Source organism: Bubalus kerabau, chromosome 21 (assembly GCF_029407905.1).
Source record: "Bubalus kerabau isolate K-KA32 ecotype Philippines breed swamp buffalo chromosome 21, PCC_UOA_SB_1v2, whole genome shotgun sequence".
Lineage (NCBI taxonomy): Eukaryota > Metazoa > Chordata > Mammalia > Artiodactyla > Bovidae > Bubalus > Bubalus kerabau.
Genome location: NC_073644.1, coordinates 58619918 through 58692006, shown reverse-complemented (window position 1 = coordinate 58692006; position 72089 = coordinate 58619918). Strand labels below are relative to the sequence as shown.

The 72089-nt window shown below is 41.7% G+C and overlaps 1 long non-coding RNA gene across 1 annotated transcript; it reads left to right on the top strand.

Moving 5' to 3' along the window:
* Positions 1-36330: 36330 nt before the first annotated feature.
* LOC129635981 (uncharacterized) lies at positions 36331-48801 on the top strand. The gene is made up of 3 exons (XR_008706571.1): positions 36331-36412; positions 45251-45344; positions 48697-48801. It is a non-coding gene; the product is annotated as an uncharacterized LOC129635981 (long non-coding RNA).
* The last annotated feature ends 23288 nt before the right edge of the window (positions 48802-72089 follow it).

Here is a 72089-nt window from a genome sequence, read left to right as displayed (position 1 = left end):
CCATGGACTGAGGAGCCTGGTGCCTTACAGCCCATGGGGTTCCAAAGAGGTGGACACGACTCAGCAACGAATACTTTCTTTCATTTTTCACTTGACCCTCTAAGTTCATTTTTTTCTGGGTAATGAAAGTAATGTAATCTTAGGTAAATCTCTCTCTCTCTCTCTCTCCTTCTCTTTTTCTCTCTCTCTAACTTGCTACCCCAGATTTTGAAATGAATCCTGGAGCCAGAAGAACATCGTGTAAAATTCATTGGCAGAGCCGTGAGAAGCTATCACATGCTTTTATCCATTCACATTAAATCCGAATCATCCATCCTCAAACAATTTTTCTCTGCCTTCCCTATAGGATTAATATAAATCACGAGAGATAATTTGCAAAGAAGGCTATTTAAAATTGCGGCCGAGTAGTTCATCCGTTACGATAATTCACTTTGGTGTAAAATTCAATTATTACTGACAAATAAAGGTTAGTAACTTAATCATTATAAAGAACAGACGTCTGGGTGAGGAACAAGTATATTAGGGGATTCCCAAGTCTTTTCATCTCTAGCCCCCGCAGTGATTCCAGAGGATTTTCAAACCTTGTAAGAGCTTTAGAAAGACTCTCTCATCCTTCTTATCCTGGGATAGAATTCCTCCCAGCAGTTTATTTGAAAAGTAATAAATTTGTACATACATGCTGTAAGTTTATAGACTGTAGCAGTTTTTAATTCAATTTTGTAGCGGTTTTTAATCCAGCCTAACTATTCTGAAAATTTGGTCTTGATTTTTCCCCTTCTGGCATAGACCGAAGAGAGAACTGAAGCCCATTTGTCGGAGGCCCTGACATCTGCCGGTGTGTCAGTTTTGTTTAGTTAAAATGGATTCACGTTTGTGAAGAAGGGGCCCTTTAGTGGGGCGTGCACTGCAGAAAATTAGTGCTACTTTTACCAACATTAACTCCCCTGATTTTGCATTAATTGTGATACGCTGACTGGGGAAACCACTTCGTACAAGGATTTGGTGACTGGGGGATGTTTTCATAAATCAAAATGAATTCCAAAAGGCAGTGTGGGTGTGACGTAGGGCACAGTCTGGGACGCTGTAGACTTGGGGCAAAGGAGGCAGCCCCCTCCCGAGCAGGTGTGTGTTTGCACAGCCAGCACTGAGTCCCTCTTCTGATAAGCAAGCAGAAATTCTAAAAGAGCTGGACTTTGTCCTTCCTCTTATTATAGTTTCCCACTTTGGGTAGTTAGTATGCATTTAATCCATTCAGATTTGTATTGGAGTCCATAGCTCTATCCAGACCCCAAAGGAGTTGCTACTCGAGGGTCTTCACAGCTCAGCACTTTTTTTTTGCACTAAGGAGGAAAGCTGGTCAACTGGTTTATAAAATGCTGACAGAAATACACAGTAACTTAGAGAGCTTCTATGCACAGTCTTCAAGATGAACTGCCCTTACAACCTCCCGTTATTGTTTCAACACATCCTTCAGAAATGGTTGGCCACATAGAGAAAAGCTATAAAGGTATGGAGAGCAATGAATTATTTGCAAGTGGCATAAAAATGGTGATAAACCTTTTAAAAGTTGTATCTGTGGAGCAGGCACTTCAGAAAGTAAATAGGTATAATAACACATCTTGGTATCCCCCCCTTTCCGCCCTTACAGATATTTCTTTTCAAAGAGAAGAAAGCCTGACTAGGTAGCTGGCCTTTAAGCCTTCAATTAATTGAACAAAGATTTTTAAATTGTTCAATTGGTTTCATTAGGAAGTGTACAATGAAATAATAAAGTAAAACAAATGATATAAAGCACAGCCACTAATTAGCTCTACATGATTGATACAGCTTTGGACCAGGCATTTGATCTCAAACAAAATGCAGTTCCTTGTTAAGAGGATTTTTAATTGATGTGCAAAGAGGTATTAGATGATGTTGGAAAATAATTACTCCAAAGCTATTCATGCATTTGGCTGAACATAACAAATGAAGTTTGGGCACTGGATCTGGCAAAGTGGACACGTGCTAATTAATAACGAGAAGAACAAGCATCTTCCAGGCGTTTTTAACCCAGTATTTGCTAGGAGAGTGCTGAGCAATTATGTACCATAATGAGGTTGTCATATAAACAAGATTAACATTACTCAGATGTCAGATGAGATTTCAAATTCATGCAACCCATATGTATTTTCTGGGTGTTATAGACTGTAAAGCAGAACTAGCCAATCAGAGTTGCTGCTCTAAGTTCAGGTATGATTAAGGAAACATCATAAGGAGATGGCAAATCTTTGCTAGTTTCCGACGGCCCAGTGAAGACGATCCTCTTAGAATAACTAAGCAGATTTGCCTGAATTCATGTCAAAGCACCCATACATTTTTTTAAAAAAAGAAAGAAAAAAAAAAGAGAAAAGAATTTTTTTCAAAGAAATGAATATTGACTAGGGTAAATATGCTCTTCATCTCTAAAAACTTGATGAGCATATGCACCGAGTTACACATAATTTGTTAAATCTGACAGGAATGTTAAATTAGCATTTGGTAGGTCTTGGCCAAATTCCTTGCTCAGAAAAAATGTGTGCATGTTGACATGAAACTGGAGGGACTTATGGGTGAATATCGGAAGGAGGGATTTGTCTGTCTTTGTTTTATACAAGACTGTTTTGCCTCGCCCACAAAATGGTAGAAGACAAAGCTAACGGGATGTGTGTGCACAGTCAAAAATGTAGCATTGATTCAAGTATTGAGATAACTGAGATAAACAATTTAGAATTGCACTAAGGAAAACCCGAGTTTGGTATAAGTTAAGATATTGAATAATTGCTTAATAGCTCAACTTATGGTTGTGGACTATAAACTCAGTTGGATGACTAATTATCTGCCTTGAAATGAGTTCATTTGACTCAACTCTTTTCCACAGATTCTTTAAGTACTGAAAATTTGATGTTTTCCCATTAAATGATATACATGTACTAAAGACTTTGGAATTTTTGCCAGACTAAAAAACATATGTTTGTGTTGTGTGTATTTATGTGTAGATTGTGTATATCTCCGTGCATGTTGGGGACGTGTGTGTATGGTGAGAGAGGCATGCAAGGGGGAAGGCATTCCAAGCCATTGACGAGTTCTCAGTTTCTTCATGAAGATTTACTGTTCAGCCTAGTTACTATGCAGTTCTCTTTACCTGGAATTGTTATCTCTTTATATTAATAAATGTATGTGTGTGTGTGTGTGGAGGGGGGGTGTTTGTACCAGGTTTTATTTACAAAGGCTCTTCTTCTCAAAGAATAGGTTTAAAGGCACTTTCCACTGTGATTATTCTTTGTTAAAGTTATCTTTGATTATCTTGGTCATGAAAACTTATTTCTTTCCTACTCAATATTTTCTTTTTATTGCAGGATAGTTACTTTATAGGTTCCCCCGTGGCTCAGGGGTAAAGAATCAGGTAATGCAGGAGACGGGGGTTTGACCCTTGGGTCAGAAAGATCCCCTGGAGGAAGGCATGGCAACCCAATCTAGTATTCTTGTCTAGAGACAGAGGACCTCATGTCTCATGGACAGAGGAGCCTGGAGGGCTACAGTCCATAAGGCCACAAAGAGTCAGACACAACTCAAGTGACTTAGCAGGCAGGCAGGCAGGCATAGTTAGTTTACAATGTTATGTTAGTTTCTGCTGTCCAGCAAAGTGAATCAGCTATATGTATACATATAGCCCCTCTTTTTTGGATTTCCTTCCCATTTAGGTCACCACAGAGCCTGAAGTGAGCGCAGAGCCCTGCACTATGTAGTCGATTTTCATTAGATATCTATTTTGCACATACTATCAATAGTGTATGGGCTTCCCAGGTGGCTCAGCAGTAAAGAATCCACCTGCCAATGCAGGAGACTTGGCTTAGATCCCTGGGTTGGGAAGATCCCCTAGAAAAAGAAATGGCAACCCACTCCAGTATGCTTGCCTGGGAAATCCCATGGACAGAGGAACCTGGGGCAGGCTACAGTCCATGGGCTCACAAAGAGCTGGACACGACGTAGCAGCTAAATGACAGCATCATCTAGTGTATATATGTCAGTTCTAATCGCCCAATCCATCCCACCCCCTCCCTTGGTATTCACATGTTTGTTCTTCTGTGTCTGTATTTCTGTTTTTCAAATAAGATCATCTATACCATTTTTCTAGATTCTACAAATATGGAATATCTGATTTTTGAAAGCTAATACAGCAATGTTCTAACAGAAAACCTCAGAAAATGAAGTGGTAATTATTGTAGCACACGCCATGCCCTGATCATGTCTCCTATCAGCCCTGACTCCTGTCTGGGGGTTTACTGCATGGTTTATGCAGCACAGTACAGAGACTAGAGGACAGAGGCACTGAGCCCAGGGGTTGTCAAGGCTCCGTGGGGACAATAGAGCCTACAGGATAAGCAGGAGCACAGGGCATGTGAGCACCCTTGAGAGGCTCCAGTCTTGTCTGAATGAGGTGAGAGGCAGATCACGCCCCTGTGTCCTGCAGGACTGGTAGGGTTTGGATAGATGAACAGGAATGAGGAATGTGGAGGAATTCTGGCTGGAAAAGTATGTTTCTTCCCCCAAATAAAAGAAGGAAGCATTTATTACAAAGATAATAATGATCAACTTTTTTTCTGCCCAGTTCTATAGAGACAGTAACAGAAGTGAAGGAGTGAAATGTGAAACCCAAGGAATAAGCTGGCCTCCAACCAAAGGACAGGTCTCCAGTTTTGATCTGTGAACTTAGAGATATCTAAGGAGGACTTGAGACGGTCCCTTCCTCTTGGAATAAGCACTGAACCATCTGAATAAATACTACAAAGCAGAAGACTTCCTGGAATCTAAGTGAAAGGTTGGCGGTTTAGTTGCTCAGTTGTATCCAACTCTTTGTGACCCTGTGGGCTGTAGCCCCGTCAGGCTCTTCTGTCCATGGGATTTTCCAGGCAAGAATACTGGAGGGGGTTGCCATTTCTTTCTCCAAAGTGAAAGGTTGAGTCTGTCTTAAATATGACTGTTGACTGTATCCTAACAATCTCTGGAGGAAATGCTGAGGGTATTTAAAGACTCTTCTGTATTTGAGATCTAAGTAATTACATGGATTATTATACTTTATAATGTTAAGTGACAGGAGATTTATGACAACGTAATTACAAATTATGGCCATGTTAAATAAATGAATAGACGTAAGATCAGAAGGAAATAAACCACAATGCCAGTATTGGTTTTGTTAGAGTGGTAAGATTATGGGTCACTTAGCCCTTCTTTTCCAAATTGCCCATAAATTTTTAAAATTATTTGTATAATGAACATATGAGTAAAAAGAATTTACTGCATTAATCAGAGCAAAAGTGAATAAAGCTTCTGGAAGAGCAACTGGGAATTCTCATTGCTCTGTGTAACTAGAAACTCCAAGCTTACTGATACGGTTCAAAAACTTCTACAAATTCTTGATAATTTCAAAGCAAATTGTCCTCTTTACTTGGGAAAGTAGGTGATGTTTTTAACTGGAGTTGTTGGGTGAAAAGTGCACAGGTTGGTTCTACACCTCCACACAGATGCCATGACCTTATAAGCCAACCAATAACCTTTATAAGAGCTAGTCTTGGCAGCATTCAGTAAACCTGGCTTCCCAGGACAGGAGCAATTATCCTACAGTCAGCGCCTTTGAGACAACGGATAGCTTTTGCTCCCCATCACCTGTGAAAGGCAGCCTCAGATGAGATTTAAAAACAGCTCTGAAACATACATGAAGATTTAAAAGAAACTATTTGCTGGTAGGTATCTCTCTTTCACACAAGGATAATCACAAGGATAATTATCCTTCCTTTGGGTAAGAAAGAGCATTGGAAAGATGAAGTTTCTTTGATCCACTTACCAGACTTCACTACATAATCAAAAGCTTCCAGAGTGTGTAGGCCTGGACCACCAGCATCAGCACCACCTGGGAACTTGTAAGAAATCCAAAGCTCAGATGTAAGGGATAGGAAACCCTGGAGTGGGACCAACCATTCACTTTTATAAGACCTCAGTGTGATTCTGGATTCTGTCTCCTAAAATTTAAGAATCATTGACATAAGTGTAATGGCAAAGGGCACAGCTTTTGAATCAACTGCTTGGGTTTAGATCCTGATGCTAGCCCTTCCTCTTGAGACTCTTGAGAGTCCCTGGGACAACAAGATCAAACCAGTCCATCCTAAAGGAAATAAACCCTGAATATTCACTGGAAGGACTGATGCTGAAGCTCCAATACTTTGGCCACCTGATGCAAAGAGCTGACTCACTGGAAAAGACCCTGATGCTGGGAAAGATTAAAGGCAGGAGGAGAAGGGGACAATAGAGGATGAGATGGTTGGATGGCATCACTGACTCAATGGACATAAGTTTGAGCAAACTCCTGGAGATGGTGAAGGACAGGGAAGCCTGATGTGCTGCAGTGCATGGGGCTCACAAAAAATCTTGGAAACTTAGCAATTGAACAACAACAATCCTTTCTTAATTGGATAAACAGTGCCAGAGGGATGTATGGGAGAAAGGCATGGAATTTCAAGAATATCCACAGGCACCGCCATCCTTATTGAACACAAGAAACACAAGTAAGGAATTTGAATTATTATGAACTTTATTTCTTGCTAATGGGATGTATTTCTTTAATCAGTCTTAGACTTGCCTTTTGGAGAAGGAAATGGCAACCCACTCCTGTACTCTTGCCTGGAAAATCCCATGGATGGAGGAGCCTGGTAGGCTGCAGTCCATGGGGTCGCTAAGAGTTGGACACGACTGAACAACTTCACTTTCACTTTTCACTTTCATGCATTGGAGAAGGAAATGGCAACCCACTCCAGTATTCTTGTCTGAAGAATCCCAGGGACAGAGGAGCCTGGTGGGCTGCCGTCTATGGGGTCGCACAGAGTTGGACACGATTGAAGCAACTTAGCAGCAGCAGCAGCAGCAGACTTGCCTTTTAGGGTGAGAGCTTTCTGTTATTTATTTAAAAAATTTTATAAAGAGTTGAGGCATATATAGTTTTTAAGGAAAAACCATGTCATTATTTTCCACATGTAAGGAAATGGCAACCCACTCCAGTGTTCTTGCCTGGAGAATCCCAGGGACGGGGGAGCCTGATGGGATGGTAGTCTATGGGGTCGCACAGAGTCGGACATGACTGAAGTGACTTAACAGCACCAACTATGTTCCAGCTACACAGGAACCCCAGAAAGAGAAAACTCCACAGGTGAAATAGTTCATAAAAGGTGGGAAAACAGAGGGAAACAAGATCTTGCCTTGGAAATCAATAGAAAATAGAAGCCATCATCTGGGAATGGAATGAAATGGAAAGATTACCAGGGAGAGATCAGTGTCCTCACAAAAATTCAGCAGATAACTGAAGAGCAAGGGTTTCAAACTAATTATTTTCTAACTCATCATCCCCAGCTTTTGCCTGGGCCGTGGTAGCAGGGCCAGCTAAGTAATTTGCAGAACACAGTGTTAAAAAAAAAAACAACAAAAAAAAACAAGGCTCTTTGTTCAAAAAGTGGACAAAATTTGCCATTAAAGGTATTAAAATACAAGTTCTTTTTTCCTTTCTTTTGTTCTTTTTTTTTCAACTTGTCAAGGTGTTTTTTAATTAAACCTTGTTCTAAGTAGAGAAAAATTAAGTCTATATTATTAATGTAGATTTTCTTGTTCATCTTTACACTGTACAATGTCTGCTTAAAATAGAAGTATTAGAACATTGAACTTCCATGTGAAATCACTGAACGTACACATTTAGTTTTTTCGTGGCTTGTCTCTGGACGGTGCCTCCAATTGGGCAGAAAAGACAAAAGCAAGCCAGATTCAGGATTGTTGGAAGGAGGAGGGTCTCTGTAGGCCCAACGCAGGCCTGTAGGAATGCCCGCCCCTATGAACACTCTGGGGGTCTACGTGGACTCTCCAGGCACCTGGAGGATTCCTTGCGACTCAGGGAAACTAAGTCCATTCCTGCCTGACAGCTGCTGGTCCCGCCCTCCCTCCAGGGACCAGATTTATAAGCTGGGCCCCTGCCAGGATAGGAAGAAAAGCAAGGCATCTCCCCCTCCCACAGACCTGCTGCCCCAGCCCAGCACAGATGACACTCTCTAAGAGCAAGGAGAGCCCTAAGTATCCAGATGAAGCGGCCCACAGACTGTGCTAGGACCCAGTTTTGCCCAACCTTGACCTTCCTACATTCCCTGGGTATGTGTACAGAGGTGGGCAGGAGGCAGAAACAACTTCACTTTGCAGGGGATGTGGACAGTGAGGATTGGGGTGGGTGCCCCCAGGAGGTGGGGCTGTGTATGGGCCAGCCTTGCTTGTCCTCGCCTTGCTTGTCCACTCCTCCTCCCCTCCCACGACATTCTTTGGGACTTCACCTAGGAAATGCCTTTTCAAAGAGGAAGGGAAGAATTTCAAGGCAGCAACTATAGAGGGTTAAATCGCAAGCAAGGGGCCCTTCTGAACACTGATGGTTGCCTTCTAGGCTGACTCTGAGTGATGGAAGTGATGAGCTCCCAGGCAGGCCAGGTACCCAAGGTGCCATGGAGAGTAACTCCACCTGTGTTCTTTGTATTTGGAATCTATTACCTATTTGTGAAGGATTAGAGCCCATGGACGGAGAAGCCTGGTAGGCTACAGTCCATGGGGTCGCTAAGAGTCAGATGCAACTGAGCAACTTCACTTTTACTTTTCACTTTCATGCATTGGAGAAGGAAATGGCAACCCACTCCAGTGTCCTTGCCTGGAAAATCCCAGGGATGGGGGAGCCTGGTGGGCTGCTGTCTGTGGGGTTGCACAGAGTCAGACACGACTGAAGCGACTTAGCGGCAGCAGCAGAGACTTGTCAGATGAGTTTTTATTTCATTAAATGTGGCCTGACAATTTGGTCAGGCTTCTGATTGAATCAATCTACTGCATTGCTTCATCAGATCAAGGGCATTTTAGGAATCAAGGGTTCTAGTATTCAGCCATAAAAAAGAATGCATTGGAGTCAGTTCTCATGAGGTTGATGAACCTAGAACCTATTATACAGAGTGAAGTAAGTCAGAAAGAGAAAACCAAAAATCATATATTAATGCATATATATGGAATCTATAAAAATGGTCCTGATGAACCTGTTTACAGGTCAAGAATAGAGACAGAGACATAGAGAAGAGACTTATGGACACAGCAGGGGAGGGAGAGAGAGGGACTACAGAGAGAGGAGCATTGACATGTACACACTATCATGTATAAAAGTAGGTAGCTAATGGGAAATGCTGTAGAGAGCAGGGAGCTCAGCCTGTGCTCTATGACAACCTAGGGTGATGGGATGGGGTGGGAGGTGGGAGAAAGGTTCCACAGGGAGGGGATGTGTGTGTCCTGATGACTGATTCATTTGATGGATGGCAGAAACCAACACAATATTGTAAAGCCATTATCCTCTGATTAAAAATAAATTCAAAAAAAGAATCAAGGGCTCTAAAACATGGAGCTTGAAAAGCATGAGTGCAATTTCTTACTGACATGGAAAAACATACTAAATTCGAAATTATAGAGGCAAACACACAAACCTCACTCATTTAAGAGAATACAGGGAGTCGGAATATCATTGAAGTGGATAGTGTAGTAACTGAATTTTACACTCCACCTTTATTTCTCATTGCTAGACTTTATTTCGGAGAACGCAATGGCACCCGACTCCAGTACTCTTGCCTGGAAAATCCCGTGGATGGAGGAGCCTGGAAGGCTGCAGTCCATGGGGTCGCTGAGGGTCGGACACGACTGAGCAACTTCACTTTCACTTTTCACTTTCGTGCATTGGAGAGGAAATGGCAACCCACTCCAGTATTCTTGCCTGGAGAATCCCAGGGACAGGGGAGCCTGGTAGGCTGCCGTCTATGGGGTCACACAGAGTTGGACATGACTGAAGCGACTTAGCAGCAGCAGCAGCAGACTTTATTTTTGGGGGCTCCAAAATCACTGCAGATGGTGATTGCAGCCATGAAATTAAAAGACGCTTACTCCTTGGAAGGAAAGTTATGACCAACCTAGACAGCATATTCAAAAGCAGAGACGTTACTTTGCTAACGAAGGTCCGTCTAGTCAAGGCTATGGTTTTTCCTGTGGTCATGTATGGATGTGAGAGTTGGACTGTGAAGGAGGCTGAGTGCCAAAGAATTGATGCTTTTGAACTGTGGTGTTGGAGAAGGACTCTTGAGAGTCCCCTGGACTGCAAGGAGATCCAACCAGTCCATTCTAAAGGAGATCAGTCCTGGGTGTTCTTTGGAAGGAATGATGCTAAAGCTGAAACTCCAGTACTTTTGTCACCTCATGCGAAGAGTTGACTCATTGGAAAAGACTCTGATGCTGGGAGGGATTGGGGGCAGGAGGAGAAGGGGACGACAGAAGATAAGATGGCTGGATGGCATCACTGACTCGATGGATGTGAGTCTGAGTGAACTCCGGGAGATGGTGATGGACAGGGAGGCCTGGTGTGCTGCGATTCATGGGGTTGCAAAGAGTTGGACACGACTGAACCACTGAACTGAACTCTCCTTAGAACTGATGAAATCACAGATAATGTTTGTGTGTATGTGTGTCTGCAGGTGTGTAACTGCTTGAAGTAGATTTATTACAAAGATGTCTTCAAGGGTCATACATATGAATCTTGTTTTAAGCACTTCCGGCTGCCTTTGGAGAACGCACTTTTGTGTTTAGAGCCTTCTGTGGCATATAGTCAGTGCCTACCTAATATTGTTGAATGAAGTTTCAGGAAGCCATCCTGTTGGCATGGTTCTGTCTATCAAGGCTCCCCAAAGACACATTGCATGGATCCCAGAGCCGTGCTGATATTTCTGGCTTTGTGAGCAGACTTGGGCAAACATTTGGGTCATAATCCTTCTAATGAAGCAGCTAAAATCAGAGCCAGGTGCTTCCCTCAGCGATGCAGACCCAGAGTCAGAAGCAAGATGTACAAAGATCAAAGCCCAAATGGTCACAGTGGATGATAAGTGGGGAGCAGGACCCCTGAGCTTTGTCTTTTGATTTAAATTGTTGTAAAGCATGCCTCCCCGTTCACATCTTTTTTTTTTTTTCTTTTCTTTTTCACAGGTGCTTCATCTGTGCAAGCGAATTTCAGTGTTTCCATGTCAAGTCCAAACTTTTCAAATGCCTCACTGGTAACCCTTTACCTTTTGCCGTGAAGTTTTATTTCAAAGACTAGAAAAGTCAAACTGTTTTCCATGGGACTTTGGATAATACAGAATAATTCAGTTTGCCAAATAATATATTTTTAATGGACTTTCTTCCTAGACAGGCTCTTGCCTAACAACTAAGTATACTTTAAGTATTATTGTACTTTTTGTATAAAATTGATTCAGCAGCTTTTGAAATATGCACATTTTAAATAAGAGGCTATATTGCATTAATGGTTATCAGTGAAAAATTCATGGATGTTTAGCAATTTCTGGTCCTGTGGTCCTCTCTTGAAAAAAAACTTCCAAGAAAAAAAAAGAATTGTGGCTGTATGGTTATTTTACAAAGTTAAAAAACAATTTTTAAAAAGATTTTTGGCTGTACTTTAGGACATGTGGGATCTTAATTCCCCAACCAGGGACTGAACCTGAGTCCCCCTGCATTGGAAGCATGGAGTCTTCCTTCAATCTTTCCCATAATCAGGGTCTTTTTCAGGGAGTCAGTTCTTCACATCAGGTGGCCAAAGCATTGGAGCTTCAGCTTCAGCATCAGTCCTTCCAGTGAATATTCAGGCCTGATTTCCTTTAGGATTCAGTGCTCTCTTACCCTTACCCTAATGTCTAACTACTCCCAAGAGAACCAGCTTTCAGTTTCCTTTCTCACCTAGGAAAGGGATTCCTTCCCTACCCACCTTGAGCCCTGGGGTAATACCTCAGGGCTTTCAAATACCAAATTTCCAAATACCTTTGGATTTCTCAAGCTCTTCCAGTCCCTGGACCATGCCCCCTGGTTTTATTTTTCTTGGTGACCTCATGTTCCTATTGGAGTATCTGTTAAGATGAAAGGTCAGAAGAGAGCCCCGAGGGCTGCATTCCCTGCCAAGGAACCTTCTCCCTCTCCCGCCTCCTTCCTCCTTCCTCTTCAGTGAGTCACTTACTTCAAATAAATGGCTTCTTTGCTGAGTAAGGTTGCAGCAGTTTTCAACACGCTATACTTTCTTTAAAAAAAAAAAAACAACACACACATACAACTAGATTCTTTCCTTTCCGGATAAATTTAGATTTATTGTGAGCCTAAAACAGTGCCAGATTCCCAATGTTTTGTCTGAAGAAAAGAGCTAGTGCCCAAAGGATCAGCTCTTTTATTTTATTATTTAATTTTTTTTATTATTTAATTGGAGGAATATAGCTTTGCAGTACCGTGTTGGTTTTTGCCTTACAACAATGCAGTTCAGCCAAAATTATGCATATATCACCTCCCTCTTGAGCCTCCCTCCCCTCCCCTCTCCCCACTCCTCTCAGTCATCACAGAGCACCTGCCTGGGCTCCTTGTGTTATATGGCAACTTCTTACCAGCCATCTGCTTAACACATGGCAGTGTATATACGTTGATGCTACTTTTTCCATTCATCCCACCCTCTCCTTCCCCCACTACATCCACAAGTCTGCTCTCTATATCTGTGTCTCCACTCCTTCCCTACAAACAGGTTCATCAATGCCATTTTTCTAGATTTCATATATATGCGTTAATATACAATATTTGTTTTTCTCTTTCTGACTTACTTCAGTCCGTATGACAGGTTCTAGGTTCATCCACCTCACAAGAACTGACTCAAATTTGTTTTTTTATGGCTGAATAATATTCCATTGTAAATAAGTACCACAACTTCTTTACCCATTCATCTGTCGATGAACATGTAGGTTGCTTCAATGTCCTAGCTGTTGTAAACAATACTGCTGTAACATTGAGGTACATGTGTCTTTTTCAGTTATGCTTTTCTCAGGGTATATACCTGTAGTGGGACTGCTGGGTCATGTCATAGTTTTATTCCTAGTTTTTTAAGGACTCTCCATACTGTTTCCACAGTGCATTCCCACCAACTGAGCAAGATGGTTCCCTTTTCTCCACATCTTCTCCAGCATGTATTGTTTGTAGATTTTTTGATAATGGCCATTCTGAGTGGTGTGAGGTGATACCTCATTGTAGTTTTGACTTGCAAACTCTCATTGTTTGCAAATGACATGATACTATACACTGAAACCCTAAAGAAGCCACCAGAAAATTACTGCTGCTGCTGCTGCTAACTCGCTTCAGTCATGTCCGACTCTGTGCGACCCCATAAATGGCAGCCCACCAGGCTCCCGCATCCCTGGGATTCTCTAGACAAGAATACTAGAGTGGATTGCCATTTCCTTCTCCAATGCATGAAAGTGAAAAGTCAAAGTGAAGTCGCTCAGTCGTGTCCGACTCTTAGCGACCCCATAGACTGCAGCCTACAAGGCTCCTCCGTCCATGGGATTTTCCAGGTAAGAGTACTGGAGTGGGGTGCCATTGCCTTCTCCAAGAAAATTACTAGAGCTAACCAATAAATATAGTAAAATGACAGGATATAAAATTAATACACAGAAACCCCTTGCATTCCTATACTCTAACAATGAAAAATCAGAAAGAGAAATTAAAGAAGCAATCCCATTCACCATTGCAACAAAAAGAATAAAATACCTAGGAATAAACCTACCTAAAGAGACAAAAGACCTCTATGCAGAAAACTACAAGACACTGATAAAAAAATCAAAGACAACACAAACAGATGGAGAGATATACCATGTTCTTGGATTGGAAGAATCAGTATAGTGAAAATGACTCTACTACCCAAAGCAATCGACAAATTCAATTCAGTTCCTATCAAACCACCAGACTTCTAGGCTCTTAAAGTAACTCTTCCGCAGGTATCTTTGCATCATTGTTTAAAGTATATTCTCCCTATCTCTGAAACAGAAAGACTCACAGGCATAGACTTGTGGCTCCTAAGGGGGAGAGGGGGTTGGGGAGTGATGGATTTGGGGCCAACAGATACAAACTATTACATATAGAATGGATAAACAACAAGGTTATACTGTATAGCACAGAGAACTATATTCAGTATCCCATAATAAACCATCATGGAAAAGAATATGAGAAAGAAATGTGTATGTGTAACTGAATCACTTGGCTGAACACCCGAAATTAATGCAACATTGTAAATCAACTATCAGATCAGATCAGATCAGATCAGTCACTCAGTCGTGTCCGACTCTGCGACCCCATGAATCGCAGCACGCCAGGCCTCCCTGTCCATCACCAACTCCCAGAATCCACTCAGACTCACGTCCATTGAGTCAGTGATGCCATCCAGCCATCTTATGTTCTGTCGTCCCCTTCTCCTCCTGCCCCCAATCCCTCCCAGCATCAGAGTCCTTTCCAATGAGTCAACGCTTCGCATGAGGTGGCCAAAGTACTGGAGTTTCAGCTTTAGTATCATTCCCTCCAAAGAAATCCCAGGGCTGATCTCCTTCAGAATGGACTGGTTGGATCTCCTTGCAGTCCAAGGGACTCTCAAGAGTCTTCTCCAACACCACAGTTCAAAAGCATCAATTCTTCGGCACTCAGCCTTCTTCACAGTCCAACTCTCACATCCATACATGACCACAGGAAAAACCATAGCCTTGACTAGATGAACCTTTGTTGGCAAAGTAATGTCTCTGCTTTTGAATATGCCATCTAGGTTGGTCATAACTTTCCTTCCAAGGAGTAAGTGTCTTTTAATTTCATGGCTGCAGTCACCATCTGTAGTGATTTTGGAGCCCAGAAAAATAAAGTCTGAGACTGTTTCCCCATCTATTTCCCATGAAGTGGTGGGACTGGATGCCATGATCTTTGTTTTCTGAATGTTGAGCTTTAAGCCAACTTTTTCACTCTCCACTTTCACTTTCATCAAGAGACTTTTTAGTTCCTCTTCACTTTCTGCCATAAGGGTGATGTCATCTGCATATCTGAGGTTATTGAGATTTCTCCCAGCAATCTTGATTCCGGCTTGTGTTTCTTCCAGTCCAGCATTTCTCATGATGTATTCTGCATATAAGTTAAATAAACAGGGTGACAATATACAGCCTTGATGTACTCCTTTTCCTATTTGGAACCAGTCTCTTGTTCCATGTCCAGTTCTAACTGTTGCTTCCTGACCTGCATACAAATTTCTCAAGAAGCAGATCAGATGGTCTGGTATTCCCATACTTCAGTACAAAAGTATGTTTTTACCTATTGCTTCTTTTTATCCTCTAACATCTGTGTGAAATACCCAGAGTGGATGATTATCTCAGATCAAAGGCACTGAAACTCAAGTTTTAAAAAGTGAATGGAGAGCTAGGATTAGAACTCAGGTCTTCAGAGCCCATTCTACAGTGGACCACCAGGGAAGTCCCTCTGACTTTTACATTAATCCATGGTATCTGCAGATAAAGCCAGCCAGATTGAGACCAGATATCTCACTATTTTTCTGCTAACATCTTCGGTACCAACCAAAGCTGAAATGGCCAGGAAAAGCCAATTTTCTTCTATTTTTCTCCCTTTTCTTCTTTTCTCTTCCCTCTCTTCCTATTTCCTTGCATCCATGCTTTGTTCATATGTTTATTGAGTAAAGTCATGTGCCAGGCACTGTGCAAGGGGCTGGGTAGACAGACTAAAAAATATCATGGAATAAACAGATATACAAATATACAATGCCATGGGGAGTTAATAGAGGGGGTGACCCATTCTGAATAAGTTGCATGCATGCGTGTTCAGTACTCGACTCTTTGAGACTCCATGGACTAATATAGCCCACCAGGCCCCTCTGTCCATGGGATTGTCCAGGCAATAAAACTGGAGTGGGTTGCCATTTCCTCCTCCAGGGGATCTTCCCTATCCAGGAATCACCTGCACCTCCTGCATTGGCAGGCAGCTTTTCTACCTCTGTGCCACCTGGGAAGCTCCTTCTGAGTTAGCTACTTGGGTCTTAGAGAGAAATTCTCCACCTAAAAAGTGGTATGGCCTTTCAAGAGATAGCAGCAGCATAGTTCAAGATGTGGATGACTGGAAGTCATAATTGATCACTAATCCAGATTCTTTTGGTAGTAAATAAAAGAATGCCACTTAAACCATCTGGATAAAGAAGTAAAATTTGTCGTAAGGACATGTTAGGAAGTGCATGAGTATTTAGCACCTCAAAAATACCTCTTAGATCAGCCTTGAATTTTACCTTCAATGCTAGCACCTTAGCCTAAGTTTCTGTCTCTCACAGGATCTCTGAACAAGGTCTTTTTCTTCAGCCTAAATCGTCACTCCTGTCATTTTCCCTCATAACACACTGTGCTTTTCTCTCCTAGAATTTTTCGCACTTTGTGATTGTATATATTTGGTCTGCCATCTTTCTTGCTTGACAATAAGCTCCATGAAGGTGTTCATGGGTAATCTATGGCTGTACACTCATCGGATGAGGAAAATTCTAAATTGCAACAATACCAAATGTCAAGAAAGATATAGAGCAACAGAAACTCATAGATGGCTGGTAGGAATATAAATTTGTACAACCTCTTTGGAAAGCAGCAGATATTATAAAGTAAAAGTGAAAACACACATATACTGTGATCCTCTAATTATACTGTTAGGAACATACATCCGACAGAAGTATGTACTGATGGGCACCAGGTTACAGCTACAAGAAAGTTTATGAACATTCCCCATAAAAGCCAAAAGTTGGAAACAACCCAAAAGCCCATACATTTTAAAATACATTAAATATCTCTGTTATAAGTTGGGCTTCCCTGGTGGCCCTAGTGGCAAAGAACCTGCTTGCCAATGCAGGAGACATAAGAGATGGGTTCAGTCTCTGGGTTGGGAAGGACGTGGAGAAGGATGTGGAGAAGGACGTGGCAACCCACTCCAGTATTCTTGCCTGGAGAATCCCATGGACAGAGGAGCCTGGTGGGCTACAGTCCATAGGGTCACAAAGAGACACAACTGAAGCGACTTAGCACACACACATTCTTAAAATGGAATAATGTACACCAATCAATATGAGTAAACCATAGCTTTACACAACCACAACAAAAGAAAAAAAGAAAAGAAATCTATGGCATAGAATGTGTCATAAACAAGGTTTTTGTTTCATCAGTATTTCTCAGTACATGTATCCAGATATTTTTTTTCCCATCTCAATAGGGGTTGCTAAATATTCTATGGTGTTCAACTTTTTGTGGAGAAAAGATCAGATTATGAGTAACCTCATTGTTTGCTTAAATGTATTTATTAAAACTATAGTTGTGGGGCCTGCCATATGGTCCACATGTATAATTATAAGACATGAAAATTAATTTGAGGCAAGCCAGTCAATTACTTGGCTAATTCAATCTCCTTCTCTGTATGTCTCTGGAATGTGTATCTTTGGGAAGCAAAGGCAGTTGTTGACTTGTGTCCCTTCACTTGTCAATCGGTTAAAAGCAGAAAAGAAATAAATCTCACTATCTCATGATCATGATTTTGATTTTGACCACATTCACTTCTACACTGTATTTTCCTGCAGGCTGATTTGTCAGAGTCCTTTCTCTTGATATCTCCCTGACGGTCCTTTCATGGATTAGGATCTGCAATTGAATTGACAGGAAGCATAAAATTAATAAAAACCTTCTGGAAACCCCACCTCCCAAGACTCTTGGTAAGCAGATGTGGTATCTTCCTAGATAGAATACTCTGGGGTATTGGGAAAGGAGGGGTGTATGGAGGGCAGATGTTTAAGTGTTAACAATTGTATCACCTGGGAAGAGTTATAGAACCTTGGTGAGCAGGGGACAATAATAAGATCTACTACAAAGGGTTACTGGGGGAATTAAATGAGTTTAAAAATGCAAGGTGCGTTTTTAACATACTTAGAACAATGCCTGGTACATACTAAACATTCAGTAAAAAATATTCTCCTCCTTTCTCTTTTCTCTCTTTCTCTTCCTTCCTTCCACCATCCCTGCCCCCCTCCCACTTTCTGTCTTCCTGTTTTCTTTCTTTCTTTCCTGCTCCCTCTCTCCCTGTCTCTCTCGCTCATCTTTCTTTTATTTCTTAATTCTTAAATTCCACTAGATTCTACACGTATCAAAAAACTCAGTTAAGTGAAAACAAGCAAATAAATGCTTTTGGATTATAGAAATATGCTGCTGCTAAGTCGCTTCAGTCATGTTCGACTCTGTGCGACCCCAGAGATGACAGCCCACCAGGCTCCCCCATCCCTGGGATTCTCCAGGCAAGAACACTGGAGTGGGTTGCCATTTCCTTCTCCAATGCATGAAAGTGAAAAGTGAATGTGAAGTTGCTCAGTTGTGTCCGACTCTTAGCGACCCCATGGACTGCAGCCTACCAGGCTCCTCTGTCCATGGGATTTTCCAGGCAAGAGTACTGGAGTGGGGTGCCATTGCCTTATATATATTTTCAATATATGTAGAAATATATACTATATATATTCTAAAATATATATATTCAATCCATATTTAATTTCCTTGAAAACGTGTTGGGTTTGTTGTCCCAAAACCATTCTGACACAAGAATTTGCTTAAATGTACACTTGGAGGCACAGTTTTATTTGTAGTTTAGCTGTTACATATTATAGAAGCAATTCATATTTCTTGTTAAAAATGATCACAGAATACATACAATGGAATATTATTCAGCCTTAAAAAGGAAATTTTGACACACGCTGAATACCAATGAACCTTGAAGATCTTACGCTAAATGCAATGTCAGTTAGAACTGAAAATATTTATATTTTCAGGAAAAATATTTTATAACTCCATTTATATGAGGTTTCAGGAGAGGAAAATGATCTTTTCCCTCTATCCTTCAAAGTTCTCAGCCAGGAGCTAAGACAGACTAGCCAGAGAAAAGCATATAAATTTATGTAAATTTTGTGTGATCCAGGAGCCTTCGTAAGGAAATGAGGACCCAAAGAAGTGGTTAAACTTCAGTGTTTTTATGCTGAGTTTAAATAAGAGTGGAGAGTCATGGAAAAATTCGGTAGGACTCTGTGATAGGGATGAACTAAGTGCAGAAAAGGGGGAAAAAGCAAAGCCTGTTTGTTGAGATTCTTTGGGGCTCCTCTATCTTCTGAGATAATGAAGCTCTGTTCCTCTGGGTGTGGGGCGGGCAACTCTCACATTATAACCCACTTCAGAGGATGGTCTATGCAACTCATATTCCTTCAGCTTGAAATAGTTAATATGCCAAGGCACCCGGTTTTGGAATAGCATGTCCAGAACTCTGTCAAGGTACACAGAGTAGTGGAATTCATAGACACAGGGAGTAGAATGGTGGCTTCCAGGGACTTCAAGAAGAGTGAAATGGGGAGTTAACATTTAATGGGTGCAGAGTTTCAGTTTGGGAAGATGAAACTAAGTTATGGAGACGATGGTGGTGATGGGTGCTTAGCAATGTGAATGTACTTAATGTCACTGAACTGTGTGTTTAAAATGGTTAAAATGAGAAATTTTATGTTGTGTACATTGCATCCTAGTTTAATTCTTGAAAATAAGGATTGCAAAAAAGCAAAGTAAAAACCCGAGTTTCCCTTCTTTTGCATTCTCTGTGCCTTTATTTCTTCCTCTGCTGAAGGAGTAATTCCTGGAATAGTTTGCTTTGTTGTTGTTGTGTTGCTAAATTGTGTCTGACTCTTTTGTGACCCCATGGACTGTAACTTGCCAGGCTCCTCTGTCCATAGGCTTTTCTCAGGCAAGAATACTGGAATGGGTTGCCATTTCCTTCTCCAGGGGATCTTCCCAACCCAGGGATCAAACCCACGTCTTCTGTATTGAGGCACCAGGGAAGCTCCAATAGTTGACTTTAGTTCATAGTAGTATATCTCAGAGCTTTTAAAAATGGTTCTGTATAGTCTATAGTCTACATAAACCATCATGTCTTCAGCTATACCATTCTTGATCAGCATTTAGATTGCTTTCAATTTTCCATCATTATAAAATTCCACAGTGTACATTTTTTTACACAAAACTTTGAACAAATATGTCATATTTCTGGAGTATAGATTCCTAGAAGTTGAATTGCTAAATCAAAAGCTCTAAACATTTCAAACTATGGAAGCTGATACAAAAATTTCTTTAAAATGCTATCTATTTGTACCAACAATATATGAGTGAGCCCATATCTGACCCAACTGGATATTTTTAATCTTTAAAATTTTTGTCTATCTGATGGATGAAAATAGTATAATTTTTCTTCTGATGATAAGGTCACAAAATACTGATACTAGAGAAATGATCATATTTTCATATGCTTTTTGGAATGCGAAGTCTAGTGGGTCTTAGGAAGCATCACTATGAACAAAGCTAGTGGAGGTGATGGAATTCCAGTTGAGCTATTTCAAATCCTGAAAGATGATGCTGTGAAAGTGCTGAACTCAACATGCCAGCAAATCTGGAAAACTCAGCAGTCGGCACAGGGACTGGAAAAGGTCAGTTTTCATTCCAATCTCAAAGAAAGTTAATGCCAAAGAATGTTCAAACTATCGTACAATTGCACTCATCTCACACACTAGCAAAACAACGCTTAAAATTCTCCAAGCCAGGCTTCAGCAGTAGGTGAACCATGAACTTCCAGATGTTTAAGCTGGTTTTAGAAAAGGCAGAGGAACCAGAGATCAAATTGCCAACATGTGCTGGATCATCAAAAAAGCAAAAGAGTTCCCGAAAATCATCTACTTCTGCTTCATTGACTATGCCAAAGCCTTTGACTGTGTGGATCACAACAAATTGTGGAAAATTTTGAAAGGGATGAGAATACCAGACCTCCTGACCAGCCTCCTAAGAAATCTGTATGCAGGTCAGGAAGCAACAATTAGAATGGAACATGAAACAACAGACTGCTTCCAAATAGGAAAAGGAGTACTTCAAGGCTGTATATTGTCACCCTGCTTATTTAACTTCTATGCAGAGTACATCATGAGAAATGCTGGACTGGAAGAAACACAAGCTGGAATCAAGATTGCCGGGAGAAATCTCAATAACCTCAGATATGCAGATGACACCACCCTTATGGCAGAAAGTGAAGAGGAACTAAAAAGCCTCTTGATGAAAGTGAAAGAGGAGAGTGAAAAAGTTGGCTTAAAGCTCAACATTCAGAAAACTAAGATCATGGCATCTGGTCCCATCACTTTATGGAAAATAGATGGGGAAACAGTGGAAACAGTGGCTGACTTTATTTTGGGGGGCTCGAAAATCACTGCAGATGGTGATTGTAGCCATGAAATTAAAAGACGCTTGCTCCTTGGAAGAAAAGTTATGACCAACCTAGATAGCACATTAAAAATCAGAGACATTATTTTACCAATAAAGGTCCGTCTAGTCAAAGCTATGGTTTTTCCAATAGTCATGCATGGATGTGAGAATTGGACTGTGAAGAAAACTGAGCACTGAAGAATTGATGCTTTTGAACTGTGGTGTTGGAGAAGACTCTTGAGAGTTCCTTGGACTGCAAGGAGATCCAACCAGTCCATCCTAAATGAAATCAGTCCTGAATATTCATTGAAAGGACTGATGCTGACGCTGAAACTCCAATACTTTGGCCACCTGATGCGAAGAACCAACTCATTGGAAAAGACCCTGATGCTGGGAAAGATTGAAGGCGGGAGGAGAAGGGGACAACAGAGGATGAGATGGCTCAGTGGCATCACTGACTCGATGGACATGAGTTTGAGTAAGCTCCGGGAATTGGTGATGGACAGAGAAGCCCGGCATGCTGCAGTCCATGGGGTCGCAAAGAGTCAGACACGACTGAGGGACTGAACTGAACTGAGTATTTGCCTACGTTTTCTTCCAGCTTGCCGCTTTACTTTGCTTATGAAGTTTTCTGTCCAGAAATTTATATTTTGAGCACATCATTGTAAATTAACTATACTTCAATTAAAAAAACATATTGCTTTACAGAGTCAAATCTGTCAGTGATCTGGGTACTGTGCTTTTTTTAGGAATTCTTCACTAACTTTCATAGTGGAAATTTTCTTCTATAATTTATGCAATTTGTTGTAATATTTAAATTTTTAATTAGTTTGTATATTTGCACATATATGTCCATATATACATAGTGTGAGACAGCATCCAATAGTTGTGTCATTCCTTCAGTTTCTCTATTATGATGGCTCAAACTTGATCTTGCCATGTGCTCAGAAGAGTATCACTCAGAATATTCTTCATTTTTGGATTTCTCTCCACTTAGGATCTTGTATCTGCATTTCCATCTTGAGTATCTATTTAACTAAGCACCTATTGAAATAAACTTCCGGGGTATGTTCATTTCTTCTCCTGCTACTTGAGGGTGTGTTTGTGCTTTTTTGTGTTTGTTTTTATTTTTAGAAATGACTTGAGGGGGGCAGAGGGGGGCGTTGAAGATGCTGCCTTATCCTAGGAGAGATCAGATGAACAAAGTGTTTCTAAAAACAGCCTTTGCGTTGGTGACTGCTTTGTGAAGAAATTTCATAACCAAAGGCCCGTTAACGGGACTGATTATTTCAGACAACTGTGGTCCCTGTGTAGATTTCCCGTGCAATGTGTGAACCGCACTACTAATTTACTCTTTGACCAAATGCTCCTCCTCCATAATATGCTGTACTCCCCTAAAGCTTGAGGAAACAGCTTTAAGCTTCTCACTTCTTTAGTAAAGAACTTCTCAGTTGATTTCAAGTGAAATGCCAACAGTCTCACTTTTTTTTTTTTTCAAACACACTTCACAGCCATGGCTGTATATCCACTTTAAAAGTGTATGTTTTGTGGGTGGGGGTGCGGTGTGCTTTGAGCAGTTGTCAGATGTTTTATTTTTGGAAAATTCTAAATAGCATTTTGGAAGATAATTAAGGGTTGCTCAAGTTTCTTTCAGAATTAAAAAAAAAAGGTATATTCTACCTCCTTTGTGCATTTTTGCACTCAATACTTTATTTGTCACCTCCTCCTCTATTCTATAAATCTTTTAATTAATGGTGTTTATTCTCCTCTCAGTCTGGTCTGAGTTGTGTTTTTATGATCATATTATTAGGAAGTGATAACATGTGTGGATTTTTTTTTTTTCCTGTATCTGGGCTTGCCAATCACTATGGAAACAAGCAAATATTTACATAGCCCAGATACTGATTAATACCTACTGGTTATTTTGACATTATAAAGTTACTGTTTGAATGTAAGGAATTTCTCCTGAATAGTAAAGTGGTCTGTTCTCATTTATTTGCATTTATAATTTGTCCATTAGAAATTAATCCAGTAACAAAAACTCCATTAAATTACAGTCATTTCCAAAGGAGTCATTTTTGCCAAAAATGACTCAAAATCAAGCTCTGGATTTTAAAAATGGTTGTTTTACATGTTAACAAGAATGATTTGTAAAATAAAATTCACCTGAACATTAGTAACACAGATATGTTGCTTACAATAATACCAGTACTACACTATGTACAAGATGATGAATGTCAAAGGAACTCTTCAAGGAGACATTTTTTTAGGACCTCAAAGGAATATTGAGCTACAAATGTAAGCCCTGGAATTCAGCCTCTTGGGGGAACTTGGTAATTTCCTCTGAGAACAAAATTACCTCACCTTTTCACTCATTCTTTCTCCACTTGGGTTGTCTTAACTAAAGGGGATTTTTATAAATTTAATTGATTTTTTTATTATTAATCTTTTTCTAGCTTAGGATCCAAAAAAAAAAAAAACAGGTGTAGTCTATACTGCAGAACGGTGGCTTTCAAACTCGAGTGGACCTCAGTATTACCCAGAGGACTTGGTAAATAAAATATAAATTTCTGAGTTCCACTTCCCAGTCTCTGATTCAGTAGGTCTGGATATGGCCACAGAAATTGTGTTTTGAGCAAATTCCCATGTAACAATGTTGGTCCGGGCACCATTCTTTAAGAAACTCTAGTCTAGAGGCTAATATTTTTTTCTTTTTGTTCACCAACTTGGGAAGTGTTTATAGATATTGTGGAATGTTTTGAAACAATCTCTAAAATGCCTAGGCAGCATATTTTGCAGTAGAGTTGGAACTTCATGAAATCCAAATAATATGGGCTTATTACTCCAGTGAAGCTGGGAAGCGATGCCCTCGAGGTCCACGTTTCAGGATGAGTCAGGAGCCCAATGCTACTGCAGCCATAATCTCTTATTAAAGTACTTCTCAGAAACAGTGGAACTATCTCATCTTCTTAATCAATTCAACTGAACTCTTAAACCACACAAACACTAATGCAATGGTGCAGCGGCTGGACAAATGTGATTGACTCTGTGGATATTGCCTATTTTTATATTTTTTCATGAATATTGCTTCATATCCTTCAAAAAGACTGAATAGAGTTTACCGTAATACTCATTTCTATGGAATTGAATGTGAATCTTAGCATCTCATCTTAGCCAGCAAAATCATTAGGATGGCAAATCTTTGAAAAACATCTTCTAGAGAAAAAAAAGACTAAGATTTGGCAAAATTCCCTGGTGCTCCAGTAATTTAGACTCCATGCTTTCAATGCAGGGGACACAGGGTTGCTCCCTGGTCAGGGACCTAAGATCCCACATGCCATGGTACAACTAAGCCCATGCAGTTTAATGAAGACTCCATGCAGCTGATAATAATAATAATATAAACAAATATTTTTAAAAGGCTAAGATTTGGAATCAGAAGATTCTTGGACACATTCCTTATTTTTCTTTAGATCTAAGTATCCTTGCCTATAAAGAGAAGCTAGTAGTATTTATTCCATTTAGTCTGCAAATACTTACTGGATGTTTCCTATGTGCTATGCTGTAGTGATGTTTAAGAATCAGGCATGTTTCTTACCTCTAGGGCATTCACAGAATTATTTTAATAAATAAATGAGAGCGTGAGCATGAAATGTTCAGGAAACTACAAAGGCCTAATGTAAAGTATTACTGCTCCTGGCATAGCAGCTGGCCCTGAACTTGGACCGAATGAGTCTAATCTATTCACGGGAAGAAGTAAGGCTGAGGGCAGCTCTGTGCTAAATGGCATCGTCCCCAGTGAAAAGTTGCTACCATTGATTTTGGCATCAAACTCGTAGGTTGCAATTACAACAGGTAATTTTCCTCTAAATACTTTTGACCTCTGGAGAATTTAAATTATATTTTCATTTCAAGAAAATATTGATTTAGCTGCAAAGCAGAAAATCTAAAAAGAATGGTTGGAATATTTGCTCAGCAAACAGCATTCAGGTTTGTGATGTGAAAAATAAATGTAATGAAGTTTAACATAGAAAAAAACATTGAAGAAACCCACATTTTAAAGTTTTTTTTTTTTTTTTTTTAATATCAAATGCTTTGGAGTCTTGTAACAAGTAGTTGGGTTTTGTTTTGGTTTGTTTTGCCTTGCTTTTAAATGAATAGCATTCTTTTAAAACTCTAGTTCACAACAGAAGGCAGATTTCTTCATAGCTAAAGAAGTTGGGTACTGTGGTTACCCATGAAGCCACTGGGTTTCAAATCTTATTGAATTTTGTTCCAGAAAAGCAATTTCATTCTCAAATTGGACATGTCATTTCTTCTTTATTAAATTTCCCAGTTATTCTTTCACCTCAGGTTTTTATGTTGCCTCCTATTTATTTCTGGACTTGTTCACTCAAAAATGTGGGAAGGCACGGGGGTTTATATCAAGCCCCACGTACCCTGAAGCTCTCAGTTGGAACCCAGCATGAAAAGATCAAACTCAAAACCAAAATGGCTCTTGTTGGTGCACTCAGGTGAGGCTCCAAGGGAGAACTGACCATTGGGAGAGAAATGTCATTCAGGGGTTAGGTCTTCATTTCAGTGGATTCTAGAAAAGGGATGAAGGACAAGGCAATGGCACCCCACTCCAGTAGTCTTGCCTGGAAAATCCCATGGATGGAGGAGCCTGGTAGGCTGTAGTCCATGGGGTCGCTAAGAGTTGGACATGACTAAGCGACTTCACTTTGACTTTTCACTTTCATGCATTGGAGAAGGAAATGGCAACCCACTCCAGTGTTCTTGCCTGGAGAATCCCAGGGATGGGGGAGCCTGATGGGCTGCCATCTATGGGGTTGCACAGAGTTGGACACAACTGAAGGGACTTAGCAGCAGCAGCAGCAGAAAGGGGATGATGCAAACGTAGCATCACTCTACTAACATTTCCTGCAAGATGCCCAGTGTCTTCTTATGAAACTAAACTAACTTAAAACCTAAAAAGGAAACTTGGTTAAACTATGTAGTTCAATGGGAAGGAAAGTTATGACCAACCTAGATGGCATATTCAAAAGCAGAGACATTACTTTGCCAACAAAGATTCGTCTAGTCAAGGCTATGGTTTTTCCTGTGGTCATGTATGGATGTAAGAGTTGGACTGTGAAGAAGGCTGAGCGCCGAAGAATTGATGCTTTTGAACTGTGGTGTTGGAGAAGACTCTTGAGGGTCCCTTGGACTGCAAGGAGATCCAACCAGTCCATTCTGAAGGAGATCAGCCCTGGGGTTTCTTTGGAAGGAATGATGCTAAAGCTGAAACTCCAGTACTTTGGCTACCTCATGGGAAGAGTTGACTCATTGGAAAAGACTCTGATGCTGGGAAGGATTGGGGGCAGGAGGAGAAGGGGAGGACAGAGGATGAGATGGCTGGATGGCATCACTGACTCGATGGACGTGAGTCTCAGTGAACTCCAGGAGTTGGTGATGGACAGGGAGGCCTGGTGTGCTGTGATTCATGGGATCGCAAAGAGTCGGACACGACTGAGCCACTGATCTGATCTGATCAATGGGCTCCAGGTTTTGAAGTGGTTCAGTTATGTTTCCATTTTTTTTTAACAATGTTAATTTTCCTTAAGATTTAGCTTAAGTAGTTAAATGCTTATTTCTTTCTATTGGCAAGTTATCTAGTGTTTTCCCCTTTGCCCCCACTACTCATAACTAGTCTGACTGGAATCCTGCCATCATATCCAACTCTTCCCTGAATTTGAAGATGATTTCCTGATGTACAGTCAATTCTCAATACCACTAAAGAAGTCATCTCTGATGCTATTCCTCAAAACACTCCATTAAGTTCACAGTCCTCGCTGAGAACTTCAAGGCCAGCTGTTGGTTCTCCCATGTGACTTCGCCTCATTTCCCCACTGGTCCCTGCTCAGCTCCCTTTTGGTTTGCCTGGTTTGTTTCCTAGAACTGCTCTCGATGGGATAATTTTCATCCTACTCATGTTCTCCATTTCCAATCAATCATTTCAGCCTTCTAAATCCAGCATGTGAACTGTTTCTTCTAGAACACGTTTAGTAGGTAGGCAGGTATTTAGAGTCTTCTGTCTATGATGTGCAACATATCGGTGCACGGAAATACTCACACATGGGATTTCAGTATCCAACTGCATAGAATCACCTGACATTGTATTTTCACTTCAATTTCCTCCCTCCCTTTTTCCCTTCTTTCTTCCCTCCTCCTCCCTCCCTCCCTTCCATCCAATCTTCTTTCTTTCCATTCTTCCTTCCTTCCTTCCTTTTTCTCTCCCTCCCTTCCTTCTCTGTCTCTATGTCTTTCTTTCACATTTACTTGCCTTTAACTTAAATCTCACTCCTTATCACCCCCCTCCCCAATATGGAAGGGTTAAGTGAAGAAGAAGCAAGATCCATCAATCTATTGTTTTGATGATTTTATTAGCAATATGGCCTAAATATTGCTGGGGATTCTTTTTAAATGACTAAAATGAGCTACGTTATTCAGAATAGCTGCTTTTGTTGTAGACTGGGAGGATCTGATCTATATTAATACCTCTTCGTGTAGAATAACGACTGTTATTTAATCATGTTATATAATTATTAAACTGCTAGTTATATCGCATCTTCAAATGCAAAAACTATACAATAAAACTAAAAATAACAATGAAGGCTATGTCTAGTCTTCTCTTTCTCAAGAGGAAACGGGCAGTGAATACAACTAGACCAGTACAAATATCCGCATGAACTCCATAAACAATTCTAAATGAATTCCTACTCAATGCCATAGTCATGCACAGGTGTGTATGCTCTGACACTTTTCCCAAGGCAACTTTTTCTTAATTTCTCAATCATAAGGCATTTTTCATTCATTAAATAAAATTTCATTAATGTCTACTAGGGTCAGACCTAGTAGCACAGGTCTACTGTGCCAAGCCTTTAGGATACAGAAATAAAAGATGCTGAGATTCCTCGGTTTAATGGTTAGATGAGTTGTACTGGTGGGCAGAGAGAGAAAGAAGAAATTAAATGCATAATTGCAATACAAGATAAATGCCATCATAATGTAATTTCAGAAAAGTGATACTTTCCTTAAGTATGAAAAGTGAAAGTCTGAAACTGTTAGTTGCTCAGTCATGTCTGACTTTTTGGGACATCATGGACTGTAACTCACCAGGCTCCTCTGTCCACAGAATTCTCCAGGCAAGAATACTGGAGTGGGTAGTCATTCCCTTCTCCAGGGGATTTTCCCAACCCAGTGATCAAACCTGAGTATCCTGCATTGAGGCAGATTCTTTACCATCTGAGCCATCAGGAAGTCCAATTTCAAGTATAAAAATGATCAATATTTGAAAAACAGAAAACACATAAAAACACAATGAAAGAAATTCTATATGAACTATATGTAAATGATGTTTTTGTAGGTCAAAATGAGAGGCTCTCAGCAATTTCATAGGGTTCGGCCTACTAAAACTCATAGTTTCAACTCAGGGTTAACATCTAATAACATTTAGGAATACAGATCTCTCAAATGCTTCTGTGATATTATTGTATCTTCCTAGAAAATATATTCACATTTAAAGTGCTTTGTTCTTTTTAAGCAAAAATATACTCTAAATTTGCTCTGTAAACTTCTTTCACTAAAGAATACTATAACATTTAATAAAATATTACATTATTATACTACATTATTTTTAGTAAAGAAAACAACCCTGAATATTTATTGAAAGGACTGATGCTGAAGCTGAAGCACCAATACTTTGGCCACATGATGTGAAGATCCAACTCATTAGAAAAGACCCGATGCTGGGAAAGATTGAAGGCAAAAGAAGGGGGCGGCAGAGGAGGAGATGGTTAGAGAGCACCACTGACTCACTAGACATGAATTAGAACAAACTCTGGGAGATAGTGCAGGACAAAGGAGCCTGGCAGGCTGCATACAGTCCATGGGGTTGCAAAGAGTCAGACATGACTTAGCGACTGAACAACATTTTTAGTGACTGAATATCATTGCACAGGATGAATGAGCCATAATTTATTACATCCCCATTATTGAATGTTTATGCTATTTCCTAATTTTCACTGTATGTGTTATAATGGCTGCATGCAAAATGCTGACATGAATGTGATGACATCGCTCTGAATTGTTCTTCCTAAATGACTGCTAAAAAGTCAACCAAAAATTAAAAAAAAAAAGTAATTGAGTAAAGAAAGATTTGACCACCAAATTCTTATTTTGTCCCTGTGATTTCCACATTACAGAGCATGTCTTAGAACATTTAACAAAACCTTTCTATCTTGTTCACTCACTTTCAAACTTTGTGATTTTTTTTAAAATAGGGAAAGAGGCATAGACATGAAGGATGAGGCTCCTGAAGGCAGGTCCAGGGTGAATAACCACTCTAAGATAAGGAGCCAGATAAACACCACTTCCCGTAAACAAATAGCATCATGTTCCGCTAACAACTGCCCTGGTCCTTCCCCTGAGAAGAACGAGGCGCTTCCAATTGTTTGGCTCTCTTTCTGAGCCCATGTTATTGATTTGGAACATGACATGTTTGTACGATTGCAACTAAGTCACCAAATGGGAAATGTCTAAATCAAGCTGCAATTAATGTGCCATAAAGCGCTGGGTAATAAGCCACACATTAGCTCCAGGAGTGACACATTTTAAGAACTCAAGCCCGGTGTTCTTTTGCGGCTCTCAAGTCCAGAGCCGCAAAAGAAGCCCGAAAAGAAAAAAAAAAAAACACAATCCTTGCTAGGTTATTGTGGGGTGTGAGAGCCTCTCTGTTGTGGAAAGGCAGTGTGAATCCATATTATGCAGAAATCAATGGTGGCCCAATCTTTGCAGGCTGCACCGGGAGCCCTGTGACAAGGGCACAGCCATTCTCCTAATCAAGCAGGTTGTGTGAAAGCAGAGTCCAGCTGAGCTTGATACATCCAGCTGGACTTTGTTTGCTACTTAATGGAGCAGGTCAGAGTGATAACACCCCCAAAGAAACCAACCTGCCTCGGCCAGAGGAGCCTGAGGAACGTGCGGGAACTCCAGCAGATCCATGTTAAATCACTTCTATAGGTCATCTGCGGAGAAAGAACTCAAAGAATAATAAAGGCGCGTCATTCTGTGGTCGGTCTGTGTTTATGACTCTCCTCCCGGGAATGGAGCTGAGTGGGAGGAAAAGCCTCGTGGCTGGAGAAACATTTTGTCTGTTTTATTCTGTGCATTATAAAGCTCTTGGCAGGGCACCAGGCACTGAACTGAACTCTCCCTTCCTGAAAGCCACACGTTCCAGGGGTTTATAAGCCAGAGTGACAGAGATAAAAGGCCAATTCAGGGATTGGGGACCATTTTTCCTAACAATGTCCTTTTGCCTCTTTGCCTCCTTAAACACCTGCCGCTTTGCCCGGCCACCTCCAGCACAGCCTTCTGGGTAGTTCTGTCTCTGAGATGAGATGGTGAAGTTCAAAGTGAATGTCCCTCTTGACCGTTTTGTTGCTGCCAGTAGACACTGAAAGACTAGTGTCTCTGCCCTCAGCCTGGCCTGAAAAAAGCCAGCCTCAGAATCCATACGGAACTCAGAAGGGTGAGCCAGGATTGTTAGAAAAAGCACTGAGACCCTCTTCCCTTCTCGGAAGATCTTTTGGAGAAGGAGATGGCCACCCACTCCAGGATTCCTACCTGGTAAATTGCACAGACAGAGGAGCCTGGTGGGCTATATAGTCCATGGGATTGTAGAGTCAGACATGATTAAGCAAGTCCATTCTCAATCAGAGTCCTTAAAAGTCTTTGAGCCACCAAAGCTCTTAGGATTAGAGCATGCTGTATAAAGAGGGCTGACAAATTGATACTTGAATTAGATAAAGGAGTGACAAGTTTTCTGAATACAGGTATGTCAAGGTGCCCCAGGCAGGGGAAATGAACGCACTGTTGATGTGAACAGGAACCCAGCTCCACTCCGCCCTCCCAGGGCCATTGGCGCTCACTGCGGGAGAGCTGGACATGGGCCTGGGCAAGGGTTTAGCCGCTGAAATTTGGTGAAGAGTCAGTGGGAAAAGCCTGGTGCCCTGATCAATTATTATGGGAAACTTCGTATCTGAGAAGAGTGTAGCAAACCGAGCAAAGCAGGCTGCCTGCTGAAAGCCCGTGTGCAGCGAACGTGAGTGCTCCCCGATTTCCCTGAGGGGCAGCAGCTCTCGGGAAGGAACATGGGGCAGCGGAGCACCCCCCCTCGCGAGTCTGAAGGCAAGGGGACCCGGTCAAACCTGCTGTGAGCACAGCAGTGTTCTGGGTGACCGCCGCTTATACAGCAGGGAAAAGGAGTGGGGAACTTGAAATGTCCTCCTTTCCTCTGTGCCGAGTTGCTTCGGTTGTGTCCGACTCTCTGCAACCCTATGGCCTGTAGCCTGCCTGACTCCTCTGTCCACGGGATTCCCCAAACAAGACTACGACAGAGTGTTGCCATGCCCTTCTCCAGGGCATCTTCCTGACCCAGGGATCGAACCCGCATCTTCTGTGTCTCCTGCATTGCAGGCAGATTCCTTGCCCACCGAGTCACCTGGGAATCCCTTTCCTTTCCTCTCCTTTCCTAACAGATGGCAAATGATAAGAACACTGAGTCCATGGGTCCCAGCTGAGGGACGTGGGCATCTTTTGCATATGAGGTACCATGATGGAGTGTAGGAGGCTGATGCTATAAGGAAGAGAGCTGGCTTCAAATTTGGCTCTACCGGTCTTGAGAAGAGCCCCCTAGTAAGTCTCCTCACTTCTCCAGGACTGGGTTTCCTCCTCAGTAGAGGGAAGGCCTGAGGCACTGACTTTTAAAGCCCTGTCTGCCATCCAGTGATTCTTTTGGGTGCAGTTCCTCTTATGACCGGAATGATATCTTACATGAAGGGCTTCTCCATGCTGGGGCTTTCCTTATAGCTCAGTTGGTAAAGAATCTGGGTGCAATGCAGGAAACCCTGGTTCAATTCCTGGGTTGGGAAGATCCCCTGGAGAAGGAAACAGCTACCCACTCCAGTATTCTGGCCTGGAGAATTCCATGGACTGTATAGTCCATGGGGTCACAAAGATTTGGACATGACTGAGTGACTTTCACTTTCATTTTCACTTTCATTTTTTCAGTGCTAGAGTGCCCCTCCCTGGCAAACTATCTCCTACTTTCTGGCCCAGAGTCTTCCTCTCTGCTGAAGGACAGCACTCGGCAGCTACCTGCCTTAGGTCACCCTCTTCTGAATAAGTCCTGGCCATAAGTCCCGGCCTTTGGACTCATCTGTCAGAGACTCTGGCACAGTTGGTAAAGAATCTGCCTACCAGTGCAGGAGACACAAGAGACATGGGTCCCATCTGTAGGTTGGGAAGATCCCCTGGAGAAGGAAATGGCAACCTACTCCAGTATTCTTACCCGGAAAATTCCACAGAGGAGCCTGGAGGGCTACAGTCCATGGGGTTGCAGAGCCATGACTGACATGTGGGGTCAGTCACGACTGAGCACACACACACCTCCTGGTTGAGGCACAGCCTCACCCCGACTGCATCCTTAATACTCCAGAGGGAAAATTCACTGTTCACAGCAAAGACCCAGGATATTGAAGATCCCAGGCTCATTACTGGGACAGCAAAAGAGGTTCCATGGTTTTTGCCACAGTTCTTAATTTATAAGGAGGAAAGTAGAATTATTTCATCAGAAAGATTTAGAAATAGCACAAGCTGAAAAGGAAGAGTTGACTTGTGTCGTAGGAAGAAGATTGGCCCTCCAAAGATGTCCACAGCCTCGTTCCAGAAATCTCTGAATGTTGTCTAACACAGTGAAGGGATTCAGCAGATGTGATTAAGGACCTTGAGATGGGAAGATTTTTCTGGATTATTTGGGTGGGTTTGATACAATCATGGGGCTTCCCAGGTGGCTCAGTGGTAAAGAATCTGCTGGCCAAAACAGGAGACTTGGGTTTGATCCCTGGGTCAGGAAGATTCCCTGGAGGAGGAAATGACAACTCACTCCAGTGTTCTTGCTTGGAAAAATCCCACCAACAGAGGAGCCTGGTATGTTAGAGTTGCAAAGATTCAAGGGGTTGCAGAGATTCAAGGGGTTGCAAAGATTCAAGGATTCTTAAAAGACAGACCCAAGAGGAGCTTGAGTCAGGTGACCAAGTAAGATAAAGACAAAAGCAGAGGGGGAGAGATATGGCCACAAGCCAGGGAATATTGACAGCCCCTGGAAACTTGAAAAATCAAGGGACAAATTCTCTCCTGCAAAAACAGTCTTGCCTGTCTGATTTTAGCCTGTAAGACTAATTCCTTGCTTTACATTAAAAAAAAAATTGTATTGGCAGTATAGTTGATTTACAATGTTGTATTAGTTTCAGGTGTAGGGCAAAGTGAATCAGTGATACATATACATATACCCACTCTTTTTAAGATTCTTTCCCATATAGGTCATTGCTAAGTATTGAGTAGAACTCACGGTGCTACACAGTAACTCTTTATTAGTTATCTAAGGACTGGAAGATAATAAATTTGTGTTGTTTTAATTAAGCCACTAAATTTGTGGTACTTGGTTACAGCAGCAAAAAGAAACTATGCAACTTACAAAATATAAGAAAGTTAAATTTTCAAAATGGACATTCCCTGAAGAGCCTGGTTAACTTAGGTTTTATTTGAAAGCAAAGTTCTTCTAATGAATTAATATTTTTCTAAATATGTCTTTCCTCAGGTAGACCTAAGAATTCATGATTCATGCTCCTTTGCTTTCAAATTCTTCTGAGTAAATAAAGATATCCCACGATGTCATGGTGGGCAGCTGCTGTCCATGGAGCAAGATGGCCCCAAATAGGGCCTATTTTTTTTCACCATTCAGGGCAGTAAGTAGTTCCTGTCCTCAGTCTATCAGTAACCCAGGAGGAGCAGTCTCACAAAAAGTGTCTAAGACTTTAATCTTTAAATTGCAGGTAGAAAAATTTTGCCTCTTCAAACTCCCAGAATCCCCTGAGAAATACAAGGATAAAGCATTCTCAGTTCTCTGTTAAGAAGAGAAATTGTGGAGGAATTACTGCCAAACAAAGAGGACCACAACTCTCCAATATCTGCTTTTTCTGCTTCCATCGTTTTGAAAAAGTGAAAGTCTTAGTTACTCAGTCGTGTCCAACTCTTTGGGACTCCACAGGCTGTAGCCCACCAGGCTCCTCCATCCATGTAATTCCCTGGCAAGAACACTGGGGTGGGTAACCATTCCCTTTTCTGGGGGATCTTCCTGACCCAGGGATTGAACTGGGGCTTCCTGCATTGCAGGCTGATTCTTCACTGGCTGTGCCACCAGAGAAGCCCATCATGTTACCCCCAGGCTCTTCTTTCTAAGCTGTCTCTGACAACCCTTCCTTGACTACTGGATCCATCTTAGTGTGATTAAACTGAAAGTGTACTACGTGATTTAGGGTTGAATGTCCAAGAACAATGCAAAGATTGATGTTAAAATAATGTAAGAGAGACAAATTTAAAAACTATCCTTTCTTTAAACTTCAAAAAGGTCAGTATTCTTAATTGGAGAAGCAGGTGTTAGATAACAGGGTTGTTGTAAATTCTCTGCAGATGTCAGCTTGTAACTCCACCAGAGCAATTTTCAGCTAATATGGGCCTTGAAACGGAATACTTACTTCCTAAAGCCTTGTCGTTGACTCTAAATTTGATGCTCTTTCACAAAGTTGCACACAGATTTCCACAACTGATCATCTGCATGGGCGAATTTTCCACTGGGAGGCTGATTTTGGAATTTGCTACTTGTATATACTAGACAGTGACAATATAATTAATTTTAAAAGTTATATATAAAGCTGAGGAAATTTTTAAGATCTGAAAAGCTCTCAACAAGTCTTGTTAACTTACTTGGTATAAACTTCTAGATGTATAGAAGTAAATTTCGTGGGTTTTTTTTTCTCATCTTATTTCTCTTTTTTTCCTTCTTTTTAAAAGTCCCTTGATGTTTCAGGTATTTGAACAGACTACCTCAAAATGTGTTAGCTTAAAATAATAACCTTCCTTTGGACTCTGTGAATGGCTGGGGCTCAGCTAGCTGGTTCTTCTGCTGTTCTCATAGAATGTCTCATATGGTTGCAGTCAAATGGCATCTGGGGTTGGGATTACCCAGAAAGCTCCAGTTGTTTCTGGGACATTGGTAAGGGTGGCTCGAAAACTGGAATTTCTCTCTCTCTCTCTGTGACAACTTTGGACTTCTTTACATGACAGTTGGATTCCAGCAGTGAGCTTTCTAAGAGGACAAGCCCTAATGAGCAAGCACTTACTCATTTCTCTCTCTCTCTTCCCTCTCTGTCTCTCTCTTTCAGATTTCATAGGCTTTTTAATCTTTTTATTGACGTATAGTTCATTTATAATGTAGTGTTAGTTCCAGGAGTATGGCAAAGTGATTCCATTATACAAACACACACACACACACACACACACACATATATATATATATACACATACATATATGCTGCTGCTAAGTTGCTTCAGTCGTGTCTGACTCTGTGTGACCCCATAGACTGCAGCCCACCAGGCTCCCCCGTCCCTGGGATTCTCCAGGCAAGAATACTGGAGTGGATTGCCATTTCCTTCTCCAATGCATGAAAGGAAAAGTGAAAGTGAAGTCGCTCACTCATGTCTGACTCTTAGTGACCCCATGGACTGCAGCCTACCAGGCTCCTCCATCCATGGGATTTTCCAGGCGAGAGTACTGGAGTGGGGTGCCATTGCCTTCTCTGATATACATATATACATACATATATATATTCTTTTTTGGATTCTTTTCCCTTATAGCTTATTATAAAATATTGAGTATAGTTCCCTGTGCTATACAATAGGTCCCTGTTGGCTATCTATTTTATATATAGCAGTGTGCATATATTAATCTGAAATTCCTAATTTATCCCTCCCCTTTGCCTTTCCCCTTTTGATTATCATAAATTTGTTTTCTATGTCTGTAGGTCTATTTCTGTTTTGTACATGAGTTCATTTGTATGATTATTTTGAGATTCCACATAAAAGCAATCACATATGATATTTGTATTTTTCTGTCTGGTTTGTTCACTCAGTATGATATTCATCTTTTACAGACATTGTGTTTGCTAATATCCTGTTGACCAAGCCAAGTGTCAGCGTGGGAGACGATCAAACAGGCACGACTACCGGGAGACGTGAGTCACTGGGGTCACAGTCTAATACACTTTGGATTCACGGTGCAATGCCAAAATAAAACCCTGTGTTTGTCCCCATATCCAGCATGTATTTATAGTACTGGAAATAAGAATAGATCTAAAACTTAGCTCAGCCATGAAAACAGGTAAACTGAGCTAATGAATTCATTACTTACCTGTAGCATTCCGTATTTGGTTGTAACATTTTATAGATTATGATATTTTGACGCAGAAGGGAGCGCAAGGCAAGAGCCACGTGTCCCGGGTTCATCCCTAAGTGTCCACAAGATTCTCGCTCAGTCGTCAGAGCTACCTTTAAGGTCCAACTGGGTGATGACAATCAGAAGTTGTTAAAAGCAAGAGTCCTGGCCAAGCGCATCCAAGTTCCACTGCTTCTGTCCTCTTCCCATGAGAAAGAATTTGCTTCTTCGTGTCTTGACCATGGCCACCCACACTTTATGTCAACACAGAACTTCTTGCACATCATCCATTCATTATTGCAGTGAATGCCTTTGGACATGCATTGGCCCCCAGCTCTTTCCTGGGAATCAGCCAACTTCCTAACAATTTGCTCTAACAGTAGTACCTACTGCAGAGTCTAGCATATAGTATGTGCTCAATATATAATCCTTCACTGAATAAATAAAAAGATAGGCATACTATCTCAGCATACGTTTACTTTTCTCATTCTAACTTAGTGAATTTTTTAAAAATCCATAAACTTACTTTGACAATTTTGCCTTTGGGGTTAAAACTAGGATAGAGCTTTTTCTATGATAGAACAAGGCAGAACTTTGGAAAATGGCCAACCACACAATTTTCACCCCTTCACAGGAAAACTTTCCCTGTGTCATCAGTTAAAGCTATTAAAAATAATCAAGTAAAAAACTTATTAAAAAATAAAAAAGCCACCCAAATTCAGAATCTGAAGAAAGCATGGTGACTCGGGCTTTGCTATTAACAGCCTCCTATTTAAAGTCTTTGTAAGTGGTTACTGTACAAAGAAATTGCTAACCACCATGGTTTTTACCTGTGACTCTGAAACATGCTGATAAAATGCTCTCTCATTTCCCTCTCTTTTTTGGACCATTAGTGTTATTCTGCTATATTTGGAGCTGAGCTCAAACCAAATCAATAAAGTCATTTATTATAGAGAAAACAGATTTAAGAAACAACAGACTTGACTACTCAGATAAAACACAGCAAGCTCAAAGTATGAATGCAGCATTGAGTGAAGGATTTGATTTATATGCCGTACAGAAAAATCCAGTAAGCAGAAATGGAAGTTTTTATTGCTTGTCTATAAATGACTGTCCATAAATATAAAATTATTATTTATTAAAATAAATTTAGCATTTTATTGTAAATAGTGCCATTGTATATAACAACCTCTTATTATCTTCTACTCACAATACTGCCTTTTAAATTTTAATCACCTCTGTAAAGTAGCTGCCTCAGTTTGCCAAGATTTACGTAAAAATAAATATCCATTTATGAGTCCAATTTATGCTTTACAAATTACTCACCATGTAAAAAGCTTTTGTTTGCAAGAGGGAATAACACTAAAGGAGCAAGGGGGGAAATCCCATGCCTTGAATACCATCTGGTATCAGGAATGACGAATCCTGGTCTGAGATATGAATGTCTACACTACAGGGTGTCTTCTAAATGCCAGCGTTATTACCATTTCAGGTTGGGAAGGGCTAGGTGCTTTTATGGAAGGGGCTGCCTGTTTTCCCGTGAAAGGGGACTCCAGGGACGGTAGGAAATCTTTGTTGCAAAATATCTCCCCTACGCAGGGACCAAGGCATTTGGAATTTTCCTTTTTAACCTCGTTTCCTTTTTTTTTTTTTTTCTTCTTTCCTCCTGGAAACATAGAAAGCATGTAAATAGTCCTGGGAAAGAAGGCATCCAATTAAATCAACAGTAAAGCATTGATGAGATCTTTCCTCCCAAGTGGAAAATCTCAAGGTCGTGGCAGCAGACAGAAGCTCAGAGAAAAAGGAAAGGCAAGCTCTAGAAAAACCATAATGAAATTACAGTAGAGAGCCTGATGACAAGCCTTCCACATGGTTCTGCCCAGGCTGACCTTGCAAACTGGTGATCACTAGGAATAGTACTCTATTGAAGGGTGACAACCAGGCAGAGGGATGTGACACAAAAGAGTCCATGGGAGGTCAGTTCATTTCAGTTCAGTCCCTCAGTCGTGTCTGACTCTTTGCGACCCCATGAATTGCAGCACGCCAGGCCTCCTTGTCCATCACCAACTCCCGGAGTTCACCCAGACTCACGTCCATCGAGTCAGTGATGCCATCCAGCCATCTCATCCTCTGTCCTCCCCTTCTCCTCCTGCCCCCAATCCCTCCCAGCATCAGAGTCTTTTCCAATGAGTCAACTCTTTGCATGAGGTGGCCAAAGTACTGGAGTTTTAGCTTTAGCATCATCGGTCCTCAAATACTGGCATATTTCATTGATACATTAAGAGAAGGACCTGAGACACTGAAGCCCTGAACTTTGATCTCAGAATAACTCTGATCAACTCCAGCTGCAGCATCCAGTCTCATAGTCATTCACAAGAAAGGGTACTATTGGTGCTGGATTGACCTGAACCGTCCTCATCAGTCACCACGAAAGATCCCTCTTGTGATTAGAGCATCAACTAAGTGCTTTCCTCATAAACTGTAATTGTTAACCTTTATGAAATCACTATTAGGAATTACTGAGTTCTCAAAAGTTAAATCAGTCATTATTTCTTCATTGGACCTTCTTCCTTCCTTTTTATCTTCAAAGATATCTATAACAATATAAAGATAGATATTATGTATTATCAGTTCAGTTCAGTCACTCAGTCATGTCCGACTCTTTGCAACCCCATGGACTGCAGCACACCAGGCCTCCCTGTCCATCACCAACTTCCAGAGCTTGCTCAAACTCATGTCCATTGAGTCAGTGATGCCATCCAGCCATCTCATCCTCTGTCGTCCCCTTCTCCTCCTGCCCCCAATCCCTCCCAGCATCAGGGTCCTTTCCAATGAGTCAACTCTTCACATGAGGTGTCCAAAGTATTGGAGTTTCAGCCTCAGCATCAGTCCTTCCAATGAATACCCAGGACTGATCTCCTTTAGGATGGACTGGCTGGGTCTCCTTGCTGCCCAAGGGACTCTCAAGAGTCTTCTCCAGCATCACAGTTCAAAGCATCAATTCTTCGATGCTCAGCTTTCTTTATGGTCCAACTCTACTGAATTACATTTTTTTAAAAGATTTTTTTTGATGTGGACCATTTTTAAAGTCTTTAAATTTGTTACAATATTGCTTCTGATTTCTGTTTTGATTTTTTGGCTGTGAGGCATGTGGGATCTTAGACCCCCAACTAGAGATGGAACCTGCACCCCCTGCATTGGAAGGTAAAGTCTTAGCCACTGAACCACCAGGGAAGTCCCAATACTGACTTACATTGTTTATTAAGGTAACTAATATCCTAATTTACACTGACATAAAATGGGTCTTTGCGGATGCAATTAAGGTAAGGGTCAAGATCATCCTGGCTTGGTGTGGGCCCTACATCCAATGAAAGCTGTGAGCTTTTCTATTCTTATAAATAAACAAAGGAAGTACAGGAAATGGGTTCAATCCCTGGGTTGAAAAGATTCCCTGGATGATGAAATGGCAACCCACTCTGGTATTCTTGTCTGGAGAATCCCATGGACAGAGGAGTCTGGCGGGCTACAGTCCGTGGGGTCGCAAAGAGTTGGATATGACTGAGCACTCACACCCACACACATACACACCCACATACACACTCCCCATCTTCTCCCTGCTCCCAGGCACCCCATCTCCCTTCCTGGGTGGCCAGTGGAAAGAGCTGCTTCCTGATTACTTTGTTTGGCAAGCTAAGTTTGATTCAAACCCCAACCCATGTTAGGTTCAGTCTTTCCCATCCAAGCATTTTCTGATCAGAAAAGTCCTCTTTATCTGGTCTGCACACTCAGGTACATGCAAAGTGAGCAGAGGCTTGGAGGAGGAGTTGGAGGAGAGACCCAGCTGCTCACTGAACAGCTTGTACTCTTGTTTCCACCGCACCGTGCTGGCACTGGGAAGTGGTTGCCCCTCCAGGGTTTGCATTTTCCAGCATCCATCCTCCCGGAGTCAGGGCTTCACTCACACTTGCCACTTCAGCCTGGACCTCTTCTCTGAACTCTAGACACCAATATATCCAACTGTGTATTTAACATCTCCCTTTGGTTGAGATGGGACTTCCCTGGTGGCTCAGATGGTAAAGAATCTGCTTGTAATGTAGGAGACTTGGGTTCGATCCCTGGGTTGGGAAGATCCCCTGGAGCAGGCAATTGCAATCCACTCCAGTCTTCTTGCCTGGGAAGTCCTATGGACAGAGGAGCCTGGCGGGCTACAGTCCATGGGGTTGCAAAGAATCTGACACAACTGAGTGATTATCACTTTCACTTCACTTTCACTTTGGTTGAGATCTGTGTTCCAACTGAATTCCACCCAATGAAATGAAGGAAAAATGCTGTGGTTCCTTCCTGGACCTGTTCCATACTAACCCTCTCTCCACAACACATACGCTCTCCATGCTCTTCCAGTTTTTTCCCCTTTCTGGAAATGGGGATCACCTCCAGGGTGACCTTGAAAGCCACACGTTGCATTTGGCATCAGTCTGGGTCCTTGAACAATGATGTGGAGGAGGCCTGCTCGCCAACCTGTTCACCAGCTCAATGCTATTATGTGATCAAGAAATCATTATCTAATGTGTTAAGCACTGAACTTTGGGCTAAAGTTTTTAAAGTAGCTAATTAAAAGACAATTTCCTGTTTGGTGACACCAAGTTCCTCGATGAGGGCCTTCTTTTCTCAAACAACCATCTCTATAAGTAGAAGAAAGATAGTGCAATATTTATTCTCTCTTTTGATAAAATAAGCCAGAAAGGTATGTATATATGTACATACACATGTATGTATTTATGTGTTCATTTACCTTCCTTAAATAATAATAATTGGTACTAGTAATATTATATAAACATGTGTTTTGCAATGTCATTAATGAGTGCTTGTTCTGTGGAAGCTCTATTCTAAATCCTTTACATGTGTTACATTATTGAATCCTTGAGTGGTTCTATTACAGTTAAATCATGTGTCCTGGGTGGAGTCAGAACACAAAGCCAGGGGCTAAGCTCTCAAACAACCCAGTATCAATCCCCATATGCAAAGCTCAGGTCAGTTTCACATTTACATATTTATCCTTAGACTGCAGAGTCAACCGCTGTTGTCCTATTTCCTCCATGCAAATTACATTCTAACGTGGCTCCTTCATCCTGGTGAGTTCTTCAGCCACAAAGGTGCTCCAATCTTGTTAAATAACCCATTGCTCTGAGACCGTCACAGTCTTTAGTTTGTCACTTTTTTTTTTTGGCCATGCTGTGTGACTTGTGGAATCTTAGTTCCCCAACCAAGTATCAAAACCCCGTCCTTGGCAGTGAGAGCAAGGAGCTCTAACCACTGGATCACTGGAGAATTCCTGCTCACATTATATTTTTCATACAGAGAACAGAGTCCAAGGAACCTGACTCCCTACTTCATAGTAAGGCGAAGGCATGAGATAATGTCTTTAAGGTCCACGGAGCTCGTTGGAACATGGGGTTAGATAAACAGAAGCTTCATTAGTTATGCTACTTAACAAGCCCCTTCACCCTTTGCTCTCCAACCTGCATTGAATGGGCTAGAGTCTCCCCTCCCATCTCCCCCACAGGCAGGCTGCCCATTTCACTTGGAGCATCAGTGCTGGGGCTGGAGGATGGAGCTGGGAATAGGATGTAATGGAGCTACTGATTCAACAAAGACGCGTTCCATTCCTTAAGCATATTTGGGTTAAGCAGTGCAGACACAGCTCATTGCTTGCTGGTGTAAAAACTTTAAAAACTTGCATTCCCGGGCTAGACTGCTAGGGACAGGCCCTTTTCCAGGAGAAAGAGAAGGTGGTTTCTCTACTTTGCTCCCCACTTCGAAGGGAGCAACCTTACTAGCCCATAGAATAAATAAAGGCTTAAAGATGTCTATGTCAAAATTCACTTGCTCTCAAAACCTTTCTCTCCCTCCCCTTTCTCTGGTGAACCATTGTGCTGCGGCCCCACAGACCCTGACTTCATCAAGCACAGATGGCTCCCACATGCCAAGTTCAGTGGCCAATTCTCCCTTCTCCCACTGCCACTGACCAGCTACCCTCAACACACTGCTTACTCCTTGAAATTCTTTATTTCAACGTCCTTCTCATTTTCCTCTTGCCCAATGACTACTTTGTCTCCTTTTTTCTAGACTATTCTCAGATCCATGGCCTCTAAATATTGACTGCTAGGAGGATTAATGCCCATCCCCATTTTCTGTTTGTCTCAAATCCCACTCTAGGTGATCTCATCCAGTACAATCGCTTCATATGTCACTGCTACGCCAATGACTCTCATATTTTAGCTCCATCCTTGACTTACTCTAATAACTCCAGACTCATATATCCAGTCAGCTATTCGACACCTCTCTCTGGTTGGGAAACGTATCCCACCTGTGTCCAAAACTAAACTCTGATCCCCAGCTCCAAACTGTTCCTCCTACTGTCTTCCTCCTCTCAACATTATTCAAGTTCCTCAGGTCCCAGACTTGGAATCATTTTTATCTATCTTTTTACTCTCCATAGCCAAATCCCATTGACTTTATCCTCAAACTATCTGCAGAATGCAACAATTTCTCCCTGCCTCTGCAGTCAATTCCTTGGTCTGAGCCTGTCTCACGTGGATTTTTGTAAAAGCCTCTGAGTTGGTCTCTCAGCTTTCACACTTGCCCCATAGAGCACATTTCCAACACAGGAGCCAGAAGGATTCTTTGAAAATCTACATGAGATCAGACCACTCTGCTGCTAGATATTCTGCAATGGCTCCCCTGGACCATAAGGAATACAATCTGAATTTGTGATCTAAGCTTACGATTCTCCTGCCACCATCTTCCGGACCTCATTTATCCTCCTCTTCCTCTCTCACTATGGTGGCCTCCTTAATAATCCTGAAATGTGCTCCGGAGGCTCTTGCCTCAAGGCCTTTGACTCACTATCTTCTATGCCTCCAAAAGTCTTTCACCAGATGTCCATACGGCTTATTCCTTATCTTTATTCTGGTCGCTGCTTCAAAGTCATCCTTTAAGAGAGGATTTCCTTGGCCAGTATATCCAATAAAACATCTTTCCATCAATTCACAAATCTCTTACTCTGTTTTATTTTTCCCTTAGCATTTTATAATAACCTGATAGACTATTTACTGGTTTATTTTGTTTATTACTATTACTTTCCTGGAAATAGAAAATATAATTCATTTAAATAAGAGCTTTCTCTGTTTTCTGCCCCACTGTACCTATATGGGACAACAAATATACTTTGAATTAATAAATGAATTTCTTCTGATGGGCAGAGGTTAAAATGCGTGTTTATGTGTGAGTGTGCTGTGTGTGCATATGTGTATATGTGGTATGTGTGTGCGTGCGCATTCTCTCTGACTTACCAAATGCTATATGCATGGGAAGTTAGACTTTACTCTTTTCTCAGAAAGTCAATGTGTTTTTCTCTGTAGCCTTTGTGTCATCATGGCTTCAGGGAAAGGAGCAGAGGAAATGTATTTCTGGAAAGAGATGGGATGATGTAGAGGCGAAAAAGTCTAACTGTTAGTCCAAGATGATTGTGGGGAAGGGAAGGGAGAGAAAGATGCAGAGAAGAGATCAGAGACAAACTTGCCAGATTCATGCTCCATGTTACCCTCTCACCTTAGTGGAAATCACAAAAAATCTGAAGGTATAGAGAGTTTCCCTGTTTCTTAGGTAATATTCTGAGAGGAGACCATATCATACAGCAATTTTCCTACCCGCTCTACACCAATCTATGAATCAAAATAAAATTGCTGCTATGGAAATTAAGGGGGAGCAAGTTGAACCCCTGGTGGCCTTCCGTGGTGACTCTGTTGGTAAAGAGTCTACCTGCAATTCGGGAGACCTGGGTTCAATCCCTGGGTCAGGAAGATCCCCTGGAGAAGGAAATGACAACCCACTCCAGTATTCTTGCCTGGAGAATTCCATGGATAAAGGAGCCTGGTGGGCTATAGCCCATGGGGTCACAAAGAGTGGGACACGACCGAGCGACTAACACAAGTTGAACCAGCCCATTACCCTAGTTAGTTTCCTGCTCAGTCACTCGGTCATGTTTCTCTTTGTGACCCTATATGGACTGTAGCCTGCCGGGTTCCTCTGTCCATGGAATTCTACAGGCAAGAATACTGGAGTGGGTAGCTAAACCCTTCTCCAGGGATCTTCCTGACCCAGGGGTCAAACTCACATGTCCTACATTGCAGGTGGATTCTTTACTGCTGAGCCACCAGGGAAACCCACTTAGTTTCCTCTGCCTTCCAAGATATCTAGAAGCTCCAGCTTGCTCTATGGAGAAGCACAGAAGGAAGGTGGTGGTACTTCTGGTGGATGAGATTCCTGGGGATCACTGTAATCTGAATTACTGTAATGAGATTACTGGGGAAAACTGGCCTTGTTGCCTTGGCCTGCCAAGGAGGTTACAAGCCAGGGTAAATGTCAAATGAAAATAACTTCCAGACGTCAGAGTTAAATAGCATGGGCCTAGGTCACCTGAGCAGACCATCAAGTTCTTCCTGAGCCAAGAAAGAAAAGCCTCCAAATCTATCAGTTGCAGATTTCAGCAGTGACCCATAGAACAATTAAGGCTTTACACAGAAGCCAGCTATGAGCCACATGCTAATCCATGACCCCTTTCTTTTGCTGGTACAAGGATATGGAGAGCTACCTTACACTTCCATCTACCCAGAGGTGATCTTCAAGACTTTTAACAATGGTGTGGTCCAGGGAATGACACTGTCCATAAGGTGGGTGTGTTCTTTCTTCCTTGCCCTGAGGTCATGTAGATATTGATCTGTATTGGTTTCATGTAATATAAACTTTACAGTTATTCCTTCAATCTCCAGTTATTTTAATACATTTGGAATTGAATTTTTGTGTACAGCGTGAGGTAGAGATCCAAAGTAATACTTTCTCATTACTGACCCAAGAAACTTCCAAAAGTTCCTAGGTTTTTCATCATGAGAAATTCCCTGTAACAGAGTGGGTTTGATGGGCTGTTAGTGACCACTTGTATGTGTGGATTATTTGTAAGTCAGGTGTTTATTAGTTGGATATTTTATGCTTCTCCCTCTCATTGTCCATTAATGTTCCATATACCTTGTAACCTTCAAGTCCAAGTTTTTATAGGTTGATAGACTAAGTCAAGTACATTGGCTGGGGTCATAACACCAGAAGATGTATTTGTTCAGGTTCCTCAATGGAACTAAAATAAGAAATAATTATGGCTCAGCATATGACACATTTGTCTTTCCATATTATTTTGATAGAAGGGAAGCCCAAGGTAGAGAAACTATGAATCAGCAAGGGAGAAAATGAAATCTCTAAAAGCCTAACAGTTCTAGGAATTTCTTTGCAGCAAGGCCATACATTTTGTGAGTAAACAATAAGCATCGATTCAGCATCTATGAAATGAATTTTAAGTTTGCAAAGCTTTAAAAAATGGCAAAATCCCTAGTTCTCTGCAATAGGCAAACCAGAAATTCACTTAATTTGTTACTCATCGTTTTGGCCTATAAACTCAAATACTTATTAACGCTGTAAATATGCCTTTTTACTGGCTGTCTGACAGCTCCCATGCTTTCTGTGCTGTCTCCTTAAACATTTATGAGTGTTCATGAATATGCAAATACACAATCTAATGTCTGCAAATGGTTGCAAGTACAAATGCTATGTTAATATTTCATACAGTGATGGGAGCAAATCAACAATCATAAATTTTGAACAAATATGTTGCCTCATTAATAACTAATGAAGCAGTGCATAGAACTGAGGATTTGGCATTTAATTCTAGAAGTAATGTTTAAATAGAGCCTATCAGGCAAGGCTACCACTTCCAAAAATTTAACTAAGATCTGCTTCTTCCAGGTTGGTTTCTGCTTGGGGAGGTCATAGAGGTCGGGGGAGGCGGGTAATTGAAAAGAGAAGATTCCATAATAGCTGTTTAAAAACTGAAACTGTTACCTGGTAGGAATAAAAATAGTTCCTATACCTAATTAATTGCTTTAAGTGGACAACTGCGCTAGGAGTGTGCTTGATCTGGTGTTTCCACTTTTCTGAGAGCTGATGGAGACAGGTAATATCAGTGGAGAAGAGCTTAAACACTTGGTGGAGACAAAGAAATGTAAACCTCAAAAGAATTTGATGAGTTAACCCCTTAGTTCCTCATAAGACTTGAAGAGGTTAAGTATCACCTTTAGTGGCAGGGCCTGTTCTGGGCTCATAGCTTTTGGCTCACGATCTCAATCGTTCCATATCTGCCATACTGCTACCTCTCTGGGGTACCAATTTCTTCTGAAATGCAGTGTGCTGGTCAATCAAACATTAAAGTGAAAACTCACAATTACTACATGTGCAAGAGATTATATGAAAGATTTAGAATAGAATAAAATACCAATACAGATTCAAAAGTCCCTTGATATTTTTGGGAGCCAATATATTCCTTTATCAATTGGATTAAGATCCTTTCCAGGTGGCTCATTCAGTAAAGAATCCACTTGCAATGCAGGAGACTTGGGTTCGGTCCCTGGGTTGGGAAGATCCCCTGGAGAAGGGAATAGCTACCCACGCCAGTATTCTTGCCTGGAGAATTCTATGGACAGAGGAACCTGGCGGGCTACAGTCCATGGGGTCGCAAAGAGTTAGACAACTGAGCTTTTAACTAAGGCAAGGTCCTTTTTGTCCCTGATAGTTTGAATACTCTCAGTGGGCTCTTCCTCGGATGAGATAAAGATGCATAAAATTGTTCAGCTTTCCTGAATTATCATAGAGAGTATCAGTGACCTTTTTTACAGGCCAATAGGAGTAAGATGTATGGTAGACGGATAAATTAGTATTGACCATATGATATATCCTGGAAGACTCCCTTCAAAAATAAATTCTTTATGTCAGCTTAATTATTTATCAACTGTGTTATCTTCATGAAAATCATCACAGTACTTTTAATAGTAATGGTACTCTGCCATTTTTAAAGTACTTTCATATATATTATCTCATTTCATCTTCACAAGTTGCCCCATAAATAGGTATAATTATCCACATTTACAGATTTAAAAAATCCATCTAAGTTAAGTCATTTGCTATAGGAGAAAAAAATGACAAATATGATCATTTGAATGTGTGAAACATGGAGTTCATTATTATATACAGCTTTATAAAATAGTTTCTTAAAATATTCTTGACTTTTAAAACCTGGGATCCATTTATGTACCTGGACCAATTTTCTTTCATCTTCTTTTACTCATATTCCACATTTGGTTAGCCTTATTCTCTTGATTACTCAGGTCCCTATCCATGTGGAAAATAAAGTATTTATGGGTTGGCAATAATGTCTTTGGTTTTGAATTTCATGCTCAGTGGTAATGATGTATTAAAACATCCCTTTGTAAGGCTCTTTGTGGTGATGAAACTCCTGTATATCTTGACCAAGGTGGTGACTGCAAGCATCTACATATGTAATAAAATTGCATAGAACTAAATACACACACAAATTAGTGCATACAGATCTAGGGAAATTCAAATAAGATTGGTCAGTTGCATCCATGCTAATCTCCTGGCTGTGGCATTCTATTCTAGTTCTGTAAGGTGTCACCTCTAAGAGAAGCTGAGAAAACGTACACAGCATGTCTCTGTGCTGTTTCTTACAATTGCACATGACTCTGCAGTCATCTTATAAACTACAGTGTATAAAATGACAATTAGATACAATTAAGCTAAATAACTATGCTGTGCTTAGTCACTCAGTCGTGTCTTTGCGACCCCATGGACTGAAGTCCGCCAAGCTCCTCTGTCCATGGGGATTTACCGGAGTGGGTTGCCATGCCGTCCTCCAGGGTAAATAGCTCTCAAAAGACCACTCTGATTAGTTGACATAGAATTGTTTGCACCATTCTTCAGGACACTTTGGACCCAGAGGGGCATGAAAGACATTTGAATGTGACTTACCCTTTAACATCAAGCCATTAAAAACTTGTCGGGTGGGATGGGTATAATGAAGAGGCTATTAGGTTCAGGAGCCTGGACATGACCTAAACGCTTTTCTCTAGCAATGTGATTTTGTGCAAGTCACTTTCTTCTCTGAACCAGTTTCTTCATTTATAGGATACTCTGATTAGTTGAGGACAGCATTCACTTTTCGTGTATAGTGAAATCTCACTGCCCCATTTCTACCACTCTTTGAACTTGACCTTACTCACCATATCCATGGTAAGTATTTCTTTTACTTTCCTTTAAAATCATTTTTGAGTCACCTTTTATAAAAAAGTAAATTTTGTATTATGCAAGATTGAATATTTTAATGATTCCTCAGCAGTGATCAGCTCAAGTCAATCTGGTATCCTCTACTCCTCCACCTACTTCCCTTTCCAGTACCATTTCCCATTCCTTCATCGTTTTTGAAACAAATCACCAACATAATAGTCTTTCATCTGTAAATATTTTAGAATGTGTTTTTGAAAGAAACAATCACAAAAACATAATCATGACACCATTATCACAGCTAAAGCATTAATAATTCCTTAATATCATCAAATGTTCGGCATTCAAAGTTCCCTGATGTCTCATGATTTTTTTAAATAGATTGCTCAAATCATTATCTAGATGAAGTCACAGCGGATATTTCTAGTACTTGTTTTTTTCTGCTTATCCAACAATGCTTCAGAATCTTTCTCAGTGCAGCACTCCAAACCACTAACATTCCACAGATCAGAGGGGCCACAGAGGGGAATAGAATCCCATTTGTTTTCCCTGGACTACAGCGCTCTCATAAGTCCACATAGGTTAGTGGTTTTTAATTGATTAAATCATTATTGAGACTCTGATAAAAAGCTGGTGGTTTCATGTGTACAAAATGAAACTGAAATGATTACCTTCTGACCAGGAGATGTTCCCTGGAGTCTAAGCTTACTGGGTTGTCTTATCTTTGTATATTTGAAATGTCAGTATGTACCAAAAGAACTTTGCCATGAAAAGCAACATATTTAGTATCAGCATTCTTGTAACTCACTTTAATTAAATTTTGTTGTTGTTTAGTCAAAAATAAAAAGCTGGTGGTTTATTTCTCCTAAGATTAATCAGCATATTTTCCAAAAAATTTTAAAAAGCTTAACAGAAGTATAAAATATATTTTAAATTTTAAATATATCTTATTTTAAAAACTATATTTTAAAAATAAAAGTCACAGTTTTGATTTAGGCTTCTATACATGTCGTTAAGACCAAGGAAGTTGGGGTCCAGTTTATCTGTATTTTAATTGAATTGTCATCACTTATCTTATTTACTCTATTACTTTATAATATTATTCTAACATAATTTTTGGAAACCAGAATGAAAATACTAGAAATCCCCACTTGTCTGGAGGTCTGATTTCTGAAAACCTCAGTCTTTCTGAACATAGCCATCATCCTGAAAATGATAGGGGGTGGTGGCAAAGGAAAGAACTTACAAAGAAGTTTTCTAGGTTAAAACTGGAGCAGCCCTTACTTTGAGAACTGTCAGAGCTCCTACTGAGAGATGCCACAGGAGAATTAGGAAAAAACAGCATCGCGGGGCAAAAGGGCGTCTGACATCCTATGAGGGCATGCTTGTGCTGCAGAAGAGTCAGGAAAGGATGTTCTTAGGATGATCCAAGAAGGTATCAAAATGTATTCAAAGACCCTGAGAAAGAAGAGAACTGTGTATTGCTTCACAGAACTAGAGAGTAAGGTGCCAGGTACTCACAGAAGATGAAAGCACCCACATACACACTAGGGGGTCCACACTACTCGTTTAGACAGGAAAAAAGTGTTTAGAGAGCTTCAAAAGCCATTTTGCATTTGTTTTTACAGCCCTTTCTGGCACTATGCCGGTTGTAGGATCCACACTGGACAGAATCTGCTGTTCTTGTGGGGTCCAAAAATGTAAGGTTTGGGTCCCTATTCGGGAGCTGCTGAACTTTGTCCTTTAAGAGACCTGTCTGGGCTTCCCTGGTGGCTCTGTGGTGAAGAATCTGCCGGCCAGTAGCAGAGAACAGGTTCAATCTCTGATCTGGGAAGATCGCACATGTCTTAGAACAACTAAACCCCTGCACCACAACTATTGAGCGGGTGCCCTGGAACCCAGGAACTGCAGCTACTGAAGCCCGTGCACCCTAGAGCCCACACTCCACAACAAGAGAAAGAAAGAAAGTGAAGTTGCTCAGTCGTGTCCGACTCTTTGAGACCCCGTGGACTGTAGCCTACCATGCTCCTCCATTCATGGGATTCTCCAGGCAAGAATACTGGAGTGGGTTGCCATTTCCTTCTCCAGGGGAATCTTCCTGACCCACGGATCGAACCCGGGTCTCTTGCATTGCAGGCAGACACTTTACCCTCTAGGCCACCAGGGAACACAAGAGAAGACCCCCGCAATGGGAAGCCCGCGCACCGCAACCAGAGTGTAGCCCCTGCTTGCCGCAGCTAGAGAAGCGCCTGCGCAGCAACGAAGCCTAAGCACGGCCAGCAATAATTCATTAAATTACATATAAAAAAGAGCCCTGTCTACTTGCAGTGTGGTCAGTCAGCACCTCCTGTAGTTTTCCGTTTCCGAGATCTTCTAGAATAGAGTAGAAACGGAGTCATGCTTAACTCATCAGCAGAGCAAAGTTATGAAAGAAAGAAAAAAAACTATCAAGCCAGGAAAGGGCAAGAAATTATTCTGGAGCCAAGAACACGGCTTAGTCACGTGGGCCAAAAACTGAGTCTGGGTAAGTGGGCTGACTAGGCTTCAGTGGAGTGGAATGCAGAGGAGACTGAGTTTAGTGAAGTTAAAATCAAACCCTCCCTTGGACCTGAAATTGCCCAGGAATCTTGAAAACAGATTGTGTTTGGAAGACAGGGTATCTAAGCCAAGAGCTGTCTGAACCAGCCCAGGCCAGGGAGCCAGCCAATCTGGACAGGATTATTTTTTTCCTCCCCTTTAATGATGCTTGGGACTCTGGACTGACATAAGGGCTGGTGGGTGGCAATGAGAGGCAGCGGATGGGAGAGCTTTGGGATTTTTTCCATCAGAGTGAGAGAGAGAACCAACTGTAGCCACCAAAGGTGGTGAGTGAATCAAGAACAATGACATTTTCATAAGGCATCATTGACCTGCTGCTGGGGTGACCACTGGGTGTTGGGGTGGGGGATATTGTTAAGAATTACCAGAAACTTTTATGAAATCACTGACTTGAGTACCACTGGGCTTCCCTAGTGGCTCAGATGGTAAAGAATCTGCCTGCAATGCAGGAGACCCAGGTTTGATCCCTGGTTTGGGAAGATCCTCTGGAGAAGGGAATAGCAACCCACTCTAGCATTCTTGCCTGGAGAACCCCATAGACAGAGGAACTTGAGAGGCTACAGTCTAACAAAAGTCAGACACAACTGAGTGATAACACAACAACACTTACTTTCCTCTGATGATGAATTCCCATTTTGAAATTATAGAGCCCATGACCTCACCTCTCCTGTTCATTCTCAGAGTTTTCCCAGCCTTACCATTATGCCTAAAGCTTAAACTGCACACTCATCCCTTCTTTCAGGAGAGGAGAGAATGAAACAAAACAATAAGGGAAAACCACCAAAAAGAGCATCTTTCTCTTTGATTTCTTCCTTCTGTTTCAAAGCTTCTCTTCGCTTCCACAATAGGTGTCCAATTAATCTGTGCTTAATTGTTATCGGAATTGCTCATGTTTTCCCTGAGCTGTGAAGTATTGACTTGTTCTTGCCCTTGAAGTCTGAGAAAGTTTTGTATTCTTATAGCTAGGCTAGACCTTTGTATGTTTTAGAAGAGGTGTTGTTTTTTTTTTCCCTTCATAAACTAAAGTGGAAAAACCATCACACAAACTAATTAGAATAGAAAGCATGAAAATTATCCTTAAGTTAATGGCCAGACAGCAGATAAGGAGGGATTTCCTATGGGGAAGTAATCCAGAGGGCATCTACTGTTATTTTATAAACCAGATGGTGCCTTGTGGGGCCAAGAAGACCCAATTTACTATGCAGTAGTTGAACTTCTATGAAATCTATTAGTGACGTAAAAATTTTTTTAAAGTAGATGCAACCTCCAGAGCTCTTATTTATGATTAGTTTAGGAGTGACCAAAAATGAAAGGATCCAGAACAAGGGAAGAGTGTGTAAGCAAGATTCACCCACCCACCGAACACATCCCTTCCCGCTCGGCTAGGAATGACCCCTCCTCCTCACTGCTGAGCCAAACCCTCTAAACCCCCTCCTTCCTCCACGCTACTTCTCTGACCACCCCACACAGGATAGCAGAGTTTCTCCAAACATGGAATCTGACCCTGGTTGGAAAGTTGCATCCCTACTTCCTAGGTGCTTTCCCTGATGTGAGTTATTTCTGTTCCCTGAGCCTGTTGCCTCATTTGTAAAATAGGCCTACTAATGATACCCTCTTGAAAAATCTTGAGAAATTCTTGAGAAATCTGTATCAGGTCAGGAAGCAACAGTTAGAATGGGACATGGAACAACAGACTGCTTCCAAATAGGAAAAGGAGTACATCAAGGCTGTATAGTGTCACCCTACTTATTAAACTTATATGCAGAGTACATCATGAGAAATGCTGGATTGGATGAAGCACAAGCTGGAATCAAGATTGCTGGGAGAAATATCAATAACCTCAGATATGCAGATGACACCACCCTTATGGCAGAAAGTGAAGAACTAAAGAGCCTCTTGATGAAGGTGAAAGAGGAGAGTGAAAAAGTTGGCTTAAAGCTCAACATTCAGGAAACGAAGATCATGGCATCTGGTCCCATCACTTCATGCGAAGTAGATGGGGAAACAGTGGCAGACTTTATTTTTGGGGGCTCCAATATCACTGCAGATGGTGACTGCAGTCATGAAATTAAAAGACACTTACTCCTTGGAAGAAAAGTTTTGACCAACTTAGATAGCATATTTAAAAGCAGAGACATCACTTTGCCAACAAAGGTCTGTCTAGTCAAGGCAATGGTTTTTCCAGTAGTCATGTATGGATGTGAGAGTTTGACTATAAAGAAAGCTGACCACCAAAGAATTGATGCTTTTGAACTGTGGTGTTGGAGAAGACTCTTGAGAGTCCCTTGGACTGCAAGGAGATCCAACAAGTCCATCCTAAAGGAGATCAGTCCTGAGTGTTCACTGGAAGGCCAGATGCTGAAGCTGAAACTCCAATACTTTGGCCACCTGATGCAAAGAGCTGACTTATTTGAAAAGACCCTGATGCTGGGAAAGATTGAAGAGGGGAGGAGAAGGGGACGACAGAGGATGAGATGGTTGGATGGTATCACCGACTCAATAGACATGAGCTTGAGTAAACTCCGGGAGTTGGTGATGGACAGGGAGGCCTGGCATGCTGCAGTCCATGGGGTTGCAAAGAGTTGGACACAACTGAGTGACTGAACTGAATTGAACTGAATGACACCCTCAATGGATAATTATAAATGTTAAACTGGAACATAGTAAGTGTGTTCAGTCTATCAGTCATGTCCGACTCTTTGCAACCCCATGGACTGTAGCCCACCAGGCTTCTCTGTCCATGGGATTTCCCAGGCAAGAGTACTGGAGCAGGTTACCATTTCCTATTCCAGGGGATCTTCTCAACCCAGGGTTTGAACCCATGTCTCTTCATTAGCAGGCAAATTCTTTACTAGTGAGCCGCTAACTAATAGTAGTCATTATTCGTTGTAAAAATGATAACGGTCAGACAGATGATTTAGCACCTAATACAAACTCAAGGGTGATATTCTAAATATTTAATAAAATGCGGGCACCATCCCATCAGAGCAGAGAGTTGCCCTGATCCCTGAGAGCCTGGAGATCACTGCTGTGCTCCATGTTAACTCTTTGACTGCTGGATTGTAAGGAAAGGGAGTGGGTGTCCTGAACGAGGGTTTGAAGGGAACTTAGTAGCAAGTGGTGAATTGAGGAATCTTACAGCACTAGTCATATACCACCCAAAGGAAAAGTACTGAAATATTTCAATTGCACATACCACTGTAGTGGGGAAGATATCAACAATTAAACCTGCATAGAATGCCTTGCACTAGTAATAGAAGATTACTTATGTTATCTGCCTGTGGCTTGAGTTATCAAATAGATTACAAGCTCACAATTGAATGCTGAAATGAATGAAATTTTGTGCTTTTAAAAATTGAAATATAGTTGATCTACAATATCATGTAAGTTTCAAGTGTACAGCACAGTGATTCAGGTATATACTGTTGCTGCTGCTGCTAAGTTGCTTCAGTTGTGTCGGACTCTGTGCGACCCCATAGACAGCAGCCCACCAGGCTCCCCTGTCCCTGGGATTCTCCAGGCAAGAACACTGGAGTGGGTTGGCATTTCCTTCTCCGATACATGAAAGTGAAAAGTGAAAGTGAACTCGCCCAGTCGTGTCTGACTCTTCACAACCCCATGGACTGCAGCCTACCAGGCTCCTCCATCCATGGGATTTTCTAGGCAAGAGTACTGGAGTGGGTTGCCCTTGCCTTCTCCATCAGGTATATACATATATGTACAAATATATATGGGCTTCCCTGGTGGCTCAGCGGTAAAGAATCTGCCTGCAATCCCGGAGTTGCAGGAGACACAGATTCAGTCCCTGAGTTGAGAAGATCCCCTGGAGGAGGGCATGGCAACCTACTCCAGTATTCTTGCCTGGAAAATCCCATGGACAGAGAAGCCTGGCAGGCTATTGTCCATAAGGTCTTACAAAGAGTCAAACATGACTGAAGCGACTTAGCACACACATGCCACACACACACATATTACTCAACTGATGTGTATATATACACACATATATGCTTTTTCAGATTATTTTCCCTTATATGTTATTACATAACATTGAGTACAGTTCCCTGTGCTATACAGTGGGTTTCTGTTGGTAAACCTTGTGATTTTGTTTCTCCAAATAAAAAAGTCAACTCTCAGAAGTGTTCAAGAAACATTTATAATTTGGTTGTTTCATAGAAGGTTCTACTACATATTATTTCTAGGTATCACTCATATCTTGATTACTTTTTAAAGGGTATTTATGGTGCTTTAACAAATAGGACATTGGATGCCTTGGTTAAGGGCAATAACACAAGATCTTAGTAATAAAATATGGTGAACCAAGTTGTGGCCTGTCTCCAACAGAGCCCAGAGTTGTGCAACAACCAAAGCAAAAGAGAAACTGATTCGTTGCACAAAGTCAATTATTAAAGAAAAGGAAGCACAGAAGCACAGCAATATGTCATTCTAAGAGGAAATCATTATCCTTAGTAATCAGAGTAACGCTGGCCTTCCCTGGTGGCCCAGGAGATAAAGAATTCACCTACAATGCCAGAGGCCCAGGTCCAATCCCTGGGAGGAACGATCTCCTGGAGAAGGGAATGGCCACCCAATCCAGTATTCTTGCCTTGGAAAGCCCATGGACAGAGGAGCCTGGCTATCCATGGGGTCACAAAGAGTTGGACACGACTGAACAACTAAGCACGCTGAGCAACACGATGGGCGCTGTTTCAAGAGCTGGCCTTTCGCTCCCTTGAATCTTTGCTCCTGAGCCCCTGACCCTCATTGTGTACGGGCTCCATGTCCCTGCTACTCCAGAAATCTTGGTGCCCTCTCCTCACTCCACGGCCTCCCATTCCCTGCAGTTTTGCAGTAGTCCCTCTACCTGGAATTCTCTTTCTTCATTTCCTTCCTTCATCAAATTCACCCCCTCTTTGACAGCTGTCCCCATCAGGCAGCTCTGTGACCTCTCCCCTGCCACTCATAACCTCGGCCACCTGTCTCCACTGCAGTCTCTGTAGCTCAGTGAGTAGTTCAGTGAATTTATCCCATCTGCCTTGGGCCTACAATCTCAAGCCTTTATGCTCCTGTCTGGTTTCAGGTTCAGATACCTGGATTCTTTCTCTCTGACTTTTAGATGGAAAATTCACTTAAAGAGTTGGCTGGCTCTTGATTTTGCTTCTCCCTATGGAGAAGGCAATGGCACCCCACTCCAGTACTCTTGCCTGGAAAATCCCATGGATGGAGGAGCCTGGTAGGCTGCAATCCATGAGGTTGCAAAGAGTCAGACACGACTGAGCGACTTCACTTTCACTTTTCACTTCCATGCATTGGAGAAGGAAATGGCAACCCACTCCAGCGTTCTTGCCTGGAGAATCCTAGGGACAGCGGAGCCTGGTGGGCTGCCGTCTATGGGGTCACACAGAGTCAGACAACAACTGAAGCGACTTAGCATGCATGCATGGAGAAGGTAGACTTTTGGATCTCTCTCTCTTTTTTAATATTTATTATTAATTTACTTATTACTTATTTTTGGCTGTGCTTGGTTTTCACTGTTGCGCATGGGCTTTCTCTAGCTGTGGTGAGCGGGGGCTATTCTCTAGTTGCAGTGCGTGGGCTTTTCACTGCCGTGGCTTCTCTTGTTGCAGAACATGGGCTCCAAAGCTCAGGCACAGGAGCTGTTGCACGTGGGTTTAGTTGCCCCCTGGGCTTAGTTGCCCCATGGGTTTAGGTGCTCCATGGCATGTGGAAGATTCCTGGACCAGGGATTGAACATGTGTCTCCTGCATTAGTTCTAACCACTGGACCACCAGGAAAGCCCTCCATCTCTCTCCTTTGTAACACATACTACAGCTCCAGGAGGGCATCAGGTTATCTTTGTGTGCATCAGGGAGAGTTGCCCAGAGGGAAGAGTCAGTGTACAAACCTTGGGGTTGCACAGTTCCATGTCCAATCCTTTAAGCAGGCAGGGCTCCGGGCCTGGGCACTAGCTAAGCGAGTGGAGTGTGGCAGGAGTACTGTTACATCTCTAAGTAAAGGCCCCACATCCCAGATTCCTGGGGCAACTCCTCTGCCAGGGCTCAAAATGGGAAGCTAGCCATACAAAGCCATCCCTGCTTCCTCCGGGAGAAATCGCTTTCCTTTGAGTTTAGCTAAAGTTCTGTCACTGGAGACAGTAACTGCAGACATGAAATTGAAAGATGCTTGCTCCTTGGAAGAAAAGTCATGACAAACCTAGACAGTGTATTAGAAAGCAGAGATGTTACTTTGCTGACAAAGGTCCGTAGAGTCAAAGTTAATGGTTTTTTCAGTAGTCATGTATGGATGTGAGAGTTGGACCACAAAGAAGGCTGAGCACTGACGAATTGATGCTTTTGAACTGTGGAGCCAGAGAAAATTCTTGAGTCCCTTGGACGGCAAGGAGATCAAACCACTGAACTACCAGGGAAGTCCCTCCAAATTTATTATAAACTAATCAACAAATGAATCTATGGCAGAAAGTTGAATGGATCACCACCATTTTCTTGATTCACTCCATTTCACCACCAGGAGTCAACAGAACTGCAGTTATGTTTAGTCTTTCTGTTCCCAGGCAAAATGTCAGATCAGGAGACTCGGCACTGACTTTTTTGGGTAGAAGCTGGAGTCAAGTCCAGACACGATATCCAGCCGATTGTTGGGACAATAACCCTGTGTACGAGACAGCAAAAGAGACACTGATGTATAGAACAGTCTTATGGACTCTGTGGGAGAGGGAGAGGGTGGGAAGATTTGGGAGAATGGCATTGAAACATGTAAAATATCATGTATGAAATGAGTTGCCAGTCCAGGTTCGATGCACGATACTGGATGCTTGGGGCTGGTGCACTGGGACGACCCAGAGGGATGGAATGGGGAGGGAGGAGGGAGGAGGGTTCAGGATGGGGAACACATGTAAACCTGTGGCGGATTCATTTTGATATTTGGCAAATCTAATACAATTATGTAAAGTTTAAAAATAAAATAAAATTAAAAAAAAAAATTTGCCGAAAGACAGAGAATGTCTCTTTATTAGAAAGTTAATTAGAAATAAATCATTGTGCAGGTTTGGGGTATACCACTTAGGGAAGAATTTTTAAGTATATATAAATCCATATATATACTTTACCATCTGAGCCACCAGGGAAGCTGTATACTTTAAATATAGATATATACACATGTATGTGTATATATATATATATAAATATATATATATATAAATATATGGATTTTAAGGTATATATCAATTCAGTTCAGTCGCTCAGTTGTGTCTGACTCTTTGCAACCCCATGAATCACAGCACGCCAGGCCTCCCTGTCCATCACCAACTCCTGGAGTTCACCCAAACTCATGTCCATCGAGTCGGTGATGCCATCCAGCCATCTCATCCTCTGTCCTCCCCTTCTCCTCCTGCCCCCAATCCCTCCCAGCATCAGGGTCTTTTCCAATGAGTCAACTCTTCGCATGAGGTGGCCAAAGTATTGGAGTTTCAGCTTCAGCATCAGGCCTTCCAATGAACACCCAGCCGTGATCTCCTTTAGGATGGACTGGTTGGATCTCCTTGCAGTCCAAGGGACTTGCAAGAGTCTTCTCCAACACCACAGTTCAAAAGCATCAATTCTTCAGCGCTCAGCTTTCTTCACAGTCCAACTCTCACATCCATACATGACCACTGGAAAAACCATAGTCTTGACTAGACAGACCTTTGTTGGCAAAGTAATGTCTCTGCTTTTGAATATGCTATCTAGGTTGGTATTAACTTTCCATCCAAGGAGTAAGCGTCTTTTAATTTCATGGCTGCAGTCACCATCTACAGTGATTTTGGAGCCCCCAAAAATAAAGTCTAACACTGTTTCCACTGTTTCCCCATCTACTTCCCATGAAGTGATGGGACCGGATGCCATGATCTTTGTTTCCTGAATGTTGAGCTTTAAGCCAACCTTTTCACTCTCCTCTTTCACTTTCATCAAGAGACTAATGCTGGAGAGGGTGTGGAGAAAAGGGAACCCTCTTACACTGTTGGTGGGAATGCAAACTAGTACAGCCACTATGGAGAACAGTGTGGAGATTCCTTAAAAAACTGGAAATAGAACTGCCTTATGATCCAGCAATCCCACTGCTGGGCATACACACTGAGGAAACCAGAAGGGAAAGAGACACGTGTACCCCAATGTTCATCGCAGCACTGTTTATAATAGCCAGGACATGGAAGCGACCTAGATGTCCATCAGCAGATGAATGGATAAGAAAGCAGTGGTACATATACACAATGGAGTATTATTCAGCCATTAAAAAGAATACATTTGAATCAGTTCTAATGAGGTGGATGAAACTGGAGCCTATTATACAGAGTGAAGTAAGCCAGAAAGAAAAACACCAATACAGTATACTAACGCATATATATGGAATTTAGAAAGATGATAACAATAAGCCTGTGTACGAGACAGCAAAAGAGACACTGATGTATAGAAGAGTCTTATGGACTCTGTGAGAGAGGGAGAGGGTGGGAAGATTTGGGAGAATGGCATTGAAACATGTAAAATATCATGTATGAAACGAGTTGCCAGTCCAGGTTCGATGCACGATACTGGATGCTTGGGGCTGGTGCACTGGGACGACCCAGAGGGATGGAATGGGGAGGGAGGAGGGAGGAGGGTTCAGGATGGGGAACACATGTATACCTGTGGCGGATTCATTTGGATATTTGGCAAAACTAATACAGTTATGTAAAGTTTAAAAATAAAATAAAATTAAAAAAAAAAAGAGACTCTTTAGCTCCTCTTCACTTTCTGCCATAAGGGTAGTGTCATCTGCATATCTGAGGTTATTGATATTTCTCCTGGCAATCTTGATTCCAGCTTGTGCTTCTTCCAGCCCAGCGCTTCCAATTATGTACTCTGCATAGAAGTTAAATAAGCAGTGTGACAGTATACATCTTGACCTACTCCTTTTCCAGTTTGGAACCAGTCTGTTGTTCCACGTCCAGTTCTAACTGTTGCTTCCTGATCTGCGTATAGGTTTCTCAAGAGGCAGGTCAGGTGGTCTGGTATTCCCATCTCTTTCAGAATTTTCCACAGTTTATTGTGATCCACACAGTCAAAGGCTTTGGCATAGTAAATAAAGCAGAAATAGATGTTTTTCTGGAACTCTCTTGCTTTTTCCATGATCCAGCAGATGTTGGCAATTTGATATCTGGCTCCCCTGCCTTTTCTAAAACCAGCTTGAACATCTGAAAGTTCACGGTTCACATATTGCTGAAGCCTGGCTTGGAGAATTTTGAGGATTACTTTACTAGTGTGTGAGATGAGTGCAATTGTGCGGTAGTTTGAGCATTCTTTGGCATTGCCTCTCTTTGGGATTGGAATGAAAACTGACCTTTTCCAGTCCTGTGGCCACTGCTGAGTTTTCCAAATTTTCTGGCATATTGAGTGCAGCACTTTCACAGCATCATTTTTCAGGAGTATATATGTATTTTTAAAAATATATACATATATACTTTAAAGTATATACATATATAAGGCTTTATAAAGTATATGCATATAAGGATTTTTAAGTGTATATGCTGCTGCTGCTGCTGCTAAGTTGCTTCAGTCGTGTCTGACTCTGTGCGACCCCATAGACAGCAGCCCACCAGGCTCCTCCATCGCTGGGATTCTCCAGGCAAGAACAGTGGAGTGGGTTGCCATTTCCTTCTCCAATGCATGAAAGTGAAAAGTGAAAGGGAAGTCTCTCAGTTGTGTCCGACTCTTAGCGACCCCATGGACTGTAGCCTACCAGGCTCCTCGATCCATGGGATTCTCCAGGCAAGAGTACTGGAGTGGGGTGCCATTGCCTTCTCCTAAGTGTGTGTATACATGAATTTTTAAGGTACATATATGCATTATAAAGTATATATATTCTTTAAAGTATATATGTATATATATATATATATGAGGATTTATAAAGTATATACATATAAGGATTTTTTAAAGTATATATATATATATGTACTTTTTATAGAAAATATATGGCTTCCCTGGTGGCTCAGATGATAAAGAATCTGCCTTCAATGCAGGACACCAGGGATTAATCCCTAGTTTGGGAAGATTCCCTGAAGAAGGGAATGGCTACTCATTCCAGAGGAGCATAGTGGGCTACAGCCCATGGGGTCACAAAGAGTTGGATATGACTGAGCGATAATACTTTCACTTTGCATATATATATATATATATATATATATATATATATAAAGTATATCTATTAAAAATATTACTTCCTTGGAGAAGATGTTCTCTTGATGACTCTTCTTGGCTTTATAAACCAAAAGAAAAGGGAAACTGAGTCTCACAGATTGCCTGGATAAGGTACATTTCAATTTATTATCTACCTAAAGGCTTCCCAGGTGATGCAAGTGGTAAAGAACTCACCTGCCAATGCAGGAGACAGAAGAGATTGCGGTTTGATCCCTGGGTTGGGAAGATCCCCTGGAGGAGGGCATGGCAACCCACTCCAGTATTCTTGCCTGGAGAATCCCATGGCAGAGGAGCCTGCCAGGCTATAGTCCATGGAGTCACAGAGAGTTGGAAGCAACGGAGCACATACACAGCTACCGATTATCCAATGTCACTTGAGTAGGACAGGTCTAGACAATTATGACTCACCAATTTCTTCATAAAGGTGACAGCTGATAAATAATCTCCTGCCTGTAAATCGAATTGGCTTCTACAACTGGTGAGCTTGGATTTGACGTTGCTAGATCAGCAGGAGAGGGATGTTGATGGTAACACTGTGTAGGCTCTGAAAGCAGAACAATCAAATCAGGAAGGTGTCAACTGGCAGAATTTATAGATGGTGTGCAGTGCCCGGTGGCTACTCATATTTATTGTTGCTAAATGAAGAGCAAATAGGAATTTGATTAAAAACATAAGATACAGTAAATTAATTTTAAGCCAGAATGAGTCCAGGTTTCCTACCATGGACAAGTGGGTGGATAGTGCCATTAATCCTAGATGATATAGAGCAGTCATTAATAGTGAAATGAATAAATCAAAATAAACTGAAAATTTAATCTTTATAACAAAGGAAAACAAAATAAGGCACATACAGTAAAAGCATGGGAGCATATCAATAAGGTCTTGATCTAAATCAGAAATAACTAACATAATTGTGCCATGAGTAAATGACTAATCTGTTTTAATGCCACAGATACTTCTTTAGGCTAATGTGAAGAAGCCTCTTATTCTTCAGCAGAAGTCTTACTGAGCCACGTGCAATGTTAATGATATTTCATGCAAAGCAGACCAGTCAGCTTGCCTCCAACAATCAGCTGATACTACAAGGAAACCCCATTTGTAACTCTTAGTTCTCCTACCATCACCACAGGTTTCAATTTAGACCTAAAACCTTTTGGAATCCATTAATATCCTTTGACATTACCTTGTAAAATTGTTCGTTTGATAGATACTATGTTAGGATTTTGTCAAGGAAAGCATCTATGACCTTAATCAATCAAAACCATAAGTCTGTAAGTGTTGGGATTGGAAGAACCATAAATGTTCTTTGAACTTTTGGGTCTAGTCCTGAAGGACATTAATCTTTCTAAGCCGCAAAATAATTATTTTCAGTGCTACATATTTTAATATAGACCATTTGCTCTTTTGAAAATATTCTCGTTGGATTTCTCTCACAAAACCCTAAGCTCTATTACCATCCTTGCTCTGTCTTTAGAAATCCTTAAAGAACGGAACTGACAAACAAGTTGAGGAACCCCTACCATCTTACAGTTTTACATCAAGGAAAGTATAGTTAGAGAAATGGGAAAGATTTTCAATGGTGTGTTTCAGAAAAAGCCATCAAAGGAAGAAAAAGGGTAAAGAGAGGAGAAAGCACAAAAGTACAAGAAATTGCCAACTAAAGCATGAATCCTGAAGAGCGGGGAGGAAACATATTCAAATGTTCCTTTTGAGGTTCATTACATCATAATATTAGGAGGAAAAAGTGTAACTTTGAAAGGAGTTTCATAAAAGGGAGCTTTTAAAAAGGCTTGTAAATGCTGATGAAAGGAATTTGGAAGAAAGGCTTGGGTATCAATTGTTTCTTCTAAAATAAGAGGAGAAAGTGTGTATAATTTGTCTTGCAAAGATCTTTATGGTAAAAAGTGTCCCCAGGGAACTTCATAAATCGAAAATGGATAAAATATGACTTGTTTGCCTTCACGCTTTTAAATATGTAGATGTAAGGCAATGTTGGTTTTACACGAGACAGTTGCCCTAGGCAATTCTTGCGACTGTGCCTCCATGGCAAATATTAAGTGGTAGATAAAAGCAATTATCGAGGAAATCGCGTGTCTTGTATTAATAGAACATACACCTTTAGGGCAAGGCTTTGTAGACTCAGAGCATGTAGTCATTGCCTTGTCCCAGGGTGGTTCAGGAGCAACCAAAAAACTTCACCTGCCCCCAGATTTCTCCCTTACTTTGGAATAAAAACCCTTGCAGATCACTCTTTTTAACCAAAATATCAACATATATATTTAGAGAGATCCTGCTCGAATGTACATCTGCTACTCAGCAGGGAAATATGACAAGACAAATTTACCTGTTTTGCTTTAACTTCATCTAATAAAAACAATAGGTATGTAGCCTGGAAATCTGGGTGCACAATCCAGAGTCAAGTACCAAGACAGAGCCATTTTACAGAAGAAGGGTATTTTAAAGTTACAGACCTAAGCGCTCTGCTCAGAGAGGAAAAAGCTTGGATCCTGTATCTCAGATGGGGCTTATTAGGGCACAGAGCTTTTGGGGACAAGAGCCTAGTAAAACGGTGAAGGTGTTAGTCACCTTCATGGTGACTCTTTGCAACCCCATGGAGTATAGCCCACCAGGCTCCTCTGCCCATGGGATTTTCCAGGCAAGAATATTGGAGTGGGTTGCCATTCCCTTCTCCAGGGGATCTTCCCAACCCAGGGTTGAACCAAGGTCTCCTGAATTGCAGGCAGATTCTTTACTATCTGAGCCACCAGGGAAGTCCTTAGTAGAGCAGCATGGGTAATAAATACAAATATCATCCTTTTAATAATCTTCTCCAGGGCAGTCCCTGCAAGTTTTCTGGAAACTTATTTTTATCTTGTCACTATAAAACTACTTTTGAAGTAATTTGTCTTAGTTCTCACCCAAATGTGTTCACTACTTGAAGTATCATAAAGACCTTGTAGTAGACCTAGTAATTAGATACCACCTTGGGTGGAGGAAATTTGACCCCTTTTTGGGATCTGATATTCAGGTGGACCTAGGAAGTCAAGACATGAGTAGTTCACTTCCTCCATCACCCTCCCTCTCCTGGACACATAATCACACAAAAAGGAATTAAAAAGGCCCAAAACTAAAGAGACAGTTACCTAGTGGCCAATGAGCCCAATGGCCATGTTGGATCAGTAGGGGAACAGTTCTATAATGGAATGCCAGGCTATGATTTAGCCAGGAACCCAAATTCCAAATTAGAAATGATAAGAAACAAAATATGGGCTTTCCCATGTTGGTGACTTCAGCCTCGTCCCTGGGTCCATTTCCTTGAGAAATCAACGAACTGTTTTTTCTCCTTGGTTCTTCCTTGAAAAGTCTTACCATTTTTCTTTTTATTAGGGAAAAAATAACCAGTATTTGGGGCTTCCCCCATGGCTTAGCAGGTAAAGAATCTGTCTGCCAATGAAGGAGATGCGGGAGATGCAGTTTCAATCCCTGGGTTGGGAATATCCCATAGGAGGGCATGGCTACCCACTCCAGCATTCTTTGCTGGGAAATCCCATGCACAGAGGAGCCTGGCAGGCTGCAGTCCATGGGGTCACCAAGAGTGAACATGACTGAGCAACTGAGCACACACACACCAACATCTTCTCCCTAGGAGCCCCGGAGCACTATGCTTGGGGAAGGGTGGTGTCACCTTCCAAAGACACATTTGGCAGGGAGGAAACCTGGGAACATGTGTTCACCACTGACAAAACTCAGGGTGGGACTATCCTGGCTGGGAACCTCATGGGTCCCCTAGTTCTCCGTGACTCTTGCTGCCAACAATGGTGGACAGGAGCAAGGACGAGAATTCAAGGTTTGTGACAAATCCTTAATGTAAACACTTAAAGAGGAATGCAGTTGGTGTAGCCTGAACTTTGACCTTCATTTATTACTTAGTGTGGTTTAGTAGAGATTTTTCTAGTACAATCACCATGATGCAGACATCCTTGGTTTGCTTTGACATTTTCTCTTTGGGGATTGTTAACTCTGACATGGTTCCTTAGTAACCAGCCAAGTTCACTGGTAGCATGATGGTTACCTGGAGTAGATTCCCTGGAGGAAGAGGCCAGAATAATCATGAGTGACTGAGGTCAATCCTTCCTTGACTATGTCTTGATAGGGAAGCAATTTATTATATATTCTTTCATCAGTGTTGAAGTAAACATAAGTGCAAATATATCCCCAATTTCCCGTTGACATGTAGCACTTTCTATTCTGCCTGACAGATTATTTAAAAACATACAGATCTAGGGTTTCATTTCAGATAGTTTACCCAAAATAAAAAAGTGTGTGTCTTTGGAGGGCCTGCTATGGGATGAAACTTGGTAGAAGTGAGTCTATCTATTTTATTTAACTTTGTTGGAAGCTCCATAATCCCATTGTGAGAGCGCCTAACTTAGCAGAGATGCTAAGCAAGAAAGGAGAATGTGGGGTTTTAATCTTATTTACTCCCTCCCTCCCCTTCTGTTGTTGAATTCTATTTGTATTGCAGAGATTGAGTTCTCAGTTCAAGTATGTTCTTGCTAATAGAATAGATGTGGGTGAGAATTCTAAATCCCTGCACATATTCCTTGCAGTTAAAAACCAGCCTGCTTACTAAATGCTCTTTTTTTTTTCTTTTTTTGTTGGCACTCTTTCAAAAAATGACACTTCACAGCAGGGTGACCTATGCAGTGAAAGTCAGAGGAAGTGGGACCAGGTCAAGGGGAGAGCTCCCTTGAAGCTATTGGTTAGTTTTAAATTGACCAAAGCTGCAGCAAACAATTCCATCATTAATCTTGAGGGGCAAAAAATAGATGGTGACAAAGAGCAGGAGTTTGTTTAAAAAATACCAACACCTGTCAAAATGTCTCCCTTTTTATCGTTGAAGAGTGATGGTTTGAAGGAGGTATAAGAACCTTCTCCAATTTAGCAGAGCTGATCCATTTTTATTTTCTTAAAGGAAGCTTTTATCCTTGGTTTAACCGATAGAATGACGTGATGTCTAATATACATCATTTTTACCCCCTGACACCATTTATCACATAAAAAACTGGGCCTTCCTATCAGTCACTTCTAATTTTTTCCTCTGCAGCATTGCCATCGGCTTTTAGCACTTTCATTTAAGCATAGTTTAAAAAAAAATAGTAAAATAAAAGATCTTTTATTTTTTTTTCCCACCTTGATATAAAGATGAACCAGTCAATCATTCACGGAGTACCCTGCTCACACTTGATGGTACAATTTCAGAGGTAGATAATTTACTTTTGATGCTAATTAATTACAAGTAATCATAAAAACAAATTAAAACCACTATACTTATTGCAGGTTTTCTTGTGCTCCTGAAATAATGCATTTTTATGCATCTGTTTACTTGCTTTGTAAAAAAATGTAATAATCTATATTCATAGAAAAACAACTTTAGAGCTCTGCATCAAAGCTGTAAACTGTTATTGGTTATTTGGGTTTTTTTTCCCCTAAGATATTAAAATGGAAGAATGAAAGTGAGCCATATCAAGTGAAAGAGATTAATGCATTTCAGGACTAACGTAAAAGCAGAAATTGAGGATTTTTTAAAAATGTCTGTTTGTTGTTTATTTCTCTTTTTAAGAGACAAAAGTATTAATTTGCTCCTGAAAATTAGTCGGGAGATAGAGTACCAGCAGGCCTAAAAAACATATAAATCTCCAAGAGATTCTTCTACATTTTTCCTGCAGGGGGAGGGGATGGTTGTTAATCTCTGGCTTCTGTTTTCACCAACAAAGAAGCCTTTTCACCCCATTGGAGAAATGTAGTGAAAGGAACCATAGTATATCGGCTACAGAATCACTGTTTGTGCTCTGATTTCTCAAGCTGCTCCTCCTCCTTCTCCTACCTCCCTAAAAGCTCCCACGGAGGCAGCAGAAACAAGTGGAACAGGGTGGCTTAGAAGTCAGGGGACCTGGGATTCTGGTGTGGACTCCTGCCATCTACCTCGTAGGATGCAACCCAAGTGCAAAGAAATAACACAGTACTCGGGAGTGCTTCCCAAGGTACCCTAGCAGCCTTCCTCTTCCTCCTCCTCCTTTTCACTATCATGACCATCACCACTCCCTGAGCAGCTCAATGGGTAGAGAATCTGCCAGCAATTCAGGAGACCTGGGTTCGATCCCTGAGTCAGGAAGATCCCCTGGAGAAGGAAATGTCAACCCACTCCAGTACTCTTGCCTAGAGAATCCCATGGACAGAGGTTGCAAAGAGTCAGACACGACTGAGTGACTAACACACACACATGTATTATTGAGTGTTACAGATAAGTACCTTTACCGGTAGCATCTCACTTAGTCAAACTCGACCCCCACCCCCGCCCATCTCTGCAAAGGCAGATACTATTTTCCTGGAACTTTGCACGAGTCGGTCCTACCCTCAAGAATGAGCAATCTCAGGGAAGATAATTTGAGGGCTTGGTTTGCAGGTTTCAGCCCCCATAGCTTCCTATGGAATTCCTTTACACAACATGCTTATGGTTTGTAAGGCACTGCACACCCATTAGGCTGGAGTCAGTGGCCAGAATTCCTTGTTCCATGGGGATGTGGAATATCCTTCAAAGATTTTCACTCTTTGTCAACTCAGCAGCCATTCCCTGCTTCTCTTCCCCAAATACACTCTGAATCCTACCTTCTCATTATTTGGATATCTGCTCCCCTCGGGAGGCCCAGTTTACACTTGGAGATGTTATTAGCTGAAGTTGAGACTTGTTGAGGAAGACAGTTTAACATTTCTTCTGACTATGTTAAGGTAGTTTAACCCAATAGCCACTTCCAGGGTAAACCCAGGGTGATTATAATTTCCTTACACACACAGTACCCAGTCCCCACCCCAAACCAGATCCTATCTCAAGACACATGTTACGTGTTAAGCGTTGGGGTTAAGTCCTGTTTGACCCTGAAGAGGTCTCTGGAACATGGCCATTTGATTTGTAAATCTTGGGACTATCACAAAGCTGTTAGAAGTCAGCCAGCTTTGGGGGCTTTAATTTATATTATCCGTGTATTAGTTAACTGAAGCCTCAGTTGTTAATTTCAAGGCGTTTTTAAAAAATTATTGTTATTTAGAATTTTAATTCATTTTCATAAAATATATTTGGTTTATCAACATAAATAAATTTGCTTTTATAGTGTTTTGTTTGCCCTTTTTTAGTCTCTGAAAATCCTAAAGAAGAACAAGTCAGGACATATATCATGACCCCTATTTCTAGACCTGTAGAAATACCACAAAGTCACAGATACTGGGAGACAATGTGGCCGAGTGCTTTGCAGGCAGGCACTCCTGGTCTTACCTGGCTGCCTCATACGCGTGACCTTAGATAACGTCATCAGTACGGACTTTGGGTTCTTCCCATGGAGTGAGGGGGATGAAAGAGCCTACTGCAACTCCTTCAAAGTTTAAACGAGGTAACTTGAAAAGTGTGAGCAGAATGTCTGGTGCAGAATTGGCACATGATAAATGTTCTTTCCCTTTTCTTCCGCCCCCTGACTTTCAGAACATGGAGCAAAGAGAAGGAAGTAGTCTCTGTTCCGACAAGTCATCTTTGAATTAGTCCCCAGTATGCTTTTATTCCAACCACAGCCTGACTTCATCCGTCCTCTTTCTTGTTCCTCCACACCCTGTGCTTTCCAAAGGGAAGAAGCAAGTCAGGCCCGAATGGTCCCCTCTAAAGGTGGAGGCTCCACCAATGATGACCCTCCAGGGTCTACCAGACCCCACTCTCTTCTCCTCCGTCGGAGGAGGAGGAGGATCCCACTCTCTTCCCCTCCGTCCTCTCTTCTCCTCTCATACACATCCTGTCTGGCTCCCACGCTTACAACCCACAAGTTCAGTGACCTCCTTTCTGTTTCTGGTGGAACCAAAAGGAACGGAGGAGCAGAGATTGGTAGGCTGGGCTTGCCCCTTCTCTTAAAATCTGTGTCACTAGCCTGGGCTTCTGGACGCTTTCATGTGAAGCAGGGGAGTGTTGATTTGACACGCAGATCACATCTAGCTGGATTCAGCTTCCTGGCTTGACATTTTGGAGGCTCCTGCATCTCCATCCTTGCGGTAGGAGGTGGCTGGAAGACAGTTGGCAGCCACAGCAGTGATCCAGTTGTATCTCATTTCAAGCCAGGAACAGCAGCGTACAATGGGGAGAGTGCCTCGGGCTCCTTTCTCAATGTTTCACATGTTCTAGATTTAATGATACCCTAAAGGTGCTGCACACAGGGCCTTATTCTCATAACCATCAAACATGATGGGGAATTTAATCAGCCAGGTTTCATTTACTGGCTGTTAATCCACTGAAGTAATAAATTTTAAGAATTCCCTGCCATTAATTTTTTAAAAAATCACACAGAGTGACTAAATGTTTCAATTGTCTCAATATCTGGAGAATGAATCTATGTCTAATGATTGACAAGAAAACCTCTTGGTCCCAGAGCACAGAAGATGGCAGAATAATCCATCTAATTCCACTGCCTACATTCCCCACCATCAATGTACACATTCACACACCTTAAACTAGACAGAGTCATGTCCTGGCTTGGAATCATTCTCACAGGGGACTGACCAGTCAAGGGAAAATTCTCAGTGCACTGTAAGTAGCCGGCAAGAGAAGGAAATCACAGGTAATATTTGAACATATGTGCAATGTTTTCCCATTGATGGGTATTTTGCTTACATAACATCTCAACTAATATCTAAAGCAGTTTATGGTGGCCTGTATTACTATCCCAATTTCACTGATGAGGAAACTAAGGTTTAGAGAGGAGACTCAATGCTGCCACTAGGAAGTTGTCAGAAGCTGAATGTGGTCTTCTTGGATTCCAAGCCCTGCATTTGACCGTGACACTAACCACGTGCCTTCAGTCATCAAAAGCTGATATAGCCCAGGTGAGTGAGCCAGATATTGAGGATTTTGCTTAAAGTGGGAAGGGAGCAACTCCAATAAGCTTTCCAGTCTAACAAAGATTCAGGAACTAGCACCATACAAAATTGTGACATTTACATTTGGAGGATATTCTCCATTTTCAAGGCTAATTCACCTCCTACTTGTTTTTTTTTTTTTTTTTTTTCTCCTTCTTTATCCCCATTTCAAGTACCCAGATAAGAAGCTTGAATGGGGGGAAGAAAAATAGACCCTCAGTCCTGAAAAACCCATCACTTCTATAACCCTCCAGGGCATTTTCCTGTTCTTGGCATCAAACTGCCTGATAGTCTTGCTCCAAGAATAAAGAGCACAAACCCTATAAATGTTGAGTATTGGTACAATCCGAGCAACTTCATGAAGAGGAATAAAAATAAAGCCATAACCTGGTTTCACGGATGACAAGACCTTGGCTAATGACTTACACATCTGTTAAACAGGTGAACGCCAGCACTTGTTTAGGGTTGTCTGCTGCTGCTGCTGCATTGCTTCAGTCGTGTCCGACTCTGTGCGACCCCATAGACGGCAGCCCACCATGGTCCCCCATCCCTGGGATTCTCCATGCAAGAACGCTGGAGTGGGTTAAGGTTGTCTAGTTGCTCCAAAACAGCAAAAGAGCCTTCATGCCAGACCCTCGAAAGAAGCATAATCTTCAATTTTCACTCCAAATGGCGAGCAGGTTTTAGAGATGACAGTAAACAAGACAACGAAGTAGGCTTAGGCCAAGTGGATAAAAATCACAGTCTGACTATTCTGTTATCAGAGCATTACCCAGCAAGGACTCTTCTGGAATGACTCAGGCTTATTGGGAATCTTCTAGAAGAGAAAGAATAAAACAGATGGAGAAAGGAGAAAGAAGGAAAGAGGAGGCTTCTGGCTATAAGGAGAGCCACAGAGCTAAAAAACACACAAAACCCAGAACAGGTGCTGCAAACCTTCCAAAGCAGAGGCCATTGTTCAGAAGTGGTGAAATGGTGACATTTGCTCACCCTGAGCGTGGAACTCAGTTGAACAAGAAAAAATGACACATGAGACTGATGAAAATGAAGCCAGAGTAACAGATGCCAGGGTTTGATTTCGTTTAGTTTGGGACCCGGAGAAGGCAATGGCACCCCACTCCAGTACTCTTGCCTGGAGAATCCCAGGGACGGTGGAGCCTGCTGGGCTGCCATCTATAGGGTCGCACAGAGTTGGACACGACTGACGTGACTTAGCAGCAGCAGCAGTTTTGGACAGGATGTGAGTAAAATTTCCACACCAAAGGGAATTTGGGGGTGCTCTGGTCAGATGGCCAGGACGTTGGCCAAAATACAGAGACAGGATCTGAGTTGAAGGCTTCTCTTTAGCATAAGGACTTCCCAGGTAGCACTAGTAGTAAAGAATCCTCCTGCCAATGCAGGAGACGTAAGAGACACGGGTTTGATCCCTGGGTCAGGAAGATCCCAAGGAGGAGGTCATGGCAACCCACTCCAGTATTCTTGCCTGGAGAATCCCATGAACAAAGGAGCCTGAACAGCTAAAGT